Below are 71,361 nucleotides of genomic sequence, written 5' to 3' on the forward strand. Positions count from 1 at the left end.
CTCTCGAATCTTGATAAATTATTGAAAAATACAAGCCACTACCAGCCCTACAAATTTTCTCTTCTATTTCTCCTATATTTGGTTACATAGGAGTTGTCAAAGGAGACTGGACCACTGATCGATTTCACCAGGTACGCTGCTGCAGCCATGGTTAATGATTCAGAGGAATCCTATAATATTTTTGGCTATTTGATCAAGGTAGTGAAAAAAAAAAAAAAATTCCTAAAACTTGAAGGTGTTCAGTGCATGACTGAAATATTAGTTATAGGATTCTTTAAACTCTCAGTTACTGTTAGAAGAGTACTACAAACTGTAATTTCCACAGCCCAAATGCCACCAGCTGCATTGGCTCTCATAAATGCTTCAGCTGATAAACAAATAACACAAGGAGTAGAATAAGCCAGCCCATTCACCCAGATGCCAGTGCTCACAGCCTTGTGGGTGTAGTGCAGATATTCCTTAAATTCAGTAATTGTTGCTAACCAACATCCCTAGCTCCTTAACTCTGCAGGCCAAGGGACCAGAAGCCTTCATTTGATTGCTGCATTTCAGCTCCACCTCACCTCCCCACCCACTTGCCATACAAATTTTTTCCAACGTATTTATACTGTCCCTTCCCACAAAGGCTTTCAGGAAAGACAAACTAACTTCCCACAAAGATGGGAACTAGTGAACTGAGGACCTCTGCCCTTCAGAATCCTCCTCTGAAGAGGAAGATGATAGCACATGACCATGTATCTATAGCTTAGGTCTTAAGGAAAGAGAAGTTTTTGACACAAAACTGATTATTAACAGTGTCATCCATACCAGAGTAGTTGAAAGCTATTTCCTTTTATCCTTATTTGCCATCTGAAAATTGGCAAAGAGTCAGCACTGCTCAGGACAGTATCTAAGATGAGACTTATTACCGCAGGCCTGGTTCCTACAGTATATCACCTTGTCCTGCAGCCATAGGGAGGAGGAGGAGGAGAAGATCCAACAGGCAGGAATTGTGCAGCAATATTGATTTATTTAATTATTTTACTAACCTTTTATAGACTTTTTCTTCATGGTCTAATTGGACAAAGGACCAGCCACCCCTTGGGGGTGATTGGCCAAAATCCTAAAACATCCATTATCAAAATATTTTCTACTTATACCATAAACAAGACTTTCCAAGGTTGCAGGTGGCTTGGTTGTTTACATTCCCTGCTACCTCTTCTGTGAGAGAGAAAAGTCTCTCACGGACTTAGAAAAATAACAAGAAAATCCTCGCTAACAGCATTTTTGTACCTACAGAGACTTACAGAAGCTTCTTGTTTCACCTCTTGGTTACATCCCTGCACAACAGTACAGAAGCTTTCAAAGACTTTGAACACACCAGATTTTGACTAAAGCATCATGACGTGGCACTCAGCTCTACTGTTACTCCATTTCTAAGGGCAGCTGCTTTTCTATTTTTCTTTGCGCATCTGTGGACAACAAAATCTTTTCTCTCTCACAAGAATGTCTTCATTAAGTCAGTTTCTGCCTTCAGCTTATTCTTGTGCATACTATAATCTGTGTATATGCACAAGAAAGGCTTGAGAAGCAGACTGAAAAAACAGGAAGCTGGAATAAACAATGAGGCAGGAACTGTGGGAAACTTAAGCATCTTTTCTTGCCCTTATTGTGCTGCCTTCCTTTTCATCTTTGTTTACTGCTGAATTTGGGATTCCTCCTACATTTGTATGAAACATGGTTTCAATCTTCTCTGGTTTGTGACCCCTTTCTGACAGCAGTATGACATAGCACACCTAACACAGTGACCAGGCACAAAATCAAACAATTCTGAGTTCAACTACTGTCCTGAACACTGGATTTCATATCAGATTTGCCAAATCTAGATACGTAACTTTTTTATACACTTAACTTACATTTTTACACTTAATGTTGTTCACTAAGCAATAAAGAAGTCCTAAATACCCGCCAAATCAGCAGCTCCTACTCCCTACACTGGATATTCCCTCTTCCTTTGCACAGGTAGTAGGACAGAGGGAGAAACTGCATTTTAATATACTAAAAACCCCAAGTAACCCACGCCCCAAACAGCATCTCTGTCCCATTCATCACTCATTCTTAAAGGAGTGACATCCTTTTAAAAAGAAATTATGAAACACTAACATTTGCTGGCTGACACTGAATTTACTTCATGAAACAATGAAAATTCGAGTGACAGGAAAGAGAGGAGTTAAACATAGATACAGAGTAGTAGCTTCAGCCCAAATCAGCAAAATCCCTTTTTAACACCTTTAAAAATACCTATTTAAGATGATCAAATTTTTTAATCAAGATAATTACCCTCACACATCTTTTCCTACCCTTGAGTGTTTAACAAGAAACATCTTAGGCTCTCCTTAGCTCTACTACTTCTAAAGCTTCTAACTGTAAGCAAAGAAACAGATTATGTTGTGAATTGCAATCCTTTTGCCTCATGTGAAAGGCTTTCTGTTTGCACTGCAGAAAGACCTTTTTCTACCTTAAATTATCTTTGCTTTTAAATATTAGGGTGAAAAGGCCTCTACTACTCTTGAGATTTCACTAGAAACCATCTGGCCTTTTAGTTTGGCTGCACCAGGAGAGGTTTAGGTTAGATATTAAGAAAAACATCTTCACTGCAAGGTGGTCAATTCTACTGCACACCATGGCATTTCAGCCCACAAAAACAGTATTTCAGCCCAGTTCTCCACCCTTCTGAAAAATACATCCTTTAGGTCACAGAGATGAGCACTGCAAATGCACAAGAAAAAAGCCACAGTCAGTTCTATTCCTAAACTCAACTTCCCAGCACAGCAAACACTAACTGGATGTCAGGACAAAGTAAGGAAGTAAGTGAAGGTTTAATTTAAGTCACCTTTGAAGGCTTCTTTTTGAAGATACATACATCTAAATCTGCTCTTGAACCAAAGAGCTTTGAATTCCATGCCTGGATTTCTCTACAGGCAGCATTTCCCATACTGCCATAATTACCTTGCAAAGCCAGCTTTCACTTAAGAAAAAATGTCTCCCTAAGCACAAATACAGCAGAGACAATCTTGGAAACACAACCTAGGTGCAAATTCACAAAGTCTCAACTGAAGAGGCTGCACACAACCTGAAACTACAGCAAACAAGCCCATTCACTTCTCCCAGGAGAGCCATGCAATGTAGCAACTTGTCATGGACTTCAAGATTCTGCTAGAGCCAAATATTTTGGTTTCATTTGCCCTTCCTGCTCTGCCAGGACCTGCCTGTGAGTTCTCACATTCCTCAGTCTCCCCACAGTGAGTGTGCTGGGATAGGTGTGGGAAACAAGAACTGGACTCCAACTTGTGATCAAGGAGTATGTGGAGTCAAAATAATGGATGAAAGTACAGCCTAGCAGTCGGATCAGTTGCCACAACGGCACTAAATAAAATCTTACAAGTTTATATATTTTCAGCACCAAAATAGCTAAAAACCCATTCGTCCTACAAAGTTCACATCAAAACACTTGTTTTGTGGATGGAATGAGAGTTTATGAAGCTTTATACATTCCTTTAGACCACTGTTATTAGCACTCAATTTTATTTATCTATAATTTCACTAACTCCATCTTACTATGTATCTTTCCTGTTCTAAAGGTGATACTGAATCTTCATGTAAAATCACTTTGCTACACAAATGGACACTTACATTCTGTGCTGGTTCATAGGTTAACAGCAGGATCCACCTGTGAAGTTTGGGTGGGCAATTACCATTACATTTTCACAACCTATTCTTATTTTTCTTTCTGCTCAGCACAGAACAGACACAAGTAAGAACAGTAACTATGCAAGCACAAAACCTGAGAGAAAGAAGAGATCCAACAAGAAATGGAGGCCACTATCTGACATTTTAAAAGGGCAAATCGAAAGCAATCAACACCCAACAAAACGCTCAGTGTAAGATGAGGTGATAGCCTAGGATATACTTAGGGTGGTGTAATGAGGCTAACAAGTGCTGTGTGTTTTAATGTAAATTAACACAAGAAAATCTCTTCACATATTTAAGTGATGCACTTCAAGTTAATTAATACATATTTAATAGAAGTCTTCTTGAACAGCTGTTATTTACTTCTGGAGTTTCTACACATTAGCACTGCCTGCTTTGTTCTGCTCTGAAGTTGTTCATGCTCCAAAGTACTTTAACAACTTGGGCTGTATAAAAATTGAACAGTCTTCCCAAAAGAGTCAGCCTTTCTGATAACTTAATATTTTCACGTTAAATATTCAAACACTTGCTGAACAAAAGGTCAAATTCTACTTATAGCATCTGTGTGAATCAGGCAAGCAGATGCTTAATGCTGCTAGACAAATACTTTTGGCACAAAGAATGATATAGAGCTGGTGATCAGTCACATTTTCAGGCTTGAAAATCAGCTTTCCTTTACTTCCGTTCCCTAAATTCTGCACTTACCTTTCATATGTAACAATACAGACCCAAGTTATGACCTGTTTCTTCCACAAGTGGTGGTATTCCTTACACAGAGGTGTGTTACATGAAATTCTGATAGTGAGAGTGCTGTCTACAGTATTCATTGCATGTTATGAGTATTACACCAACTCATTGAGGCTTCTGTATTGCACAACTACTGTGTGTAACATTATTGCCTTTAGAGCTTGCATGCAGCACTGAAGAAGTTCCCACTTACCCCCTCCTTTTATTCAGATGAAAACCCATTTAAGTTTCAGGCACTTCTGAGTTTTTAGGATGTAAGTAGAAACTAATTCAAGAAACACACTGGCAACTCAAAATTCTCACAGTGTTGAATGCGACTTTTGACCAGAGGCATCAGTTTCTCTGAAAACAACTAGCACCACTGAACAACCCTTATCAGTGTATCCATTGTAGTTGTCAGCTGACTATTTGAGATTTTTACTCTTGTGGCACTAGAGCACCACTGCTCGTTGCTGCAGGTCAGCCTTTCAAGCTTACAGGTTTACTGAAAATAACTTCCAATGCTGGTAACAATTGTATTAGTGCACACCTGTTGGGACAACCTCCACTAAATCTTCTGTGCAATGCTGTATGGAAACAGACACAAAACCCTCCTAAATGCACAAAGATCAAACGTATGTACTGATTTAAGCACACCGGTATTACTGGTATCTAAGTGAATTTACCTTTTTTTAATTTAATATGGTGTTTTTCACAATACAGAGGACATAAAATAACATTCACTACTCAGGCTAAGAATTATAAGACTAAACCAGATCATTGCTTTACCTGGCAAAAATGCTGTCTGTGTGGAAGACACATTCTAAAAGCATCTTCACGATCCTTAAGTAATTCTGCACTGCCTCTACCAGCAGCCCGGAGTGAGAGCTGCAGATGCAAAGACTGATGACCTCAATTCTTCCCTCCCCACCCCGAGTGTGGCTGGTACAAGATGGGTTAGGTTCCAGCCAGAATCCAGCTTACACCTGTAAGGCCACAGGGGCGCTCCTGCTGTCCTGGGTTGGGACACAGGTGCTGGTTCTGAGGGAAGCACAGCCACACACAGATTTAAAGTACCTGTGTAAATGTGGACTTTGACAAAGCAGTGCCTGGCACAACAACCAGGCACCTGAAAGGATTTCTATGCACTGAAGCTGTGCCAGTGTATTTAGGAGAAAAAGGGAGAAAAGCCATGGCTGTCACAGGGTCTAAAGAACCTCTTTTCCAGCAGGTCAACACACCAAAGACATTTCATTACTTTTGACGAGAGTCACATGGGAAGCAGACCAGTCCAGAAAAAAGAAACCTCAGAAGACAATCTCATACTGTGACATTCTGGAATCACCATTACATTAACAAAACTAAGTATCTTGAAAATCTCTTTGTCCTTGGAAGGGGGATGATCTTTTGCTCAGAAAAGAATGGGTGCTCTGCCAGCTGCCACAAACCCCACGTTTGTATGCTTGCTTTGATATCCACAATTTACCTTTCATCAGCAGAAGCCTGATGTGTACATGTCAAGGGAAGAGAGAGCTCCCAGAGGACATCCCAGTTGCAAGGAATGAAAACACATGCCCACATTTTGTGCAGCCATGACATAACAGGTATTCCTTGGGTTCTTTTGTGATTCCTTAGAGCTAAACAATCAAATTCAAGGAGAATCTCTTACAACACACACAGTGAGACTGTAATTTAATTTTTCCTCTACACTTCACAAGAAAAATAAAAATCTGTGTTTACCTGTGGCTTTGGTAGAAAGGCTTCTATTGTAATTATATCTTGTGTATTCCAAGAAAGTTTTCTACATCACTAATACTAGTCTGTAGAGGTACAAAGCTGCAGGTGCTTGCTGAAAAATAATAATCCTTTACTAAAATTTCCAATTTTTGCAAAAGCATTTTGACTACATTCCAAATCTACTTAAAATGTAACTAAATATTTACATTTATTCTATAATAAGTATTGTAAGTAAATCAATACCCCAGTTATCTTAAATTTTTGTGTGGTTTTACAGAAATGTAGCAATTGTATAAATGCACAATTCTAATGAAAAAATAATGATCTTGAACTTTAAAAGAGCCCTTCATTTGGAGAGATGAAAGTGCTGTACATTCTTTCATTCATTATGTCTTACAGCCCCTGTGTGATGTAGGTGCTATTATCATCATTTTACAGATGGGGAAACTGAAAGGCTAATTAACTTGTCCAATTTACAACACTTTTAGGTGTAAACTTAGGGTATCCTATTGTACTTAAAGGTAAAGCAGAACTCAGCTCACCTGTAATGAACATTTTCTAAAAATTCTTAAACTCCATAAGCTCTTTACTTATAGGAGAGAATATCTCACACAAGATTTCAGAGCTGGCTTTGCACTGATGGTAGCTGTGAGTACCACAGAAATGTGCTGCCTAGAAGCAAACATCAGAGCACCAGGTTATTGCAAAGTGTCACCCTGCTTCCCAGCTAGGTATGGAGATGATGTGCATTTTTATTTGATGTTATTTGCCATTCAGCCACGCGTTTGTGCTTTAATTCCGTAGAACGTACCACACCGCATTTCTACAAACACGCACACACACAAACAGTGTTTGCTGACAAACTCATTCCCTCAGTTTACTTATGTGTTCCATGAATTTCTTTACTCGGTCAGGATCAACAGCATTTGCCCAATATCCTTCTTTCTTGAAATAGGAACCGATTATAAGAGCATCTGCGTCCAAGTAATTCTTCACATTCTCCAGAGTCACTCCGGACCCAACCAGCACAGGAATCTTCACAGCATGCTTAACCTCTGAAGAGAAGAAAGCCAAAATCAGGGTTAATTCCCATCTTCGAAACTCTCTCCATAAAGACTCTAATTTGCCTGGTTTTTCAACAGAAGAAAGGTATTGAGAAATTTGTGATCATGGTGTTTATTACTTCTACTACAGAATGAAACAAGTTCTCTAGAAAAAAACACCTTTAGCTCTAAACAGCTATTAAGAAGAAAAAAAAAAAAATCTCACTTTTTGCATTCTGTTGTCTGGAATACTTTCTATACCTGCTTGTATGAAAGAGAGAAGGAATCATAGAGACACCATTGACAGCTCAGCTAGTTTTCCAGAAAGAGAAGTGGTCTTTATCAGTACTAGAAATGACAATGGAAAAAAAAAGCCACTTATTTTTCCTTTATACGCTGTTACTTAATGATCTGACCTTTTACCTGGTTTCAAGAGGAGAAACAGACAAAAACAAGGCTCAAAATACCACAAACAGAGCAGGGGTGGACTTCAGCCCGTGGGTCAGGCGGAACACTGTGAAATGTATGCGTTCTGACAGACCCAACTGTGCAGAAACTATGGTTCAGTTACCAGCATTCACATTTTTTAGAATAAACCCCAAAAGAGATGGTTATTTGAGAATAGGAAGGTTCCCCATAGATAAATGAAATGTTATTACAGTATATTCTGCAGAACTTGGGTCAGTACTAGCTTTGGGGGGAGGAAAAAAAAAAAGCCAAGAATTATTAAAGCATCCTTCTCATCATTTTATGTCAAACTGACCATCCAAAGAGTGACTCATAGGACAGGATGCTTCATCCCTTAGAGGAATGTATTGAGCCATTACTTCTGACCTTTAAAAACATATAAATTGGCTTAATTAGTGATAAGCTGATGGTAAGGTGGTTATAGCTTGAGGTAACTAGGGAAAGCACACATGCAACAAATAAAAGCCTGTTTCAAAACTGTTTAAATGAAGTTTCATCAGAAGCCTAACTTACTAATTATGCTTCAGGGAAGACTAATTATTTATCACCTTCCTACTTCACTGAAGAAACGGGATCAATTAAAATGCTCTTGAATCTCTTTTTAGGTCACATGCTTTACCATTTTTCCATCTAGGAACAATAACTCCTTCTTAAAAAGATTTTAACACAAAAATAAAACCATTCAACACAGCCCTTCCTGAAAATGTCAAACAAATCAGATGGATCATGCATATATGATTAAAACTTTAGTTATTTCTATGCATATTTGATATTCTTAGTCATTCTGCTTACAGCAACAAAATAATTAATTTCTAGTTACTTATAGCCTTATTACTGATACCCTGTTCTAAAATACCAGAATTTTATGTATATAATATCTAGATGCTCTTAGGAATATCTTATCTGTTTTACATCAATACCAACACATGATTAAGGTGCATCTGACCACAGATTTGTGACAGTACTTGACTGAATCCCCAGAGGAATCAAGCTCCAAGTCAATATTTGTTCTTACAAGTGCGTAAAGCACATTAGCAGGGAGTTGTTTCATAATTATTTCACATCAGCAGGAAAAACGAAGAGCCAAATAATTAAACAGAGCATGTTCATATGGGTCTGAGACAACAGCTCATCCCTACTGGGCAAAGGGAAAAACCCAGTGAAACCTGAGACTGATCTGAAACTCCAAAACACCCCAAAGCCTTCCAAAGTGGGAAGGTATCAAGTGCTGCTGCGATCCACACATGACACAAGGAGTGCACACATCTCCTGGGCTGCAGATTTATTCAGAATGACAATGTGAAGAATGGCAAAGGGAGTGCTCAGTGTGCAGTGAGATGTGTTACCTAATTAAGTATGCTACAGATGCTACTTTTAAGTCCTTTCCAAGCACATCAAGGCCTAAAGTTGATTAGTAGAAGGTGATTTGTCTATTGGCTGTGCTAATAGAAATTCTAACCTGTAAAAGAAAATAAAGCAGCAGCAGTGAGATGTGCTTTTGTATGGCAATGTTCAGTCACTGTCAAAATGTCTCTGAACACAGACCTCTGCTTCAAATCTCTCAGTTTTCCAGGTGTTCTTTTTCTGACTTTTTTTTTTTTTTGACACAGTGAGAGAAAGGAAGCAATTTTGTGATGTTACAGTAACAAGACTCTGAAGCTGACAGAGATTTCTCTGTTCCAGTAGACTGTAACTAGAGGGCACTGTGCTCTTTCTTGTGGCAGCACAGCTGCACACAGGTCTTTAATAAAACCCAGTGAAATCGTGCTTGGTTGCAAAGCACAATGAAAGCATTTGAACTATGGTATGCACAAGTTTCATGAAATAAAGGCCAAGTGCTCCTAGCTTGAAAACAGTGGTGAAGAGCAGTGTAAAAATAAGCACCACTGTGCCAATAACTTGCTCGACTACTCTTCTTTAGCAGCTTTTTCATTGCAGTGATCACTGTACCGTACACAACACTATGTTTATGGTAATGCTCCACTCTAACACATTTTAGGTTTTAATTCAAGGGACTTTTTCTCTGTCATTAAATTTAGGGCTTAAACAGGAGATGTGAGTGATCAGTACTTTTTCTATCTCTGACGGTACTGCAAAGGCAGGAGCCTCTATTTTGACCATCAAAAGATGAGAGAGTGAGTCAGTCTTGAAGCCCCTTTTATGAACAGTAATTAAGGAGGTGACAGTCACAGCCAGCTGTTGGATTTCATTATGTACCTGTTTTCCACTGGTTACTCAGCTGAGACACTTTGTTTTGTTCAAAGACATAACTGAGCAGTCATTATGCAAAGCTTTGGTCACTCAAAATACAAACTGAATGCAAAGCAGGTATTTCAGCAGTTATAGCCAAAGAAAAAACCTGATGGGTTCACACATCCCACCAAAGAACATTCCACAAGGCAGCAAACTGGAACTTCTATAACCTCTTAAATGAAAAGATGGTTTATTAATGAACTGCAATTCAAAATGCTCAGCTATAATTCTTGCTCCTTAACAACACGAAGCCTGATTTTTCAGACCTCATACTCCATCGACCTCTGGTGCCCTGGAGTGCCCAGGCAGCCCTGGAGCAGAGCCTGCCAGCCTAGAGAAGGCAGCAACACGAACTGCAAATGAAACCTGACTAAACACAGATCTCTGGCTTGACAGGGAAACACTTCCCACAGCCCATCACAAATCAATCAATTCTGCACAAAGACACAAAGGCAAAACCACTTCTGTATTACTGCACAACAAAGCTGAAAAAGAGACATGACAAAAATCTCATCTGTCTCTCGGCTCTGCTTTCAAAAGCTGCTTTGCAGTGTGATGAAAGGTGCCCAATTGTATCACCGTAATACGGCACTGCCAGGGCTGCATAAATTCCTGAAATGCAAAATCTCACTCACATCAACACCAACTTTGTAGACTGTAGATCTGATCCCTTTTAAGACTCTTCTGACATAGATATGCCTAATTTGTCATTTCCTTATACTATGGAATATTGATTTTTAAGTTGTTCTCTTAACTGTTTTAAGACATCTTTCTCATGAGAGGGCCTGCTAACATCCAAAATGCTGTGATCTAAGTACAATAAACCCATGATCTGCACACTCTTGCTTTCATAACACAAATGCAAATGCAGAATTAATGTGTACTTCATTACAGCTGCCAACTCGGATTCATTTTGTTCTTTGGACCCAGAAAGAGACAGAGACTGACATGTTTGTTCACATGAAAGAAAAGCAGAAGCTCTGGTTCTGTCTGGTTGGGGTCCTGCGACAAAAAAAACCTCTGGGCCTACAGGTCAGGTTTTGCCCTTGATGCAGGAAATCAATGGAGGTTGCATGTGCATACATGAAAGCAGAATTTAACCTAGGATTTTGCCCAAAGACATATCAAATTCTTTAAAAATTATTTAATCTGCATTAATAACAGTAGAGATATTAAGTACAAACAGGGATGGATCTCCAGATTAACAAAATTTTGAAGTCTCTAAAGCAGGCTTAGCTTCCAGTATCACTTGTTCCACGTATCATTTCTAATTTACTGTACCATAAGAGGCTCAGTGTTCACACCAAGCCATCGTTTTCTTTTTAACATTGGTGACTGAGGCATAGCAACTTATAATCTGTTTTTTAGCAAAAAAGTTTAATATGTATGAAATAAGAACCACTTTGACAAGTTCAACATTCATTTTAAATGCTCTTAAGCATGTGTGATATACATTAAAACCCTGAAAACACTGAATGATTTCATGTTGTTTCAAAAGATGTTTTGAGGTCCAGGTTATCTCTGGCAAGTAAAGTATGTTTTTCATGCTTATCTGCTAACTTAAGTGGAATACAATACAGTGCACTGGAACTTCAAAATATGCCAAGTTACAGCATGTTAGGTAAAGTAAAACCTAAAAAAAATACACATTCTGTTTTATGTAGTGAGACATTCAAATTCAAGCCATTGATCTAAATTAAAATTAGTGATGAAAATTAAATGTCCCCATGATAGAACTTTAATTCTAACATGGGAGCAATACAGTTTCATGAACACAGCCCAAACTTATGCCAGTATAAAAATACCAAGAATCATAGCACTTTTGCAAAGGTCAGAACTCATAGGTCAAATGAGTTTCTCTTGGTAGAAAGTCCACACTATTTAAAAATTATTTTGATATTAATATCTTCCTGTCTAGCAATGAACTTGTATTCTTGCTGAAAATCTTCCAAGCAGTACTTTCCCTGGTATTAATGTTTGGAATGTTGCCTTGTCAAAATGCCCCTCTTCTTGCAGGAATTCCATTTTCATTGTGAAAGATAAAAACACTGAACTCTTCAATGGAAAGATTTATGGTTAGTCAGTTAGTTTAATATGGTTAGTTTTAGTATAGTTTTCTAGTGCTGTAGTTTTTTCTTATATTAGGGCTTTTTAGAGATGAAACAGTATTTTCTTTAAGCCTCAGCATCATTCAGTGTTATGAAAGCTTGGAATAATTGTAATTTTTGTCCTGCCAAACTGTTGTATAGAAATATATCACAGTCCATCTGAGTAACACCTCAAATATATTAGCTCTGATCAAATCAAACCCCATAGTGAGAGTTTCTCGTCTTTCATCCTTTTCCCCCTGCTCCCTGCTGCCCAGGCCGGTACCCCAGCCCTCACCTCGCAGCTGCTGCGGGTCCGCAGGGTGTCCGGTGGCCGTGCCGGTCAGCACCACGCCGTTGGCCAGGAAGAGCTGGGCAGCGGCCGCAGTCTGGGCCACGCTGACATCGGCCGTCAGGGCATGAGCACTGCAGGAACACAGCAGGAACACAGCCCGTCACACACGGCGGGACCACACCTCGCCTCCCCGCCCTCCTGCTGGCAGAACCCCCAGGGGCTGCTTTACCGTGGCCTGCCTACATTGGCAGGTAACATCACAACCCCAGCGAGAGTTAAAGCCAGAACTGATCGATTACTGCTCCGGGTCCTGTGTCTCCAGAGAGTGAGCGCTACGAGTGAACCACCAAGTGTCAATGGAGACAGCTGCTTACATGTTGAGCACCTGTATTTCAGAAGTGTTGAGCACACGGAGCTCTCTGACTTCAAGTGGGAGTTGTGGATGTGCCCTCATTCATAAATCAGATCGTTGCTTAGGACAGAATCAACAACCTCCACAAGTCCAACTAACAGGAAGTATAGTTAATACCTATGATGTAACCCCAGGAATCATCTTACACAGCAATTACAAACATCAATTACACCTGCATCCCAGCTGTTCAACAGCAGGCTTTGATGTATGGGTGACACACTCTGTCTGAAATCTATAGCAACAGCAGCTATTAATTTATGTGGTCCCAAGCTTGGAAAGAATTCCAGCCATTGCTGGTTGAACATCCAACACTGTTGTTTCTGTATTTAAACAGAAAACAACAGTATGGCCAACATGTTGCACTGCTGAGTGGTGATGGCACAAGAACAGTTTCTCCTCATTTAAAGAACAGGAGCATAGCAGCTCTCAGTGGCAGCTGCATTTTTCTACATTAAAAAGCTCAACCAACAAGTCCTCCAGCATTTCCTTCTGAGCTTATGCTTCTGCCTGAAATAAAAACCTCTTTTCCTTTCTTAAAAGGCAAACACTTTGAAAAATGGGAAGTATAATCCAAATATCAATTCATCAATTGTCAAGACTAAGAAAAAGAATGACGTGACGCAATTTCTTTTACAGAAAATCTAATGCAATGTATTTTTACTTACATGTATATATTTATATATATACATTAAAAAATCATCAGAAAGAAACGGTTCTGAAAGGACCTGAAAAGGTTCATTTGACCACCACACTACATTGTTTCCTTCCTCTTTTGAAATTTATTACCTGCTTATTACATATTTAAGATTTTCCAAACTTGATTATACTCATGATTGCTCACATACTACACACAAACATTTTAATTAGGTTATTTAGCATGTATAATACATAGGACTTGAGCAGTTTTTCTGGGGAAAAAAAAAAACCAAAGAACGACATGTAAATAGCTGAAAGTACCATGTGACAGGTAAGACAAAGTATCAGCAGAAAAGAAACTGGATTTATCTGTCATAAGTTCCTTCTGTTTGATAATCACAGAACATAACCCTTACACAGACAGCACTGATTTAAGTAGCAGGAATCAGTACTATTGGCAGGAAGGAGAAGAAAGAGAATAGCTTTTTAAAATGCCAAAATATTATCACTTGGATGCTTTTATATGGCAACTGCCTACATAGCTAAAAAATAACCCTGGATGCCTAACTTTCAGAAACAAAACTTCTTTAAACATAATAGACATATACACGTATACGAAGTCTCAATACCAGATGCAAGGATTTTATAGCTGGCATTTTTAAAACCTGAAGATTAAACAACTACAAACTTCACAAATACAGCAACCTGCAACTTACAGCTGCAAATTTATTTTTAAATGTATCCCCTTTTAGCACTGCAAGTCCATGCTTAAATAATAAACTTCTTCCTATATGATTAACTGTCCTGAAAGAAAATTGGCATTAAAAAAAAAGATCAGAAAATGGAGAAAATGACAAGATCATGATTGCATTCATATTTACACAAAATTTTGCTTGTATTTACCTATGCTTCTTTTTAATATCAGCAAAAATCTGAATGTTCTCTGCTCCAATGTGTTTTCTGTATCGCAGCAGGTCACCTGCACAGGCATTTATAATCCCTTCATCAGCCACATGAGAAAACACAAACCCTTCAGCCCGGATAAAATCAAGACCTGAAAACAGTAAAAAGCAACATTTTAGCTAAAACTGAGAAATGGAGAAGAAAAACACTAAAACCAAATGAAAATCCACCTTCCCATTTGATCCCAACACAAATTGTTTCATGTGCTCTAGGACTAGCCAACCTCACTTTTCCACATATTTAAGTTTTACATTCTTTATTTTTGCCCCTATTCCCTCTGACTTCTTTCCATCTCACTGCTTTCAGCTCCCATCTCTCCCACTGACCCCACCAGCTTTCCCCCAGCCCCTGGGTTTGTTCCTGTGTGGCTCAGAACAGGCAGCTGCACACCCTGCCCTGCCTCCTGCCATGATGTGCCAGAGGAACAGGTAGGTCAAAACACAGCTCCTTTATCCTAACAATGTGTTTTCTCTCTAAAAAGGGTCATTAATTCGCATCTCTTCCCTCTTTCCAGAAACTCTTTTGCTGTATTACTGCTTCTCTGACATCTATTTCCCAGTTAAATATGCCGCAAGTTTGCCATCAGGTCAAAAGCATCAAGGCTACCGACACAGGTACAGCACTGTCATCTTTCTTTAGGAAATTAGGCAAGAAAACACAGCCTGAAACATGTCATATGCAACCTGCATGACTCCTGTGTGTGTTTCCTACACAGCACCAACATCAACAATTTGCTTCTAGAGCTGTGCCAAAGGCTTAGGAAGAGTCAAACATTTTCCATTCTACTCCAACCATCAATTCTGCCATGCCTTAGTAGCACGGGTTCCACCATGTTCATTAAGTTTTCACACTAGGAAGGTTTTGTGGGATGGATACTGAAAAGGAAGATTATGAATTGTAATACTTCACATGGGCCATTCATTGACATTCAGGGACCCCCTCCACAGCCTTGAAATACCTGTTGTAAGACTGAAGCCTTGGACCACAGTGCAATAGGCCCACAGCTGTGGGGCACAAGATTGACATTTGACTCCCTTATTTCACTCCCCACTTCTTTCCTGTCTTTCATAGCCTTGAACCTGCCACTTAAAACCTGCCTCTTTTACACATCTGTGTAAAAGCTCTGCACAATCTTGTGCAGTTTTGCTGTTCTTCCAGTTTGCTTTGGAGATATCTTCCAAGCCCTTCTGAAGCTCTGCTACTGCTCCAGCTTTGGAGTCAGATGCACATTTAATTAGAGCTGACATCATACAAAGGAAAGCAATGCATGTGGAAACAGTCATCAAGACTGCAATCCCACCCACCAGAGAACTGATTAGGCAACAGAGGCATCACCTTGGCACGTTCCAACTATAAACATAAATGATCTTGAAAATTTATTTACCAAATGACAAGGTGCCTGTTTTAAAATTTCAGTTTCATTCCAAAAGCCCTGAAGTAGCAGAAACAGAAGCTTATGCCTGAGAGAGAAGAGCCTGTATTGCTTAGCAACACAGACTCCAGCTAACAAGAAACATCACAGATGGATGCCAAATCAAATGCAAGCTGTCCTGTGCCTTGAGATTAGTGGGTGCAAAGCATGGAGTATTCTCAGGATCCAAAGACAAGAGTGTGCCATGAGTACCAATACAGGTGCTTGTAGACACTGGGTGATAAACACACTGCAAATAGCTAGACTGACATTTCTACATCAAGGAACAAAAGCTATAACTTCTATTTATATCACCCAAGCTTGCAGTACAATTCACAGTTAAATAGGAATAATTATTTCTCTAATCATAAGACTATGGATAAGCCTAGAGACATGTTACAATTTCACAGCAAGGTTTAACTTGGGACAGAGCCTATTCATTGAGTAATTTCATTTATTGAAGTCACTGCTTGCACATTGTTTGTTGATGTTTGGTTTGTGTTTCCTTAGTTCAGTAATATAAGACTTCCTGCTAAACACTGGATTGTACTTAGCTTAACAAGGCTGCACTCCCTATCTGGGTTTTTGGAGGCCATGAAAATACAATTTTTAACCAAGTGTAATAGGTGCAGGCACCATATCATTACCCTTCTGTTTTATGAAGCCATAATCAGATTCTGCTAATGAATTCATTTTTATGCTCATAAAATTGTGAGAATGATACTACTGCTTGCTTTCACATTTGGGAAGTTGAAAAGTAATAGCTGTTGAATAGTTAATAGGCAGTCCCATTTCTGACTTATATGGGAACAACACATTTTGTAGTCTCACTGAAAAACAAGAGCAGGGAATTTCCAATGAAAAGTAATAAACAGAACTTTTAGAGGAGCATTGACTTTGTCTGCTGTTGACACTCGAGGCATAGTGTGTCTGTGCTACAAAGATACTTTACTTCTCGGGACACTGTCTTGCAGCAGCTCCTCCCATGCTCAGCACGGACTGCAGGCCCAGGAGCAGTGCTCCCAGCAGCATCCACAGCACTCCCTGCCTTGTTTCACAGCACCTGTGGGATGCTCCCAAGGCATGGGGACCCTGCTGCAGTTCTCAGCTGAGCTGCCTCCCCTCAACACTGCATAAATAGGGTGGCAGTTAAAAAGGACAGCAAAACCCACAGCATACAACTCTGTCTAATTCTGTCTTACCCTAAACAGTATCACGGATGACAGCAAGTGAATTCCCACTCTGCTGGGGGGGGAGACAAAGGAATGGGCTCACACAGCAAAGCTGTATTTACAAAAGACATGGAGAGATCTGGGATATCTCCTGATATGAAGCCTCATTTATCAGCTATCAACTGTATCATCATCACTGATGAAGACTAATTCAGAACTGGAATTTCAGTTACTTGATTCCTAAAGGAAAAAGGGCAGCTTCAAGTAGAGATGGCAGTTGGACAAGATGACTCTTTAAAGTCCCTTCCAACTGAATCATTTTTTTCTAAACTTACGAGATGAGAGAAGATAAACTTAAAAATCGAGCCCTGATTCATGATGAGTGACCCAGGCTCACCCAGGCACAGGACCCTACAGTCCTTGCTCAAGCTAGTTGAGCTCCTAGTCACAATGCAGACCTGTTGATTTCCCCCCACCGTTTACAAAATAAAATCATTACCTTCTCCTGGAGACCAGCTATAAATTTCCTGTGTGGTTCTCTTCAGAACAGTTATTCTTACCAAAGACAGGGATTTCCACAGGGAAAATGAAATGATTGTACAGTAGGCAGAAGATGCTACATATGGGTTTTAGCTAAAGCACTTTCATCAAGTTATTTTTGTAGGGAAAGCTTACAGGACTTGCTTTATTAATAGCCGCCTGTTACAATTGTATTGACATTAAAGTCACTACTAAGTTGCTACAGAAAAACTATTCAAACATTTGCTACCTACAAAGTAGTATCCACTTTATTATGGTTTTGCTTAAAGTGATTTTCTTTTTGCTTTCCTGTTCAGTGAACTTGAGAGAATCATTTTTAGAGAAGAGCAATGAAATGCATTAAACTCAGGCCCTTCCTGGTTGGTGTTCTCCAGTTACAGAGGAAATAGTGCAGAACAAGAGTAGAGCTGAGCAAAACCCAAGCCCTCCAGGAATTCTCCCCTTCATTAATAATTGCAAAGAAGAGAAATATGTTGTTCACAGTCTATATCCCTTATTTAGTGATGATTTTTGCTCCTGAAAGGATTGCTTTTAAAAATAGGGTATGTGCTATTTTCCCAAATACCTATGTACTTCAAGTGTCCCACATGCAGCAACCTCTAAAAACTAAAACTGGATTCTGTTACCATTTTTATTTGAGGTTTTTGTATAGGTTCCGATGCAGCAATAAAAATTAAGCTGTCTCAATTTGTCAAGTGGCTAGATACTTTGAAAATGGCAACATCTGATTTTAAAGCTCACAAAACAAATCTCAGTTGAAAACACATCTATTAACAAGAATTTAAAGCTTTTACAACATATTCAGCATAATTAAAATTGCCACTGCAGATCTGTTAGCCTACAGGATTTTACCTGAAGTATGGCTTCCAGTTAACACCAGCATCTCCTGCCTGATTCTATAAAATTTGTACATGCAAAAATGTGCAGCCTTGCCACTTACCATGATGACAGTCAATTTGGGCAAAAAAATGCATTAACCCTCAATTTATCAATTTAGGAAGTACAGGCTTTCCATATGAAGCCAGCTTTCATCTTTACATCATGGAGGGTTACATATGGAAAACTAAAATTGCTTCAGCAAACAGTAGGAGCAGGAAGCTTAGCAAGTCTAGGATTCATGCAATAAAGATAGATTAATTTATATTTAATTCCCTCAAATGCAATTTAATTTTAAGTACTTTGGCTATCTGTACACTCAGTTTTTGTCATTATATAAAAAGCTTCATTCTACTCATTCATTAAAAAAGACAATGAAAACTTAGTTTTAATGGATAACAGCAGCAGCAACAACGTATAATTAGATGCTGAAACGGGATGCTTAACCACCATGGGTTATGTTGATCCTCACATATAATATAACTGAAGTAAATAAGAGTTACACCAAAGGTGGCTTTTAGACATGAGCAGATTTAAACTAATCATTATATTTAGACAGGTTTCACCTAGAAAGCTCTGGCAGCAGCCTTGGGACTTTTAGCAGCCTCCAACTGAAGCAGTGCACAAGTACCATCTATTCTAATTAAGCAGGCATCTTTCTCAAAATCTAACTGCTGCTTTTTCAGGGTACAGTCAGCTTTTCATGCTATGTCAGCACAAGGAACAGTCTGCAGAAAGGCCACAGCAACAGCAGGAATAAGTGAGGAGCCCTTCCCATTACCTGCAGCCAGAGCAATGGCTATTGCCTGCTGGTTGGCAGCACACAGCACCTGGACACCCAGCGGGACACGGGGACAGCTCTGTCTGATGGCAGCACTGAGCACTGCCATGGCTGCGGTCACCTCCGGGCCTGGGCACACCGTGTACGGCACGTCGTGCATGTTCTCCACTATCAACCCATCCTGGGGAAAGAAGGATAAAAAAATATCATTGCACTGGGCAAGAGGGAGCTTAAAAACATGGCTAGTTTACCATTATGCTATTATGCATTAAGACACACAAGTGTAAAGGTTTTCCTTCAAAGGAAGGATTATCTACAGCAAATTGTGTTGATGCATTTGATGCACACAAGCACTTATAAAAGTGCTTTCATCAACAGCATGGTATTTGCAGGGAAATCGTGAAGAGAAATAAATGTGATTTTAATTATACATTCATCAATTTGGGTTCCTTTGATCCATCCTAAAATGTGAACTATAGGCAAATGAGTTAAATCTTATACCTCATTAAAAATAGCGTAAAGTCAAACTTCAGTTATCCAAGGGGAATACAGGATATTGAGTATGTTCGGATAACAGAGGGCTCTGAGATAATCAGGGCAATTTTCAATTCAATTAATGTCAGAAAATAAGTGTTATTTTGGATAAATAAAGGAATTTTTTGTTTGACTATTATTGTGCCAAATGCCATAATATTAACTATTGATATTTTTCCCATTCCATATGCAGAATCACTGGAAGGAAGATATTGCCATTTATTATCTATTACACCTCTCCATCCACATGGACATGGATGGAGATTATCATCACAATGGAGTGATGATAAAATACTCTGCTGATACAATTTGTACATTACCTGATACCATGTACTTTTCCAATAATTGTAGAGGAGATACCAAAAAGTTTTCAAAAACTGCAGATCATGTATAATTTTGTCATGGATTAATAACAAGAGTAAAAGTAGAGTCTTGAAACATATTCCATGCCTGATATTTTGCATTTGCAGCAAGAAGATGAAAAGAAACCAGATATTTCTCACCAGCTTAATTCTAAAAATGCAAAAAGTTTAATAGACAAACTAATTGTATATATAGCAAATAAATTCTTCTCTCTCTGTGTTTTATCACACATCTTAATCCTTTAAAATGAGAGCTTTACCTTTCACAGATACTGTAACTGAACAAGAATAGCAGGAACATTTTTTGGGAAAAAGTACAACTAGAGATTCAACAAAGAAGATTGGTTATCAATAACATAGAGAATCAGGAAGGGGATTTCCTTTTTAAAAATCTTTTATATGTAACACTTCTCTAATCTTTGCTGTAGTGTGGAAGCCCTTCTGGCAGCAAAAGATAAGACAGGATACAAAACGCAGTCAGCATTTAATGGCTGAATTACAGGCTAAGGCACAGGCATCATAAATGAGCACCCAACACAGAGGGTGGGGTAAAGTGAGAAGGAAATAATCCAGTGGAGCAACATGGTCAGTCCAAGCACACAACCTGCAAACATTCAGTGCACCAGGGCACAGCTGCCTTTCTCAAATTACTTACAGCTGAGTACTTAAATACACAAAACACATGCTACCTAAAAAGCAAAGGGACACAACCTGTTAATGGAAAAGGTGACCTGATATGATGACACTCCACATCGGACCTCTGCACTGTGTGGTGCCATTCAACAACACATTTAATTGCATAATTCCAGTCCAAGAAAACCTGAATTAGGCAAAGGAAAACCAGGTATGACAACCAACCAAAACATCTGCGCTTGACTTAGTTTCTGTGTCCAATTCAAGATTAACACCCACACTTCTGTACCTGTGATGGGAGGTAGTCATACGACAAAGATGGCAACCTGTCCTAAGAAAACCCACAGCATTTTCGGAAATGGGCAGGGGGAAAAAAAACCAATCACTAATTTTTAGTCATTTTTTCCAGCATGAGGTCAGGACTGTTCCAACAAACCTGAACTGACCAAATGGTCTTGTATCTGAGGCACAGCTACTGAATCCTCTGTGGTACCAACAGAAAGAGAAACTCTGTAGCCTCTTGCTCTCTACACACATAAACATATTAGGTCAGTCTAAGCACGAATGCAAAGTTGGTCAGTAGCTGCATGTGGCAAAAGGACTAATATAGAACTATACTTTAACAAAGCAAATTAAAAAAAAAATGCAATGAACCATCAAAACCAGGTAATTCCCTGAGGCCAAAAAGCCTGGAAGCCCTTGGCTCAGAAATACACTACTTGGCAGACCTCACCAAAATCTTGGTATCAGGGAAGCTCCAAACTTATCATAAAAGCCAGGAACCAGGATCTGAATTCCCATGCTTCCAGGCAGTCAAAAATCAACCTCAACAGGAAGAAAGGCAACTGGGAATGGGGCTTCAGATGCTCAGCTCCTAAAGAGCCATGCTAGTAGCCAAAAAAAAAGCAACAGAATGGGCTAGCAGAATTCCACAGTGAAACTGAGCTTTTCTCAACTTGCTACTACTTTGACAGTTCAGGATTTGCATAAAGCAAATCATTCCATTAGATACATTAATGAATTAATTCATTTAATAAATTATAAAAACCCCTAGCCATAATACTACGCATAAAAAGTGTCTGATTGAATTCCAGTTCAAAATGCAGGCATATGGGAGGATTTCAACAGTTCTCTCTCCTACTTTAAATTTACTATATTCACTTTCCAGCATACTGCTTCTTCTTATGGCCTCAAGGTCCACGGTTACAGTGAATATTTTTAGTAGAACTTTAATAATGTGTTGTTCTTTTGGTACCATCCGACTGTTCTTTTGCATATTATGCTTTGTTTAATTAGAAAAAGAACAACATATGTTCTGCAATACAGAAAGCTGAATTACAGATGCATTAAGGCAAAGCTTTCTTTCATATTTTATATGAAAATATAACACCACAGATTTGTATGTTTACTGAATTGATATGTATATGAAACAAACTTCAGTACTAGCAGACAGCTAATTAAAATAGGGGAAAGAAAACAGTTATGCTAAATTAAAGTTCTTGGAGCCTAAGCTTATAGTTTAGAAGTCTATGGAAGCAGCTTCTGCATTATATCCTCCAAAGCAGAATTTATGTAGACAGTATGAGATAAAACTCTTGCGAGTACCTTCTGTGTTCCTTTTCCATTGAATATTAAGATAATTTAAGTGTTGCTTATATGTAAGTCTTATTATATGTAATTTTCAAACAACATATTTCCTTCTTACTTTGAATGACTTCTGAAGAGCTACACATGTGAAGTGCCCTTTGTATCACAGTTAGCTACTGAAAAATAGGTCATTTAAATAGCTCTCTAACTATACAGAAAAATTATTTCCTTAGATGTATTCCACTTACAGAAATAACCCCTTAAAACACTTCAGCCGCACACACATCACAGCAGAGAAGCCTCAAAAATAGCAATAACGCTATAAACCACAACTGATGTAACAGTTGCACAAGTTTTAACTCAGCATATACCTAACAACTTTTTCCCAGGGCAATTTTAACCCCAGTGTTTCTCCCCAGAGAAAAGCTTTATCTCTAAACATGCACCCCAATATGAACCTCTGCAAGCTCATCAACTCTACTCCTTCCTCCAAAAAAGAAGAAAGACTTGCCCCATCCCTATTATTATATAGGGTGCTCAGGTGTGCACCAAGCCAATTACAGCATTTACCCCCACCCCACTCATGTGCCCTTTATAAAGGAAATCAGGTGCCTTTGCAGAGCATTTAATTGCTGCTTGTAAGCACAGCTCTTAGCAATTTCTTTAAAAACTCACCTCCAGAGCAGGAGATCACTACCTTAATAGAAGTAAGCTGCTATCTCATGTTCTCCTGCTCATGCTATAGGAGGTAGCTGTGCGCAGGCCTGTCTGCTATTTTATTTTCCTGTCACACAGCTGAGATTTGAAATGTTAACTTCTATAATCCAAGTGAAAGCTACCTACCTGTTTCTATGCAGAAATAACTACTTTATTCTGTCTCCACTGTTATTAAATTCTAAGTGCTGTGAATTCCAGTTATCACTGTAGTTATAAGAGCAATAGGCTTAACACTCATTTATTCTTTAAAAACATCGATGTCAAACATACACTAGCAACTGTTTTTAATGTCAGCTACTCCAGCAGCTACAGTTAGGAACAGTAACTAACAGTCAAGTAGGAACTCGTGCTCTAGTTTCTAGCTACAAAACAAATGGCATCCAGGCTGAATGGAATGAATAAAAGTTAACGTGAATATATATATTTTGCCTCTTTCTTAAAGAAAAGCAGGTACAAATTGGAGGGATTATAATGCCTCATACCCTGCTGTTTATAAAATCTTGTCTAGGGAATTTCATTGTTTAGCAACACACAAGCACAAATCATATACATTTTGAGCACAGATGGCTTCCTAACTGAGCACTCACTTGTTTTCATTACTGTGCTCTAATATCACAAATCTTTCCTATTTATTATGTGAAGCTGAGAATGTGCCAGACAAGTCACCTTACTCTGAATATACCAGGATTTACTTCCAAGTGCAACACAGATGGAGTGAGCAAGACCATATACTGTATTTTTAAATGTTAACACCAATTCAAGCAATTTGAAACAATATATAAACATCTAAATAGCAGCAAATGGTTATGCATCTTCTCAAGGGCTACTGGAGGCAGCATTTGGGAACACTGTCAGCACAAACATCCATGGGAAAAAACCCCTTTTTCTAGCTCTTCTTCCACAAAAAAAATGGGCAGCTTAACAGTTCCTTTGGAATACTGAGCAAGAAACCCAAATATATTCCCATTCCAGAAGCTGGATAGTTTGGCAGAGTGGTGATCTCTGTGTAAAAGCTGGGAAGCTCCTGAAGCATCTATCATGAAAACTTGCATTTCTCTTAAAATACCACAAAAAACTAAAGAATTGAATTGCAGAAAGTGTTAGGCAACCCTATTGTTATTTATGGAGGCTCTCCTGATTATCTCTGAGACTTATGGCCTTAATAAAGGATTTGTTTGCTATATTGCCCTAACACTGTTCTGTACAGTCCTTTAGAATGAGGACTGGAGTGGAAGCATATTGATGTTCTTGTGACTTCTACAGGAAAATTGACTAATTATAAACATAAGCCCTGAATTTGTCCAGATGTGTAGAGATATTACTGCATTCACCTCATCTGTCTACCTGACAGGTAGGTTTAAAGACATATTCAAGTTCAGAGACTGCAATGCAATTGCAGAAAAGGTAAACCAGTTAGACTTGGAACTGCAGAATTTAGTACAACTGCTGAAAAGACGAAGTATAAAAGCCAAATTAAAACTTCGTGTTTTAAGTAAGTACTGATTTTAAGGCTTGTCTCAAAGCTGCTCTAGTCGCGTGCATGCCAGCAGTGAAAGCAACTGCTTCTGTACCTTCCCTCACCTTTGGGAATATTTGGTGTCTTCCCCCTGCTGCTGAAGGTTTCAGTGTGTAATCATTAGGTAAGGAAAGAGGCAAACAGGCACTGGAATGTGGAGCAATGACTTTATGAGTTATAGATTACTTGTGCAAGCACTTCCTCTGGCACAGGAAGACAGAGAATAGTATTTGCCACTCTTCTCATGTTGATGGAATCACATTATACCTCATGGTGATTCTGTAATAACAAAATATAAAGGCACAGTACAAAATGCAGAGCTATTGCACACCTGCTTTCAACAGGCATGAAAAGGAAAAAAAACTTCCTCATTCTGTTCAACTTGCACTTAAGAGACTATTCTAACTGGGAGGACAACTCACACGTGTTCATCTGGTTCACAGGCAGTGAAGCCCACCAGGCTAACATCATTTTACCCCAGTACTGTTTATCCTTTCAATGATTCTATTCTCAGCATTCGTTCCTAATTTAGCCTTACCAGTACTCTGCCCATAACCTACCTTGTATGACTTGTCTTGCATTTTGACTTTGGTCTTCTATTCTTTAAATGAAGCTCTTGTATTCAATTTTGTTCTGTCTGTAAAGTATCATTCTAATTTATAGATTTAAAATGTTGCAACTGGCTTGTTAATAAAGTTTTTTCTGAAAACAGCAGCTCAGAGCAGTGACTGCTTGTTCACTGAAGACATTTTCAAATCTTGGACATTAGTACACCACCAAAAAATGTTCTTAATGCTGTGGGCAGGTCAAAGAAAAAGCACATCAACACTCCAAGACAAGGTGTAATGAAATGTTTAAAACATATCTGACCTTTCAAAAGGACATACACCCTGTTAAAATCTACTGACCTATGAAGATTACTACACCACTTCAGGTCCAACAGCAATTCTGTCAGCAGTCTCTTCTTGCCCCTGGCTGAGACTGGCCTTTTGGGCCTGCTCTTCTGGACGTGCAAAGCAGGCATGTTTGCTGCCAGGAACCTGGAGAGAGGCTTAGCGAGGGCAGAAAAGGGCCTAAGCCTTTTTTTTTTTTTTTTTAGATCCTGAATTACCTGTGCTGTTTTGTTACAAACACAGCTGTGGGGTGATCCTGCACCCTCCAGGTTCCTGACGTATGCATGCAGTGTATCAGCTGTGCACATGGCACTCCTCCATGACCTCAGGAAACCAGAGTCTTGTACAGAGCTAAAAATACAGTTGCTTGTCAGACTGGATTGATGAAGCATTCTACAGCCAGAGACCTTGAATGCCAGCAACAGCCCATGTTTCAGGCCACGGTTTGTTTTTTTTTTTTTAACTCCTTAAATTGACTTGATTAATCCAACTCAAACAACTTGAATGGTATGATTTTAATCTAAGTTTTTTCAATTGTTTTGGGTGCAGGTGATACTTATCTTAGAGGGTTTTTTTGTAATCTAGAAGGCCTAGCTCCTATGTTGAAATAAAAGACATGGATTTAAGCATCTCCCTAAACGGTGCAGTTTAAGATGCTTTTGAAGAATTATAGACTCAGTTTAAAATTCTGGCTATGCAGAAGTGGCTTTGTGTAGTGGCCATCATGGGAAGAAGGAAACCAAAACTTACAACTCCAGCATCCTTGTAAGTTTCTGCCTCTTGACAAGCTTGATCAATGATCTGGGACAATGGAAGAGAACTTCTTGGTGTCCCTGCAAGAATAATGCTGCTTACCCCAGGGCATGCACAAACCAAACCCATGGACAGTAACAGTTTTGGGCAGGACATCCATGGGGACTGGCATACTGAAACAGGGACATATAGGGCAAACTTGCTCAAAGGCTGTTCTATCTCCTTGTGACATGCCTTAGTGACATCTCTTTCCTTAGCTTGGCAGGCTAAGGAACTTGGCAGAGCTGCTGTAACCATTCAGCTCCTAAATCTAATTCACAAACTTGAGGAATGGCTGCTATAATCCCCTGTTGCACTAGGTCTGCTCTTAGCTTGCTATTCATGTACTTATAATTTATCCTGCATTAGTGATGCTCCAGACAATACAACATATGGGCAAGACCAACCCCTAGGTCAGCATAGAATACCTATGCTAAACAACAAGGAGTTTTAAACCAGTTAAAGCTATTCTTCATCTGCAAGGTTGATTGTAACTGATCTTCATGCCAGAAAGACACACATATGGATTTTGCTGGAGTTCAGTGAATTTCCCTTAAGAACAAAGTCTTTTCTGATGCTTCAGCTCATAAGGTCAGGCAGTGTGAGTCTGAAATGGGGACTGTGCTGAGCCCTGTCAGCTTTGTTAGCTGGCCTGATTTCACAGCACAGGGAGAGCTGGCCATATTGCCTGGGGGCTGCTTCTGGGAAAACGTGGGGCACCCTGAGCATCAGCCTGTCAGGGGTAAGGTGGGCTGCCGTAATCAGCTCTGCTCACCTTGAGCCCCTGGAAAGGCAGACGAGGAGGCCAGGCTGGAACAGATCCTGCCTGTTGTCCGAGCTTCCCAGCGCCTCTAGGGGCACGAGGGAGCTCTCTCCAACCTCCCTCCTCTCACAACGCTCACTTGTGCAATTCCCTAACCCTTGTTTCTTGACATACCGAGCTCACCAACCCCAAGCCCTTGTTTTCTCAGCCCAGGTCCCTATGTGGATCTGCTTCCCGCCTTTTTTACCTCTAAAACGGGGAGCGCCCAAACTTATGGCGCTTCATGAGGGGCCCGTCGTTGCGGTGGAGGGACAGGTTTCCAGGGGGGCCGCAGCCGGGCCAAGGGGTGATGTCGGCGACCCAGACCTGGTCCGGGTCCTGGTTCTGGTCCAGCTCCGGCTGCGGGTCCCGCCGGCCGTGCCGCCTGCCCGCCGCTTACCTGGCAGCGCTCCCACATGAACCATCCCGACGACCGCCGCTTTCAGCCGCCCGAACAGCCCGGGCCGCTGCATGGCCTGCGGGGAGGGAAGGAAGGCGTGAGCAGAGCAGGGCCGGGCAGGCCATGGCGGCGGCCCCGCCTCCTGCCGTGGACCGGGACTGGAACCGCACCGGGGACCAGAGCTGGGACGAGTCCAGGACAGGAGACCCAGGCCCTCAGCTCGGCGCGGTTCGGTTCGGGCTCGGCTCGGCTGGGCTCACCCCGGCGCAGTCCCACGTGCGACAGCCGCTCCCGCCGCTCCCGCGTCCGGGCCCCGCCCCGCAGACCCCGCCCCGCAGGCCCCGCTCCCGCGGAATCCCGCAGGCCCCGCCCCGCAGGCCCCGCTCCCGCGGAATCCCGCAGGCCCCGCCCCCGTCCCGCCCCTACCGCGCGCGGGACTCCGCGCCGCTCCCGCGCCCCGCCCCGGCCCGCGCGCGGGCCCCACGTGCGCGGTGGGGAGGCGGCCCCGCGCCGCCGCCGCGCGTTTAAATGTCCCGCCGGGCGCGGCCCGCGCCGCGCGCAGGGACGGGAGCGGCCGTGCCGTGCGGTAGCAGGCGCCCGGCGGAGCCCGCCTGCGTCCCGCCCTGCCCCGCTGGCCTGGCACACGCCGACCACGCGCTCCCGGCCGGCAAGGGCTGGCGCGGCGGTGAGTGAACGGTAGCGCGGGCGGGCAGGGGGCCGCGGGGTGGGGGGAACTGGTGGGGCCGTTCACGGCTGCCCGTTCCGCGCCTCTGCCGCCCTCTGGGGGGAGGGGGGGGGAGCTGTGGCCCGGGCCCGCTCGGCCGTGCCCCGCGCGGCGCTCGGCTCGCCCCGGCTGGCCATGGCGGGCGCTGTGCGCCGGGAGAGGTGAGGGCGCCGGGCCCGCCCTGCGCGGGGCCCTGCGGGCCGAGCACCCCCGGGTGACTCCCGCGGCCGGCGCTCGCTCAGCTTCCCCTCTCTCGGCAGCGACTGCGCGGAGGAGAAGCGTCCCGCCAAGGAGGACGTGGATGCGGAGTACGCCATGCGAGCCCGCAAGAGGAAAGCTGATGTGGCCACGGTGAGCGCGGGGCCCGGCCCGCTGCCCGCGGGCCAGCACCCCCCCCCCCCCCCCCGCCGCCGGGCTGGGCCCCCGTGCCCTCGCCGCCTTTTGTTGGGGGTGCGGGGCCCACGCGGTGGGCCGGGGGCTGCGGGGCTGCGCTCCTGGGGGACTCGGCGCGTGTCACAGCAGCCAACAGCTGCTTGTCCCACGGTTTGGACTCTCGAAATTATATGTTGCTTTTCGTAGTTCTTACAGGATCCTGATGAAGAAATTGCCAAAATGGACAGTACTAGAAAAAAGCAGCCTGAAAAACCGGTAATCGAATTGGCTTTTTATGTCAATCTTGTAATCTTACTTAACCTTGCTCTTATTTTGCAGTACTTCATTATTAATGTGAATGTGGTGAAACAGGTATGCTGCTGCTGTGCCACATGCCAGTAGCAGTGGGCAAGGGGGGCTGTTGGCCCTGGTTGGTGATGGAGTGTGCAAAACAATTCAGTTCAGCTTAGCTTTGGAGCTTCTGCAAGATGCAAGGCCTGTGTTGGTCTGAAACATTACGTTAATGCTGAAGTATATTCAGGTGTCCTGGAGTTGCAAGGGTGCACCTGCCAAGCCTTTAGACCTACTCTGCATTGACTTCTCTAGAGATTTGCAAAAGTATAGTCATGTGCTTATGTACCTTGTACATGTGCTCTTGTAGCCTGCTGGCCAAAGCATAAGACACTTATACATGCAGACAGAATCATCTCTTGAGGTGGTTTACTTGGCAGTCATGTCTCTAGCTCTCTATCCTCTGGGAAAGAGGAAAGCTTCCCCTTCCAACATCAACTCCATTCCCATTGACAAAAGGGTAGTTATCAGACAGACTTAGTAAGGGCATCCTGATTAGGACTTAGAAGTGTATGCTAGCTGCTAATGGCATAGTAAAATAGGCTTTGTTTCTCTGCAGAACAAAGGAATAATTTTTGTAAGTCACTCTAACTGTGAAAATCAGTCCTGCAGTGGAAGTTGATAGTGACCATTGCCAGCTTTCTTAGCAAGACAGTTAGAATGAGCTGCATTACAAAGTCAAGACTGGTTTTAGTGGTGTCCTCTAGTTCCCTGTGTGTGCTTTCCATGTTCTTGAGAAAGGAGATGCTTTTGGTATTTCTGTTGGATGCCGTGTTGGTGTGTGATACTGAAAGTATGATGCTTTTGTACCTTGAGATGCCCACTGTAAATAAAACAGAGTTCTGGAATAGGTTAATTCCTCTCCTTTTTTGCCCTGAACACACACACACACCTGCTCAGTCACTGTCACTATGACTTCAGCCTGTCACTGTACACGCAGGGTGATGCTGAAGTTGCAGGAGTCATGGTCAGGGTGTGCAGCCTGTCCTCATTTGGTAGGCAAGGCTGTGCATAATGTGGCACATCTAACCCGAAGTGGCAGCTGGAAGTTCTAAGACTGAAGTGCTACCATAACAGATGGGCATCATTGTTTGGAATGGCCTCCGCTTGTTGCAACTGCGTACACTAGTTATCAGTCAACATATTAAGCAGGGCTCAAATGGTGAGCATTTAATGAGGGGATCTTTCCTTCCCTTCTGTCTTTCTTTTGCACAGTATATTAAACTAATTTCTCACTTCTGACAAGGAAGAGCTGCCTGTCCTTCACTGCAGCTTTCTCCTTCAGCAGAAGATTCATTCTGTTTAAACTGAGCAAGGCCTTCTTGTGCATGTTTATTGCATAATAACAAGGTACTGTTACAAAGTCTCAACAGGGACCCGATTTTACTGTCTTCCAGAAAGACAGTGGAAGGAAACTTGAAATATCTTTTGCATATGTTGACCTTCAATTTTGAAAGCAGATAAAGACTTACAATTTTGTCTTCTTGTTTGTGCTCTTGACCTGGTAGCCATTCAGTGTTACTTCAGGAGTGACAGGTAAACTAAAACTTAGGTAATTTAGGCAGTGGTCATTACTTGGGAATTTTTCAAGTTAATCATAGGATGCTGGTGGAATTTGACCCTTTCATTCTATAAACAATAAAATACTGTGCCTATGTATCTTTCCCTACATAGAGAATGTATTTTTGTTGTGACAAAGTAGCCAGATTGTTCCAGATCTGGTTAAAAAAGCTAACATTTGGCTGCACAGCAGCAGCTCTTCAGTCTATGGTGTGACACAAGCTATTCTCTGATATAAATTGCCATGGACCACTAATGAGAATATGTTTACGGTTCCAGCAGCAGTATAGCAGGCTGGAATGATAGCCAGGGTGACAGTTACTCTGTGGAGACACGACAATTCTAAAATGCAAGCAGCTATAAATCCACTGCAGCCTATACCACATGACTTCTACATTAAATAAATTGTTTACTGACACTAGTTTATCCACAAGGCAAAATATCATAGTCACATCCCACTTTATGACATCTTCATAGTCAATTCATTAGTTTGCTTCTGTGGAACATAAGGCCCCAGTTCTTAATTAGGATGCCGTTACCCTTTATGTGATGAAAGGGTGGCTATATCATCAGGTCTGTGACAGCAGAATATTGCATAAATTCTGTGTTTGATTTTGGAGAACTGGCACTGCTGTAATTCTGCTAGCAATTGTCATACTAATTCTGGCTGCTTTCTGTGGATGAATACACTTCCAAGGCTCTGTGTAAAAAAAAAAAAATTATCTAACTAGATTAGAATAATCTGTGCAATTGTGATACAAATTGCATGGTGACCTCCATATAAAGTGGAGAACTGAATCTAGAAGTTAGTTTCTTTAGGTAAAACTCTAATATTTTCGCATGTAAAGGTGGAGTAAACTCTCAGGAAGTAGTTTTGATCAGTTCTTCACTAGACATTTTCCAGAATCTGATTTTAGCATTGTCAAAGCCTTCTACCTAAGTGTTTTGAAAATATCCTCTGAAAAGTTTCTTTGACTAATCTAGATTGACTTTTGAAGATTCAATTAAAAAAAAAAAAACGAAACAAAACAAAGCCCACAAAAAAAGGAGTGTAAACTATACCCAGTTTGAGAACCTGACTTGGCCATAATCTGGGTCAGACTCTTGTTTGAAAGAAGTAGAAGCTCCTGTGCTATCCCAAGAGGATTGGAACAACTTAATAATGTGAGTGGCTCTTTTATCTCCTATTTATTAAATCTGGAATTCCCTTCTGATGGCAAAGAAAAATTCAATACTTCGAAGTAATGCATCGTATGAGTGAAAAATGGCTAGAATTATAGGTCTCACTATTTCTGATGGGCAAACTAAGGCTGTTGTCTCTGTTGAGTTGATACCAATGTCTCTGGTACAAGGTGCTGCTTTTAGGGTGACAAACAGACCTGTTCCCCTGCCATTAATTTCCATGCTGAAAATCCTCTGATGTTGCTGTTTGAATGCAGTTGTGTCATTCTCTTCCTCTCCTGCTGCACTCCTTGCCCTGGGTCTGTAGAAGCTCATTCTGGTGGCTCCTAGCTCACACTGAGGTGCACAAGTGTCTCAGCTTGTATTTTTAGGTGTTTCTTCTTCACTGAAGGCCCTGCCTGGCCTGTAACCAGTAACCCCAGTGGTCACTACCTACTCTGTTTTGTGTCTGGCCTATATCCTGAAGGATGTTCAGAAAGATGAATTTCTATGAATATTTGATGTATCAGTGAATGGTGACATGCTGCAGGAAGCTGAGGCCTGGTAATGTTTGAGCTTTAAAAAGACCCCACCTCTGAACTCCTGGGTTTTCTCTGTGGAGCTGTGTGGGCTTGAGTGCTCTAATGGATTTATCACCTGTGTTCTGCCCTCTTGGTACCCCTTCTCCTAATGAGCCTTCTCATGTATTTGGTTCAGTTTCTCCAGTCTGTGTCTTGTTCTAAGGACTGAGATAGAGATCTGCACCTGATTAGTTGTTCCTGTATCTGGAATATTACTGTGAGTGTCACCAGGCTTTCTTGCTGGGCTCCATATAGACTTCAAGACCGTTCTCCCTGCTGATTTTTTGCTTGCATGCTGCGTCAGCTCCTGTTGGTCTCAGAAGTAAGCCCAGGACTGTAGTATTTCCTCTGTTAGGCTGCACAGATTCTGGGTAACATCTGTTGCTTTCTGACAGGTCTCTGCTTTTGGATTGGCCCTGTGCAAGCCCAAAGGAAGTTCTTCATGGTTTCCTCATACCCTCCCCACCTTAAACTGTTTATTTTTTCAGTGGTGGCTCCTATTTTCTTGCAGTTACAGTGTGAGGTAATGCAGTTTCTTGATAGCGTTTCTTACTTTTGATTGAGTGTCTTGCTAAATCTGTTTCAAAGACTCAAGAGCCTGATATGTTCATTCCCTCAACCAAAATCTATGCTGGTTATGGTGCTCCCTCCCCAGTAAGCTGCTTTCTTTTGAGGCTCTGCACCTTAGTTTCCTTCTTGTCTCTAGCTAAGCTATATACTTGTGGTGTTGCTCACATCTTTTCCCCAGTGTCTTGTTAAGTGACATTATGTCAAAAACCGTTTTCCCTTTTTCTCAAAACACCTAAGAGGCTCTTGACCTTTGATTTCTATTTCCTTATAGAAAATTTAGGGTGGTGAAATATCTTTAGTAATTGTTGCATGTGGTGTGTGAGGTGTCTGCTTTGTTTGAGAATTTTGTGAGCAAGTCTCTGGTCCTTCAGAAGCTGCTGGTGTAGTAGGCACCTTTAAATAGATATTATATCATCTACTGCTTTTCTGTTTGCTGATTAACTGATAAGACAGCACTTCTCGAAAGGCTGTTGGCAGCTGGGCTTGCTGTGCAGTTTGGAGAACAAAGTGTGACTAAAGTCTAGTTTTGAGGGAGGACAAAAATTAACTTCGGGCAATGCTGATGTGACATTTTCACTCAAACTTTCAGTTTGTAAGGAGTCCGTCATTTTCAATATAAAGATACTATTCCCTCTTTTTGCCTCCTCCCCACTCAAATTAAACCCTGGTATGGCTGGGTATGTAGCTATGCTATATTTGCGTGTAGAACTCCCAAGAAGAAAAGAGACTGATCTGTGTGTCAGTAACTCAAAGTGCAAAGCAGTCTTAGCTGTGAGAGAACTGTGACATGTGGTTTTTGTTTCATCAAGTCAGTGGTTTCTGTTTCTGAAACTGGTGCAGGAGGGAGCCATTTTGCTGGAAAGTGATGTCGTATGTAGGAAAGATGGCAAAAATCAGCTGTGGAAGCTTTTTTCAGGAGGCAAAGTTTCACAGGGTTTTACTTGATAGTGCCTAATGATTCTTCTGAACTTGTTCTTAATTTTTTTATCACATTAAAAATCATATTAGGGAGTTCTCTCCTTTTAGTGGTGCAGAACTGATCAATTTGCAGCAGGATGGCTGACTTCACTGTTGAGCAGAAATGCCAAATTTTAATTTACTTAGGCATGATGGCACAGTGCTGGCTTTGTATTCTACTGCAAATCAAGTAGCATTTTCCTGGAGAACTGTGTGAAATGTACAAGATTCTGTTTAAGAGTTAGATGGTAGAAGAGTAAACCTAGACTTAAGTTCTGGTCCAAATAAAAGTTGAATGGACATGACAGGTGAAGTTTTGCATATCGAATGTTTGCAGAGCATGACAGAATTCTTCATATGAAATTATCAGCTTGATGGTTTAGTAGCAATTGCTTAACTTGTACTTGCTGTATTCTGAAAATTGGGTCATATATGCTTTGGGTTTTTATCTTAACTCTGCTAAATGAATGAGTGCAAAATTCTACAAACTGTTTTGCTGTGTTTGTTTTCTGAGATGCTTTGCATGAAAGCATGGTTTCAGGCATATTATCTGCATATTCCTTACCAGAAATCCTGACCTCATATTTGGGTCTTTGAGTTCCATCTGCTTGTTATTTACCTGAGGGCAAGTGTATTTTCAGTAAAAACAAAATGCATTGTGAGAATAGGAGATTCTGGTTTGGATATCCTTCCATGAAACAGTTATGGTCCTTCAAAAGGAGAGCAGGGTGAATGTTCTTCATCTTTAGTTCCAAATTTTCTCTGTTGTGCAGATAAGCAATACCCCCTCTACTCAGCACAGGTGAGGCCACATCTGTAGTGTTCTGTCCCGTTCTGGGCTCCCCAGTCAAAAAAGACTTGACCATACAAGAAAGAGTCCAGAAAGGTCCATTAAGATAATTCAGGAACCAGAGCACCTTTCCTATAAGGAAAGGCTGAGGAAGCTGGGGCTGTTTAGCCTGAAGAAAAGGAGGGCTGTGGAGATTTGTATAAATTGTTTATAAATATTTGAAGGGAAGATGTAAAGAAGATGGAGCCAAGCTCTTCTTTGTGTGATAGGACAAGAGATGGATGCAAACTGAAGCACAAGAGGTTCACTCTGAATATCATGGAACACTTTTTACTGTGGGGGTAGCCAAGCGTGGTACAAGTTGCCCAGAGTAGTTGTGGAGTCTCCATCCTTGGGGATTCTCAAAAGCCTTCTGGAGGTGGTCCTGGGCAACTGGCTCTTGGTGGCCCTGTGTGAGCAGGGAGGTTGCCAAAATGACCTGGAGATGCCTTCCAGTCCCTACCATTCTGTGTTTCTGTGCAGTTTAAAGAGGTAAGACACTGGCAAGAAATCATGACAAAAGTTATGATTATTTTCTATGTACAACTGAAATGATTACTTAAAAATGCAGAGTGTAAAATCTCCTGTTTGGTTTAATAGGTGTCCTGGAACAACATTCATGAGAATGCCCACATGCTGATTCCTACTCCGGATAAAGATGATGATCCCGTTTGTGTCGATTACTCGCACTGTATCCGCCCGAGCATTGTTCCTGCCAGAGCTACCTCACTGCCAGCTCTAGGGTAAGTGTGCTGGGCTGCTGCTGCTCTGCTTTCCTCTTGTCTCATGATCCAAGACTAAACACTGATGTCTCTTAGCTGGGCAAGCAGGGATGACGTATGGAAAAACATGATAAACAAAGAAGAGATTTACATGAGGGATAAATTCTACATGCAAAGGCACCCTCAGCTGCAGCCTAAAATGAGAACCATCCTTCTAGACTGGCTAATGGAGGTGAGCTTTTCTGTGCTTGTGAGTGTTTCAAGTGTGCTTTTGTTGAAGTGCACTAATAACTGTCATGAGTGCACTTCAGGAGCATGTTTAGCTCCAGATACTTGTCTTCATCTTAAATTGTGTCAATGAATGGCATCAAACTTAAAGAATATATGATGTATTGAGCTGATGATTTGCAAACTGACAATATATTCTGTTATTCATTTAGACTGATAGTGGATAATAATCAATTTGTCCCTAAAACACTGTAAGCTTTTTAAGGTAGTGCTGTAAGCTTTTTAAGGTCACACTGCAGACAAAGGCTGAACAAATAATTGCAAGTCACTGTAAGAAGGGAGGTGTGGTAGCTTAGAGATCAGATCCATCTCACAGCCTTTTTATCTGTTTTTGTCATGCAGAATGTGCTACAGCTCCTCTTGTGTCTGAGTCTTTTTTGCTGTTTGAATGACTTGGTGGCATAATCTCTTAATTTTAAAATACATGTGAGAATTTTCTCTGTTGAGGTGTTGGAATGATGCATCTTTGCACAAAATGAGGAACTGATGTTCTGACATTGTTGGAACATGTGCTTGCATTTCCTAAAAGGGTTTTCACTCTGATCTGGTCTTTTTTTCTTGGAAGTTACTGTAATGACAGTCATGTGTGTCAAAGGAAACTGTTTAACTCATGCTCTTAGTTAACATGTTACTTCACAATAGCAGTGAAATAGAAAGCTGATACAAATTTTGTCTATCTAATGCTTTTTTTTAATACATGTCTTTAACACTGTCCATGACCTTTGTAATCTCTGTTGTCTTTCCAGGTTTGTGAAGCCTACAAACTTCATAGAGAAACTTTTTATTTAGCACAAGATTTCTTTGATCGCTTTATGGCAACACAACAGGATGTTGTAAAAACACTATTGCAGCTTATTGGTGTCACTTCTCTGTTCATAGCAGCAAAGCTTGAGGTAAGTATCTCCAGCTTCACTTACACATAAAAAGGTGAATGGTCACAGAGCACACTTATTGTATGCTGGAGGCATTGTGGAAAGCTTTGTGGAGTTAGTTGCTATGATTTTTTTCAGCTAGGAGACAGAAAAAAAGATCCTTTTTTTTTTTTTCCTTTTCAACATTCCTGGTTTTTTAGAAGTGGGTAAAATTATACTGTGATGTTAGCTAGTTTTCTCATTAGAGAATTCAGTGCTAGAATAAATCTAAAGTTTTAATTGCAATTGCTAAATGAGTTTTTGGCTGGCTGCTGTATACAGAGACCACTTGTTGCAATTTCATTGCCATAGAGTACCTACTGCATGATAGTCTGAGCTGTTATTTACTGGAACAATCTGAATGACTAAAATACACAGTGTTTTTTAAGCTCTTCATAGTTTTAAAGAGCTTCTATTCAATCTGTTCTTAAGCAAGAGATAAAGGCATTTTCTTCACGGTGTTTTAAAACAATGTTGATGTCAGTTATGGTACAGTCACAGTGGTGCTGTAGTCAAACAATGTAGGTTTCTATTGATCCATCCCAAGTGAAAGGTGAAGGCTATGATGAACAAGAAGTGTGTGTCTATTAAAGGCAGAGAACATCAGGGTTTAGAAAGGGGGTGTAGTTCCTTATCCCACCTCCCCTTTCTGTTTTGAAAGGCTGAAGCAGTGGTTGTTCTGTTTATTTCTCTTTTTTTTGTGTTAAAGTAACACATGAAACTAGTTGCAACCTATTCCACAGATTAAATACTTGATCTTCTATCTTTCAGGAAATTTATCCACCAAAGTTGCACCAGTTTGCCTATGTTACAGATGGAGCCTGTACAGAGGATGAAATCATCACTATGGAATTGATCATTATGAAGGTAACATTTAAAAGTGGAGTTAGGTTTTAAAAACATATGGCATAATCAGAGCAAAAGCAGAGCTCCTCAGTTAATCTTAGGTGCTAAGAGGCGCAATTTCTCTTACTAATTAGAAAGCAGTGTTTTCTCTAGGTAACAAGAGATCCAAAGCATCCACCTGGATGTGTGTATTAACAAAATTATTTGTTCCCTGACCATGTCAGCAGGAAGAGCTACAGGAGAGTATCTGATTTGCATGTTTCAAAGATGCCTTAATCAACTGGGATTAGAGCTTCTGATTCTTAAGACATCTTGCACAGTTTAAGTTAGGAACTTAAATTGGCACTGAAGTCTTCTCTATATCTGTTCTTTCAGGCTCTTAATTGGAACTTAAATCCACTGACAGTTGTATCGTGGCTAAACACTTACTTGCAAGTTGCATATTTAAATGAGCTTTATGAGGTAATGCTACCACAATATCCACAGCAGATATTTGTACAAATAGCAGAGGTAAGTCTGATTTCCTTCAAATGCTGTTTCACATGGAAAAGTGTTCTTGTATCAGGCTTATTAAACATCTGTTGTCTTGTAGCTATTGGATCTCTGTGGGCTGGATATTGGCTGCTTGGAATATACCTATGGAATACTTGCAGCTTCTGCTTTTTATCACTTCTCTTCATCTGAGTTGATGGAGAAAGTTTCAGGTATTGGCATTTATAAACTTAAGTGTTGTGTGTTGACAAATGTTACGTCTTCTTTCAGGCAGATCAGCATGTGTCTTGTGTTCCAGGTTACAAATTTTGTGAGATAGAGAAATGTGTGAAATGGATGGTCCCATTTGCCATGGCGCTAAGGGAAGTAGGAAGCTCCAAACTCAAACACTTTAGCGGGATAGCTCCTGAAGATTTGCACAATATACAGACACACATAAACAGCTTTGATTTACTGGTATGTATGAGCAGAATGAAGACAAAAACCTGTCTGTAAAATTGCTGAAGTCTTGTTCCTTTGGTTAGAACATACAGTCAACTTAAGTGAAGCATTAACAGATCGAGACTGAGTGTATTTAGATGATAAAAGGCATAAGATTGTACTCCAGATCCAAAATTCTTGAGACAAAGACTTGTCTTGGGACTGACTTGTTCAGTATTTAGTTTAAGAAGGTGATTGTGCCTTCAGCCTCTCATCTCAAACAGCATATAATTACCCTGGAAATCAGAAGCATTTTTTTAACCTCTGGGATACTTCAAATACCATGTATTAGACCTTCCTCTCTAGGAAATACCAGTAATACAGTCTTGTCTGATCAACAGAAAAATAAAGATTGATCCCTTGAGACTGATCTTGTGGGACTTTTATGTGACCGTGGTCATTGACAAGCACTGGAGCAAGAGTGGTTTTCAGTGAGAAACTTGTAGAGGATCAAAATCTTGTTCAACAAATTGTGGTTTAAGCTATCTGGGTTATTTTTTCTATTTAGGTTACTGAATTGTAGGTAGAAGTTAAAGCTCTTCCTATACAGTTGTTTCTGAATTTTCTTGAAGGTACGAGGGTGTGTGTCTTACGAATTAATGCTAATCATCAGAGTCCAAAAACTAACACTGATCTCCTGGAGTTGCACTACAAGATAACTACAAGTACTGTGTGATTTATCAGTTACTGTTAGGAGAGTTAGATACGGAGATGCATTTCCAGATTAACAATCTATCAGATTATAAAACACTGAATTTTATTGATCTGTTGCATAGACACACCAAGGTAAAGATGCCTTTTTCTTTTTTTCATGTGCTTTCAGGACAGAGCTCAAGCAAAACAAGCCATATTGGCTGAGCAAAATAGGACTTCACCTTTCCCCACTGGTGTCCTTACACCACCACAAAGTCGTAAGAAACTGTCTCCTAGACTGCAATCAATATGACTTTAGAAACTGTTAATGGACAATTTTGCTGAAGTGCCTGTTCTGCTGGTTTTAGCTCCTGCTCCATTACAGACATGCTGCCAGTGAAGTTCATAAGCTTTCATGGAATCTGAAAAGGAAACTTTACTTTCATGTGACAGAAATTTTTCTATTTGAAATAGTTTTATTGAATGTTAAAATATTTTAAAGAAATGGATCAAGTACACCAGCCACTTGAAAGAACACCGAAGTGTGCTCCAGATGCTGCTACGGAGGGTGATGCTTGATCAACTGTTCAGAAAAAGGGCTTGAAGTTTAGATCAGTTACTGTTCCTGTTTGTCCTTTGGGGAATCTGCAGATTTCTGTGCCTCATTGACAAATGGGCAAAAAGTGCTGTGGAAGACAACATTTCAAAGCCTTTTTTTTGAATGGTTGGCTTACAACTTGATGCCTTTTAAAAAACTTTATTGTAAAAGCTGCTATATCTCTGTGTATTCATTTTTAATAAAAAAAATGCTGTCTAAGACAGCTGGTTTTATGTATATTTCTATATTTCTTTTACCTATGATCAATTAAGATTTTTTCAGACTGTGACCATTAATAAGTGTGGGAGTTGGGGATGAATAGTTGTAGTATTATTGCTTTATTTATTTACTACTATTGGCTTATCCACTGAAACTTCTTTATTTGGATACTAAGGTAAAATTGTCATGTTGGGCTACTTGGATTTCCTCTAGCCAGGTACAGGTGGCTAGGGAGGGGATAATAAACATGACAAGTATATGGGGAATCCTCCTATGACACTCTGTAATGATCAGCTTACTGGGAAATTCTTGAATCAGGTTGTCTAGATTGTTACCCTTAGGTGATGGTTAGTGAGAGATGATCAGTAGGAAAAGTCTACCTCTTCTTAAATAATCATTTAAACATTGGGATTTTGGCACAGTATTTGACAAATAATGATGTGTGCAGAGCTAAATTCTGGAGAGGTATGTGCCTTTTTACAGGAAAGTCTGTGACCTTTGCAATGTCTGAACATCTCAGAGGTCCTAGTAGGACATTTTCTGGAAACTCATGGTTCTGGAGAAGAGGGGAACATGGAGATAAATGGTTGCTTATTTTTTGTGTGTTTCTTGGTGCTTGCTTTGAAGGACTGTTCAATAACACTGAAAACATTTGTTAGACTACCAGGGTTTATTGTGTCCTGTTGCAGATAACTTAAATGCTACAACACTTAATATTTCAGGAAGCTGCTATTCTGTTGTTGGTTAGGGTTTTTTTTAACAATAGTTCTGGGCAAGGCTGCCTTTTATTATTTTTTTTAAGTTATTCTGCCTTTTTCTCTTCCCTGACCCAGTATTTGGATAAATGTTAAAGCTTTAATGTAATAAAAATGCCTATGCTAATCAATGGTAAGCAAGTTCTTTGGTGCTGCTGGATTTTTTTCTTGCAATGAATGGTTATAAGTTGTGTTAACAAAACAAGTGTAAATGTGAGCTGAACACATTTGCTGGTGCCTGTTCAGAGAGGTTTTAATTTCTCAGAGAATTGCATGTCCTAGACAAAGGGGATGTATTATTTGCTGATTATTGAAGGATTTGCCAAGATACGTTTTGATGCTTTGTCCCAGAATTTAGAACACAAAATGGGGTGGATGAGGGAAACTAATCTTCCTGAAAGGTAGTCTCTAGGTTTAATTCCTAAATCACCAGGCAAGCTTCAGTACTAGTCCTTTTGGTGTGTTTTCAGATCTAAGACCCTTTCAGATGTTGCACCAAAAAAACCCCACAATTACATTTTTAAATTTTTAACTGGCCTCTTAAAAACGGGGATTGCACTTAACTATGGTGAATACCTATGCAGAAGTGAATGTAGGCGTTCCATGTGTTTTCTGGGCTGTGTGGGAAACCAGGATCTGAGATGGATATACCTATGAATGAAACTTGTTCAGACAACAGGTATCCCTCCAAATTTGATCTCTGGTTCAGGTGGAAATCCTGTTAATTTTACAATTGTTTCTTTTCTGAAAGGTCAGCCTCCTTACTCTGATGGAAAGCAGTCTGTTCAGAGCATGGAGATCGTGGCTTTGCAGCTCCCCAGGTAGGAATGCAGTCATGTCCCAGAGATGCAGCACTGCCCAGCTGGAGTGACTTACCTTGAGAGCTATTTTCTTACTTTCTCATCTTTTATCTCATGTTTTATAAGATCCTGTTTCTGGTTGTCTGTTGCACTATGTGGATACTGTGTCTGGTGCTGCCTTTCTAGGGTAGCTTGAAAAAAATTTGCATTGATTGCCACAAGCTGAAAAAAAACTTCATTAGGGAGCACCAGTGCAGGTAATTTTAAGGAAGATAGTTGTCCCTGTTAGAAGAAAAACAAGGAAAAAAATCCATGTCCAAGAGGGAGTTTCCTCCCTGTTTCTTTGCTTGTGGATTCTATTCTCCTAAATTCTGATCCTGGTGGGGGGAAGCAGGGGGGCAGTCCTGCCTGGCTAGGTAAGAGAAAAAGGTTTGGTGTGTTTGGGCTGAAGCTTGTGTGGCAAAGGTAAGATAATACCAAATCTTGTGTTCCTGCAGGCTGTCTCTGACTCCAGATGTGTTACCCCAAGAGATGGGGAGAGGCTCCAGGGGTGAACAGCCCCAGGGCAATGTAGGAGAGACAGCACTGGGCAACCCTGAGAAAGCAATTTAGCTCTGCAGTGCTGCACACTCCTCAACTGGAAACTCTCTCTCTTTAATAGCTCCAGACCAGCATAAAGCATGCTGCAAAGTAAATTGAATTTGCAGTAACCCAGGTGGTACATGATTATCTTCTCCTCCTGAAAGGTTTGTCATAACAATGCATCAAACCCTCACCTTGGTCTGAAAGCTGGGGGCATCAGAGAAACTGAGCAACAGAAATGAATCCAGTGCTAATTTTGCATTACTGCTACTATAAAATTGGAAGTTGGGGGGTAGCTGTGGGTGTATTGAAGGCAATAGCCCCGAATGAGTGAGTGAGGCTGCAGTTGTGAGCTGGGGTGGGGAGGAACAGTGCTGGTGAGCAGAAAGGATGGAGGCATGGCAGTCACCACTGAGTCAGCCAGATGCTCAGCTGTCAGGAATGCTGTAGGTACCTACAGAAATAGTTATTGGTATAAATAGTTCACAGAAATAGTTCTGTCTAGCTTGCCTGCCCTAAAGAAGGGGGGTGGTCTCTCTCTGGTTCTGTCTGTTTCTAGGTCTCAGGTCAGCATCTCCTCTTGGTTCTCAGGAATTACAACACGAGGGGTTTATTACATCCCTACTTGCACGAGATGGGGGCAAGAGGCAGCCCTCATGGCCTGGCTCAAGGTTCTCTCTACTCCTAGGTGCTGTTTCCTGCCCACACAGTACAGCAGCAGCAGACTGAATCCAGGGGCTGGGTGGGTGGGACACTTCCTTTGGCCAGGCTGCCAGGTCAGACCTCACTGCCAGTGTACGAGGTTTACAGCAGCATCCCCTCTTAGGGGGAAGTGTCAGGAACCTGAACTTTAGCTTGGGAGTTGCCAAATGCTACAATGGGCTTTTTCCCAGACTTTATTGGGAGTAACAGCTGCAAGACAAAGCCTTATGGAACAGTTGGGGGGTCAGTGTGCAGTGCAGCAGGGGACTGGCGAGTGCGCAGGTTGACACTGGATGCACCCGCTTCACCTCGCTTGTTGGCATGAGCCTTCTGTTCTGGGAACTGCTGTCTCTAGGTATTTATCAACATGCATTTAAAGCATCAGATTACTCGTACCCTCATCTTCCAAAATCCTCCTCCACAACCCGCTTCCCTCAAGAAAAGGGGGACACTGGCATATGCTGTGAAATAATACAGGTTAATTTTGTCTAGCCTTGAATTTGTTGGGGATTAAGAACAGCTCTGCCTTGCTGGCACGGCCAGTGTCAGCTTGACCTGGGCTCCTGCAGTCTCTGTTCAGGTTTGGCATTTAAATAAGGGATGTAGCTCTGTCGTGTGCTGCCTGTGGCAGGAAGCAGCAGGGCTCTTCCTCTTCTTGTCCTCCTGCCCTCCCCCTAGCCATGGGGTGGCCAGTCAAGGTGGAGTAATGGAGAGGTTTGAGGGGTTTATTCTGGGGGTTTCTTGTCTGTGAGATGGCAGGAGATAAGTATGTAAAAATGTGACAAGACTTTAATGTCCATTTCTTGTTGTTATAGCAGTTTGTGAAACTTGGCTTGAGTTGATGAACAGTAAGTATTTTGATGATGATCCTGTGCTCTTTCAGCCACACTATCTGCAAACCAGCTTTAAAGTACATGTTTCCCCCAAGTTTTGAGTAGTCCATTATTGCCACAACTTGTGGCAATAATGCGTTGTAATCCAACATTTAACTAAGACTGCGGAATATTGCAATGCTATATGAGCTATCTCCTTTCAATCTCTTGAAATAATAAGTTTATGCTAAGCACAAAGGGTAGGTTTGTATATGAAGCTTTTTAAATTTCTGTTTAAGGTGAATTTCACATTATAAAAGAAAGGAAGTATTCTCTGTAGGCTGAATAAAACCAGGGATTTCAGAACTCTGCAGACTGGCATGTTTGAGGGCAAATTAAATCAGATGGCTATCAAGGAAGGAAGGAAAACCTTTCTGATCCCAGGGGCTTTGGTCCTACAGAAGCTGGCAATTCAGGGGAGCAGACTGTCTACTGGAACTGCAAATCTGCTTGAAAACTGGGTTTGTTTTACCAAGCCAGACATATTCTCAGGTAACTCATACAGCAAGAAAGCAAATATGTTTTTATAATGCACTGCTTTTTGATGTTTCCAGCATGATGGCAATAATATTCAAGGAGGAAAAGTATGAAATCCAAAATGTTTGCCTCAGGATATGTTTGCATGGGATATGAGGAAAAATAATGTGCGGAGCTTCTCCCAGCTGGTGCCTGTTCTGTCAGATATGCCACAGCCCCTGCTCCTGGGATGGAGGAGAGCAGGTGCCTGACAAGACCGGTCTCTGAGAGGAAAAGATTTCCTTTATCAGCATGTGCTCCTGTGCTCTGTTAGGAGTCTCAAATGTTAACTTCTGCCTTGGCTAAAGAAGTAAGGCTTTGGTTGCTTTCTTAAATTCCCATGAGCATTAGAAAGAGGAGTTACTTTGTTTATGGACAGTGTTTGTGCAGGGGAAATGCTTCTGTAAATCTAAATGCACTTAATGTCTTTCTGGCAATATTACAGTTGGTCACTCTTCATCTAAAAATCAGTATTTGCCCACATATGTTACACATTTATACTATAAAGGCAACATCAAAGTATCAAATGTTTGTGTTTCTCCCAATCTGTATACAGAAGCATTCCTTGAAAATGAACTGATAATGGGTTTAATCAAGAGCTAAACAATTTTCCTGACAGAGAAAAGCAACAAGCTTGAACATTTTCTGGAAAATCACGCAGTTAACAGCCACCCCACAAACATGATTTTCCTGGTGCTAAAAGCATAGCTTGGTATATTTTCTTCCTTTGGAGGCAGATTCTTTTATTTTCAGTAGGGTCAGGAGCCCAAAGTAACTTATGTATAGATGTGAGTTTCCAGAAAGAAGCTGTTGATGACACAAGGATGTGAAATCCTCTAAAGCTGACAGGGTGAGACTGGCTGGTCTGCGTGAGCGGGGAGCAGATTCTGCTCTGGATTGAGCATTGCTGCTTTCTTCTTAAATATGGGTAGAAGAGGCCTCACATACAATTAAAAATAAGTGGCTTGGCTGGAAAGAAGAGAGTAAAAATGTAATGAAACTGTGTAGGAATGTGTTTGGACTCCCCCCAAGGCAAAAGAAGAAGTAGGGACAGCTGTGATTTGCTCAGGTTATCGTGTTCCGACTCCAGTTACACAAACTTACCTATGGCGTGCTCTGCATGCTACCAGGATAAATGGTGTGAACATTCTTGGATTGAATCCCAGAGCAGCAACATCAGATGGAGAAGAGTAATATGGTGCTTTATTTTGCAGTTCTGTGCAAGGTGTTCGGATTTTTTTTGAGGGGGGGCACTCTACCAGGGCATCAGCCTCTGCAGCTCAGCACCTCAGCCCCATTTTTCTACATGTTAGGAGTTATTGAGCATGACAAGAGTTAAAAGATAGCCTTTATCTTTCCACCATTATCCATCTTCTAGTTCTTACCAGATGCCAATGTCACATTTGGACTGTACAGTTCACAGTGAAGTTTGATTGTTACGCTTGGGTTTAAGATCAGTCTGAGGATAAACAAGTTGCTTTCTCACCTCAGCCAGACCTGCCAAATGCTGCTGTCTGATGTGGGTAAAGCTGATGTTTCTGGGCTTGCAGGAGGCACCCCTCTTACCTCTGCCTGAATGATGATGATGATGTTATTTGAGCACAGGAGAGGGCAAGTGGAAACCTTTTTATATTTCTGGTAGGGAAGTCTGGTTGTCAGCCTTGTGAGAGCAGAGAAAAATGTTTTAGTTTTGGCCAAAATCTTGCAGAATGAAGAATGCTCTGAGGAAAGGTTAGCTGATCCTGTGTGGTGTTATTAGTATTCTGGGCTTCAGTCAGGAGATTAATAATAGCTGCAGACAGTGTCTCTTCATATTAAAGTGTCTTCACATGAGTAGTTTGGGTGAGTGCAAAAGGACTGCAAGGCACAAGCAAGCTGTCTTGTCTCGCCCCAGCTGACAATGAGTCAACACTTTAATATAAAGAACAGACAGTTGGTAACAGTCATTAACATAACAAAGTGCCCTATAGATCACTCCAAATTCATCTGACTGTTTTTAAGCAAATGTTTTCCCCTGAGAAGTGGCAACAGAACAATTTGTTGAATGTTTTGCTGCCTGGGCCACCCTGTTCTGCTGGGAGTGGGAGAGGTGCTGCTGTGGGATGGCTGGTCTAGAAACCCCTTAATAGGGGTTGGTATTTGCTTGCAGTGACAGTATACTGAGTTGGTTGTTTTTTAGCCTGATTTCCTACCAAAACTGGACTCATGGGGTTTTTTTGTGGTTCCTCTCCCCACTTCCTCCATTGAACAACTTAAAGAAGATCTGACTTCTGTTAGTGCAGGTAAGAAGAAAAAGGAGCCAGACAAACTGCTGATCCTCTATGTGAAGGAGCAGCACGGGCTCAGCCACCGTGCTCTGTGCTTGGCCCACACCCGGGATGAGTGATGGTGGAGGCTCTGTGCTGGCAAGGATGAAAGACGGGAAGAGTGGAAGAAGGAATTGGGCTGTGGCACTCGCAGTTGTGATGCACATCAGGCCCTGAAGGGGGATGAGTAGAGGCTAAGAGTAGTCCCAAGGAGGGAGGAAACTCTACACAAAAGCAGGTCTGTTACTGGTCTTCATGGAGGAATGTGCATGACTTCCTTGCATACCGTTGTGCTGGGAGGATGCAGGGAATGCACTGGTTCAGCACATCAGGAAGCCATCATGCATCTGCCCAGAGCAACCTGGTGCTGTTGCTGCTGTAACTTCCATGAGTTGTTGGACTATGGTAGGACTCCAGGTTTCTCCTGCCATTTCCAAGGGCTGTCTGCCAGTGGCAAGTGGTCTGGGGGTGCTGGCAGCTGCAGTGGGTTTGGATCCTGCTGCTGGGGCCCATTGGACTTCCTCCCCAGCTGCCTGCCTAAAGAGAAACCACCTTTCCAGGGACTGCTGTCACAGAAGGGGTCGACTCTGGAGATGTAAATTGAGGGAGGCTGGGACACACTGTGCTGGCTGACAGCCGAGTGGTGTGGCACCACGCGTGGAGATGCCACAGCAGCCCAGACAGGGGGTGGTTTTGAGAGAAATCACTTCCCTGCTCTAACTGCATACCTGACTTGCTGAGTGCTTATGGACGGGTCGGCACCTCGAGGGCAGCTGCAGGCAGGTGCCACGCCTGGGTTTGGGATGGCTGTGTGCGCTTTGGGACCTGTTGCTCACCTGCACGAGAGAGAAATCGCAGATTCTCCCCAGCTGTTGCGCCAGAGGGGAACCAGAGGGACGTTTCCAGCTCCGCCTCTGCCACCACGGCAGGGTGGCCGTGCGTGCTGGGTGGTCATTTCTGGGGGAGCGTGAATGTCCCTTTGTGCGGGGCTGCGGAGAGTGGCTGGAAGGTGCCCGTGTGGGACCTGGCTGGCAGAGGGGCCGTGGCAGAGGGGCGGCTCGGCGGCCCCACGCTCATCGACTTAATTGGGGCTGCGCCGCGGGGCTGGAGGAACGCGGGACGGCCGCGATTCTCACGGCGGGGGGAGGCTCCCGGCCGGCCAAATCATTAGCGTCAATTAAGCACAGAATGTGTAGATTACTGACATGTTATTGTTAGGGCTCTAAAGGAAATATAATTAATAAAACTCCCCTCCCCACCAAGAGGCAGCCCTTTGTGCTCCCTGCCGGCAATGTCTATCTCCTCCCGCAGCCCCGCGCTCCCTTCAGCAGCCTCGGACAGCGTTAACATTTGAATTAACATAAAATCACTTTCTGAAATCTGTTACCATTTATAATGTTGCTGTACTTTGCCTGAGCATTGCATTTTTTTTTTCCTGTCAGTTTGAGCTCGGTGAGGGGTTTCTTTTTTTGTCAAGTGATACCAAACACAGACCCATTATGCCGCAAAAAATCTCATATTTGTTTAATGATTTCCCATTGGTATCTTTGTTGCTATGAACCAAAGCATTAAATAGAAGCCAGCACGTTAATGCCGTGTTGTTCTACATAATAAATTTGAATATTCCCCAATGAATATTTTTAACAGGAATCTTCTGAATAAAATGCATGTGTGCCAGGGTATTAGTAATTACTTAAAATCAGTTTTTGACATTTAATGTTAGCATCTAAAATATTTCCTTTAATTTTTGGTTGCTTCTGCAAATAGAAATGATGGCATTCGTCCTAAGGAAGGCTGGGTGGACAAATAACACTTTTACTCACGATGAAATGAAAAGCAATAAAGAAAATGTGTTAAACGTCAACAGTAAAGCATATCTTCTCGCCACGTATTATGAGGAGAATATACCCCAAAATATGCATACACACAAAAAAATCCTTCAAGTGACTTAATATGTTTGAATACTAATGGTTTGAGTGTTAATCCATTGCAATGGCTCAATTTTTTTCAAAATTGGCTACTTAAATACATTATTACCTCCATAAATTCTCTAGGGTCACTGTGGTAGCCATAGCATGAAAAACAATCATCATAAATCTGAATTTACAAAATATCTCCAAAAATTGCACAGTTTTGCTGAGAGAAACAGAAGATGAAGTGTGTATTATTTAACTCGATATATTTTGTCCTTGCAGGAGTTGCTTGTCTAAAACACCAGCAGATGGAGTCTGTTGGAGGACACGAGGGTCTGGCAGCAGCCTGAGAAACCAGCTCGGTTGTGTAAGTGAGGGAAGGCTGACAGCCTTCACCATGTGAGATTCTCTGCTAAAGAAGTTGGTGGATGCTGTAGCACCTGCCTCTGCAGGAGCAGCTTTGCTGGGCCCCCTGGAGAGCCAGTGCAGGATTCCGTGCCTCTGGCAGAAGGGATTTGGCCAGGAGTGGTCAGAGGGCTTATGCCATTGCTGCCTCCTTCTGCTGGGTGGTGCAAAGCCCAACGTGCTCTGATGTCAGCACAGGCAGCTGGTATTTTTCAGTGTCAGCAGCTCTGCATGGAGCTGCAGGGCAGCCCCAGAGCACATCCTGGGGGTGCAGCGAGGTGTGCTGGGCCACGGCAGCTGCCCGGCACGGTGGGACGGCTCCAGCGCTGCTGGAGAGGCGCTGGGTGGGATGAGGGATGTCATGCCCTCAGCTCCCAGCACAAGATGCTGTTCAGCATCATGACACGTGTCCAAAGGCAGGCTATGATGTGTCAGAGCATCTCCATGGGTGCTCAGGGGCAGGAGAGGCCGGGGCAGAGCCTGTGCCAGGTTTGTGCATTTCCATTGGCTGGGAAAGCCCTTATCTCTCCTTCTAGACTTCAAACTATGCTTTTGTTAAAATAACCATGAGGAAAGCCACAAAGCACTTTCACACTTTTGCATCCCTGAGTGACTCTTGTTACGTGTGTTTGCCCGTGAATGTCCTGGGATTATTTGTGGTCAGCAGCTGCTGGGATGTTCCTTGCACAGAGCTGGCCATTCCACAGGCTATGATGTGTCATGTGTGTCAGGCAGTGTGGAAAAGCGGAGGGAGAGGAGAGGATGCTGGGGTTTCTCAGTGCTCCCCTTGACAATTTGCCATGATGGAAGCAGGGTTGTGATCAGGGTTTTTGCAAAAAGCAGTGGCCAGCAGGATGTGCAGGAGAATCATGGGTGTCACTTGTGTCCCAGAAAAGTGGCGTTTAGAGGGTTACATGGTAACAGCAGTAATTTTTAAAGGAAGGGGGGAAGACTGCTCCACCTCTGACTTTCTTCATTGCCAAGATATCTATTCCTCATTTCCAGCTTGTGCCCCTCAAAGCTTCTCTCACCCACACCTCAAGATTCCTGTGCAGGTATCTGGGGATGTTTCCTGCTTTTGGATTTCTTTGGCTTCACTGTCACTCGGCTAATAGCGGTCAACAAAAGTGGACCTCGGTGAACCAAAACTTGCAAAGGCTGGAGAAATACTGACCCATGTTAATCAATGAGAAGTTTTGCTGTTACTCTTCTCTTTCACTTGAGCTCTTGCAGCTGGAACAACCTGTGCACACTGTCTCACACAGATGATGTGTCCAGGTTGTTCAGCCACACATGTGGTACAAGGACAAGGAAAAATACCAAAGGCCTCTCTAGACCTTCCCAAGCCCTGAGAAGGGGGACATTGCAGCAGCTTGTGAAGGAGTGTGTCCCAGCAGTAAGTACAGCACGGACACCCCCTTTCACAGGGGGCAGAGTCCAGACAGACCTGTGTATACAGGGACTGATCCTTGCCTAGCTCAGAGGCATCTCTATAGGTTTAGGAATATAGCAATGGGATTAGCTTTGCTGCTAAACCCTCAAAAAGCTGAGCACCCTATGAATTACAGCCTCTCCTTTCATATCTGCAGCTGAGTTTGACATATGTAGCTGCAGCTGGCCCTACCTCTACAGTTTTATTTGATAAATCTGATTGATGAGGGTTTTTTAATTCCTCTCAATCTATTTAAATTAAAGAAAAAAGGAGAGAGAGAAGCTGAAAAGTGCTGTAATTGCGAGTGAGCACAAGAGAAACCTACAGCCAGCAGGCGTGCTTCAAAGGGAACGGGGCCAGCCAGAACCCTTTCATTGCTGGCTAGTGAGGGCTTCAAATGTGCCCGCAAGGTAGCTGTGTTTTAATTTTGAGCCACACCAAAAGAACTTAATTGGAAGATACTGGGGGGGGGGGGGGAGGGGGATGATGCGTGTGGCCTCTTCAATTTGATGAGCAGAGGCTGTTGCTGGAGCAGAGGCCAGAGGTGGTCCCTGGCCTGGTGGGGTGGCTGTCCTGGCCACCAGGAGCTTGCTGACAGGCTCCTGTGTGCAGGCAGGCACAGCCCTGCCTCCTCTCCTGCCCGCGGAGCTCTGCCGTGTGTTTGCCCAGGAACGAGGAAAGGTTTGCTCCTCAAGGAGAGAGGGAGCTGCTTGGTGCACATAAAGCCCCGATGATACAGAGCAGCCTGGCTGTGCCCGTGGCGTGGGAAGCCCACCTTCCGCGGGTCCCAGGGCACCTGATGTGTGCTCTGACCTCCCTGGGCAGCAGGAGGAGCACGGCTCTCCTAAGCACCGGCACCTGAGTATCCGCTCTGTGCTCTTGTGTCTGCTCACGCAGTGATGTGGCCGCTGTCTGGGCTCCTGGGCGTGCTTGGCCAGCTGCCTGCACACCCTTCTGCTGCTTGGCTGCATCAGCCCCTTCCCATCCCATCCCTCTGTGCCCGAGGAGTGGGGCATGGAGAGCAGCAGCCTTCCCTGGCTTTCCCACTGCCTTCCCCAGCATGCTCCCTGGTGTCACTGGCAAATTAAGCAACTAATTTTCATTAGTGCCAATGCACCTTGCACCTGACTCTAAACTACCAATTAAAGTTATCGATTCTGATCAGCAAAGGTACTAAATTCCCGCTGGAACTGGAAAAGCAGGTACTAAATGTACAGAGACAATCTGTTTAATGCAGCCACAGATTAAAGCAACTCATCCATCATCTTTGTATCTTTACAAACACTAATCCTGGGGATGTGTGCCTGGACACACTCCTGTGTGTTTGGAGTCTTCTCGTTTCACCTGACTGGGACAGGTTTGAGCTGCGAATCTCCAGCTGCTGCCCCTAACAGCTCCTCAGAAACAGGTTGATATTTTTTGGTTCAGCTGATTCATTCTACAGGATGATTAATTATTGTGTAAAGACAATTTTGTGTTTATTGGTTTGGGACATGAGAATTTATTCCTCTATTTCCTGATCCTGCAAACACAAGCAGTAGCAAAGGGCTACTCTTTTTCACTGACTTCTGCTGTGGATTCTCATGTTGCAGTTCTCAGTCTGCTCACTGAATTTGGTCCTTAGCTTGCATTCCACAAGGCATCAGTCCGTATATCTGCGATCTGGAAAGGTATTTAACATTTTTATGTTCTAATTGCATCTGACTGAAGGTTGCATCCAAACAGTCATAGATTGTGAGGATAATTTGTTCTGGAATATACGAAAAAAGATGCTTCATCCACTGTTATTTGGGCTGAGCTGATTCTGGAGGCAGGACCATCAGCATTCCTGTGCAGTAGGAGTGACCTGTGTCTGCCCAATGCATAGCAGTAGTTTAAAAAGCTAATAGTGTGCTCAAGCTAAGAGTGAGGGAGAATATGAAAGAATATTATAATTGTGCATAACAAATTTCTATAATTAAAAATGGAATTCTCTGGCATTGGAGCAGAAATAGCAATTTTCTACCCAGTGAAGCTCCAAATTATTTTAAAGGGAATTAGATGTATTCTCCTGGACTGTGATCACTCTGAAAGATTTTTTGATGCTAAACTGTCTTTGAATATTGGAAAGAGCAAACTGTGTTGTCCTCACCTGCTGCTAGCTTGGAAGTGAAATCATCACAGTCAGAAGTGTCATGGCTTCTGGATATGTTGCACAGTTCTGTTCTCTCTGAAGAACTGTCACATGGTTACAGCATGGGAAGTACCTTCTATCGTGTATTTTCACACAGTTTTTTGCTGTGTTTGAGACAGGGTGAATATTGGCTTTGCATGCAGTTGCATCCCAAGAAGCTGCTTTTATGAATTAGTAGTTAAAAGGTGCAGGAGGTTCCAAGCACAGGCCAGCGAGCTCTGTGTGAGCAGATGCCTGCAGAGCAGGCTGTGATACTGGAGTGTCCAGGAGTGTTGTGGCCCAGGGACTCCCAGATGTGCCATCCCACAGTCCCTGCAATGCAGTGCAAAACTGAATAACCCTTTATTTTTCTTGGGGTTCTTTTTGTTTGTTTTGGGGTTTTTTTTTTCATGACTTTGGTTGTTTCCCCCTTCCATGTGTTCAGAATTGGTTCATGTTCTAATCAACCATCTCAGCACAATCCCCAGTACCATTCTGGATGTTTTTTGGCTCTCCCAAAAATTTTTTTCTGCATACCAGAAAGCTGCCTAGATGGGCTCTGGAGAGACTGATAATGAAATATTTGGGATGTGTGTTTGAGCACTGTCACTAGGTTGCCCTCTTGTTTTGTTTCCACTGCTGTTCACTCAAGGCAGTTGCCATCTAGCCCAGGTTTGTCCAAGCAGTGTTCCTGTCTGCTTTCCAGGCTGGGAGCCTCATGTGGTTTCACATCAAGTATCAGCCCTAGGGTAAGCTGTGTTTGTGTGACTCATTTTACTGAATGTTTGTCCAGTGAGTGTTTGTTCACATGAGAAAATACCCCGCAGGCTGGCTCTAGCCTGGTCCCACTGGTTTGGGGTGCTGGTTTTGGAAAGGTGGTGGAGGGATGGGCTCCTCTGGCTCAGCTTGGCTGTGGTGTGTTGGGTGTAAATCATAGGAAAGTGATGGGTGTTTGCCTCCATTAGCTCTGATATAACTATTGCTGCTCTGCCCTCGGCGTTGACAGCCAGTGTTTCCTGCTCAGCAGCCCAGTGCCAGGCACTGACAGCCTGTCCCAGTGCAAGGAATACCTGACCCAGCCTCCGACACGGTGCTGTAGAGAAGAAGGCTCAGCTTGTGCTTAATGTACTGGGTGGGCACCCAGGGGACCCTGTGCAGTTCCCAGTTCCTAGTGTGACCTAGGATAAACCATTTAATCTCCCTCTCTGCAGCAGCTCTCCCTTGGGGAGAGAGGTGGGAGCAGCAGCAACAGGCTCCTTTGTATTGTCTGCTTTAGGACTGTTTTTAATGAAGTGTGGCACCAGTTATTTAGCGGGTTGCCTTCTGAAAACAGGTGTTTTTACTTGCCACTGAAGACTTAAACCCACACCTGAGCAGGGCTTTTACCTCTGTTGGGGTACTAGGGCCTTGCTGTGATGCAGCAGGTTATAACACTCACTGCTTCTGGTCCTGCCACCTCTCCCCTCGCTGGCTGTGCCCTTCTTCTCTCAAGGAAACTCTCCAGCTGTCCCCTGATGTCTGTGTTAAAGCAAGAGCCAGCCAAATGCTGCCCTATCTAGCAGCATGGGGAGGTCAGGCAAGGGAACATATTTTACTTGCAGAGCTGACATAATTGTTTAAAGCAAACAGACAGCTCAACATTTTTGCTAACTTACAAAATCTGGCATCTTGGGAGAACGTGTTTGGACTCAGCAAGGCCATTTTCACAGGCGAAGCATTGTCATTAATCTGCATGTTTGGCATTGCTGCTGGAGAGCCTCCTTTTTGCTCTGAACGAGATGTATATTCATGGACTGAAAGTTGCCTGGTTTTGTTTCTGTGCTGGCCAGGTGGGTTTGCTGGGCTGGGATGTCCATGAGCAGGCACTCGGCTCTCCCAGCTGCACCAGCACAAAAGCTCTGGTCACTGCTGCTGGATTGTCAAGCAAAGTGTGAGCTGTGATTGTATTGAGGCCAATGCAATCATATCACCTGCCAGTCTGGGGAAAAATAGGGTCTAAATAAGATGACTAGTGAATGATGTGGTCAGAATTAAAAGGATAAACAGCATCTTTCCCTTAATGAGCTCTGTTTAACATGTAAGAAGCCCCACACATGCTTTATCTGTATTCTGACCAGCGAGGAGCCTTGCCCAGACTTCATACAACAATTCATCACGGCCGATTTGTGCAAGGCATATTTGAGATGTAAGATGTGTGGCTCAACCTCTTTTACTCCCTCATTAATTTTCTATTCTGCCTGAAATGGGTTCTTAGAGTGCTCATCACCAGGGTTTAAGCTGGTGAAAATGGGGCGTTGGGATTTCTGCTCTTATTTTTGTCGCTGTGGTTGGATAAAGCAGCAGATGTACAAACACCTGGGCAGGGCAGGCTGGGTGTCCTGTGCCACCAGCACCCGCTTCCACCTGCGACTGCTCCCATGCATGGGCAAGTCTGAGAACAAGGCTGATAATTGCTGTTATTGTTGATGGTCTTTCCAAGAAAATTGCTAGCTGAACAAAAGGAGTTTGAAGTTTTTAGCTCATGTTGATGTTTTTGAAGGCTTCACCTGGAAGTGCTTGAAGATTTGGGATTTTTGGTGAACTTTGTGTGTACATCTGTGTATCTCATGCAGATTTGCTCTCCCGCTCTGGTTCTTCTTTCCCTTTCAGCACTCCTGCATGTGCCTCTCACTGTGTCTTTGTGCTGCATGCTTTATATGTCTTGTGGCTGTGATGTGTATTAACTTCTCAGACTCCCAAGGGCCTCAGAAGATGAATGGCTTTATCTATAGGATTCCAGTAATAATCCATTTGTGTATGGAACATGCTCCTCGGTATTAGTGCATCGCAGAGGGCTGGCATTATCTGATAGCTGCAGAGGAGGCTGCGGGCAGCAAGTGCGTTCTGAGCTGCACCTCAGGCTCCTCTGATAACTCCTGACAAGTCACTTAAATCCTCTCTAGTGCTCTGGATCCAGAGGCAGTCATGGCTCAGCTCCACAGATACCTGGGGTGCTGTGTGGCTTCCAGAGCTAATTAACACCTGTGAAACACCTCTGCCTCTGGGAAAGGGCAGCTGGTGAGTGCTACACCCACAGCAGTGAATTCAGGCACCTTTCTGGGAGATGTGTGCTGGTGTCAGAGGGCTTGGTGACACCAAGCGTGCTCTGTGGGGGTGTTAGAGAGGACCCAGCCTCCTGCAAATGCCCACCTCTGGTAGAACTGGGCTTTTCCAGTCACTTCAGGTAGTGCCTGGAGCAGCAAGGCAGTTCACTCCAGTGTGCAGGGGTACTGTCCACTGGCTTCAGATTTAATTTCAGTCTAGGCAAAAAAATGTCGCCTGTGCCAATCAAGCAGCACAAAGCACACAGTAAGCACAGTTCAAAAGCTGCATTACCCTTATCTATTAGTAATGATCAATTAGCATGAAGGTCAGTGGGCAGCCTGGAAATGAGTCAGATAAGAAGGGCAGAAGGAGGACTTGAATGGAGAGGAAATTTTTGATTCATATTCGGCGTTTAAAGTCATAACTCTGTAACAGTGGGGGCGGAGGGTAGCGTTAAGTAGTCCTGCTGTCACACTGACTCAACCAGAGTGTAAATCATGCTGGGAGAGTGCTGTGGCTTTTTCCTGGTGCTAAAGCATTATATTGAACCACAGAAGGTATTGCAAGTTGCAAGAAGTCCTCCTTGCCCTCCAGCCCACCCTAAAAATCCCTGCCAGTTTAATCCCCCTGGCACGGCACAGCACCATGGGGCTTAAACTTCTGGTCCCTGGCTTGCAGCAAAATGAGTAGAATCGACAGTGAAGGGTGGTGCAGGACACAGGGAGCCTCAGTGGTCACCTGGGCATCATCCAGTTAGGAGGTACCATTCAGTGCAGAGGTAATGGTTGCGGGGGAGAAGAAAGGATGGCTTGTAACTAAGCCGGACAGAGCTCAAGAGGCATTTGGACAATACCCCCGGGCACATGGTGTAACTCTTGGGGATGGTGCTGAGCAAGGGCGAGGAGTTGGATTCGATGATCCTTGTGGGTCCCTTCCAACTCAGCTCATTCTTTGATTCTGGTGCCTCAGGAAGGGACCTGGCCCCATCCAATCCTCCCAGGACAGGTAAAGGGCATCTTCCTCATAACACACATCAAAGCTGTTCCTGAGTATAAGAACTGATGTCTGAAGCAGCTTCTCTGGACTAAAACAGACAAGTGAACAGTGGTGCTTGCCACAAATTTCAGACAGTATGATACAATCTTTTTTGTTTTCTCATGTAAACATGTCCCAGGTTTTCTCTGTTGCTGTGGGGCAGGTTGGTGGATGGGTGAAAATCAATCTGTCACTTTCCATTGTGTGAAGTTTATTTCTACTTATTTCTCCCACATGAGTGCCAAGGTTTAACAAAACACCGCACCTCCTTCCAGGCCAGGTGAGTGCAGGGACAAACGTGCACTGTGCCTCCAGCTTCTGCCCCTGAAATACCATATGTTCTGGCCCACAAGCTTAAAATATCCTGGTGAAGTGATGTTTTGAAGCAGGAGGGCACTACACACAGGCTCTCTTCAGTTTTCTGGAGGCTAATTAACCCCCTTAAAGAGAGAGAGGGTAGAGAAATAGGTGCTCCTGATACCAAGCAACTGCACTGCCTGTTGAAGATGATGAAATGTAAGTACAAAAGAGAATAGGTAGGGGTAGGTTAAACCCAGTGTTCCTGCCTCTGACAGTTTACTTTGATGAATGCACTCATTCACTCAGCTTCACCATTTGGATCCTGCATAATCAGAGATAACAGGCGGATGGTTTGCATGAATAACTAAGTTTGTCATGTTTAATTTTCTTTAAAAAAAGAAACAGCAGTTGCTTTACCCTCATCCTTCAGGCCCAATACATATTTATAAATTGTCAGGAAATGAAAAGCCTTTTAACAGCATGCAACAAGCATGCAAACCTACCAGGAGAAATAACTGGGAGAGCAGTGAGTGCAGGGAGTAGCACAGCCCACCTGCAGCTCCTGTGGGCTCACCTCGTGTCACCTGGGAAGGTGGTGTGGGCAGAGGATGCTGAGCAGGCTGTCTGAATTGTTAGGAAGCATGGCACTGATATTTGTTTTGTGTTCTGCAGACAGTGTCTTCTGACAGCTTGACATTGTGCAACAAGGAGCGTTAAAACTGAAAAATAAGCCTGCGTTTGGCAGTTAGCTGGTAATTCAGCAACTGACTGTGCTGCTTAATATTTGATTGGATGCTCGCTTTTTAGTGCCTATCCCATCACTGACAATTGCTTAAAAACTACAAAAGGTGCAGCTGGAGTTTGCATGGAGCAAAATAGTGGAGGAACATCCTCTGCAGAGCACTGTTCCCAGCAGTCACACCATCCCCTCCAAAGCCAGTTCCAGCTGCCCTGGGAGCTGTGCATGGTGGAAATGTGAAGGTGAAAGCACTGACTCACTGCTGTGATGGCTCTGATCCAGGACCAGCCCTTCCCAGCCCGTGCCAGGCATAGGTGCGGGCATTGTGGCTGCTGTTGAACACTGCTAATGTTACAATTAAAAAATATCCAGTCTCTTTATTAAGCAAATGATTTCTGCAGAGAATAGTGTGATATATTAAAATGTCTGTGTAGAAAGCTCCCAAGGGAGAAATTCAGGAGAAGAAAGATCGGATCACTAAAACTGAGAGAAGAACCAGGATCTGCTAATGTGATGCTGAAAGAAGACGGCCAAATATAGTTAGAGGGTCTTCTAACCAGCATGGCTTTCTTCATAATCATCCTATGAAGATTGGCGACCTCTGACTTTGGTACCAATATATATGTCACCAGACACAAATCCCTCAAGAGCTAACTCAATGATATTTCAAGTAAGAACTACTAGGCAGAAGCACAATCCGATTACTGGCATGTTTGCAGCCTGGGAGGCACAGGAGATCTATGAATGCTGAATCCTCGGAGAAGCACCAGGGCAGGAGTACACCAGGCTTGCTGCAGTGGCCCTGCTGCCTGCCTACCCCTGACCCTCCACAAGTCCCACTGATGGCATGTGGCATGTTACCACAGCTCCCCAAAGAAGTAAAACCTTGAGTTAATTAGGGATTCCCCTGCTGGATTACAATTTGACTTTAGCATCATTTAAAACAATCTCAGAATTGCTTTAGTTGCAATCAGTTTATCACGCCCTGAAAAGCCCCAGATCACTGGTGGGGTGGGTGCCAGGGTCCCTAGTGTGGGCTACACAACCCCTGCTGAGCAGCGTGGCACTGACAGGCAGGGTGAAAGTGTGTTAGAGTGCAGCATTGGATCTAATGGTAAAAACAATAAATCTTACCAAAAATACCACTGAGGTGAAAACTATGAAGTGTTTGCCACTAGTAGTTGTCTGGGGAATAGAGAATAATAAATTAGCAAATTCAAAACCACACAGGCCTGTAAAATGTTGTTTCCCTGCTAAAATTATATTACAGAAAAATCTTTAAAACATCAGTCCCCCTCACTTTTATAGACCCTGTTTCACCAGGCGCTTCTGCCTGTGCTTAGTTGTCAGCATGTGAGTGAGCTGTTGTGCTGGTGCTGTGGGAAGAGTGCGGGCTGAGAGTGCTGGCATGTGGGAATGTTTGGCTGGATCAGCCTGTGGCCAACACGCGTGGGAATGTGGCCAAGGGTGGGTGTGAGGAGCCTGATTCTCATTTACGTCGAGGTGGCTGTACAGGGCTCCCTGGGCGAGCAGGGCTCGTGCAGCGAGCCTAAGTGTGTGTAAACACTAAGCCATGTAATTAATTTAAAATCCCCTGAAGTTAACCCAAAAAAGTCCCACAGAGACATCACGGTGCTGGTAGACCACAGGCATGTGCTGGCTGCAGCAGTGAAGGTGCTGTGCTGGCAGGCACCCGCAGCCATGGTGGGGATGTTTCCTGTCACTGCCCTCCCGCCCTGGCCACAGCCCTGTGCACTGCCCGAGGAGCCACATCCCACCCTCCACCCCCAGCAGCTCATCTGCTGTCTAGACTGGAGAGCCTGGTCTCAAACAGAGACATTAACGTTTCCATTAATAGGGATCTCTGTGTTGCTACATAGTCTGAATTGGCCTCTATTACTTATTAATGAAGATCCAAAAGTGCATGTACTTAAGACCTTGCTTAGCTAGGGGGAGTCTTCTAGGGCCAATTTGAGTCCTATTTAATGACTAATGGCTATTGAGACATAATGTCCACTAAGCAGACATCACATCCTATTTAGTATTTAATGTTTAAATATTTAATTAATTAAACACTGCCAAATATTTAATTAAACACCATCAGAGCCATCCTGACACTTTCCCTATGCATAATGCAAAGGAAATCAGGGCTTTCGGTACCAGCCCCACAAGTAACGCAGACTCAGCCTTACTCAGGAATAGCTGGGGTCTGCGTAGCCAAAATACCTGTAAACACACACAACAGAGAGGGCTGGTTATTAAAAACCTCCCTTGTTTTTTTTTTTTCCTCCAAATGAGCTGAACTAAATGCTTTGTTAGTAAATCAGGCTCTGAAGTGACATGTAGGCAGAGCGGTGGCACCGTGTGCCGCACTGCAACAAGAATGCTATGCTTGTATATTGACTTTTAATTATTTAAAAGTAAATGATTGCTACTTAGCATGGCATACCTGCCAGCAGTTTACACTAGTTTTGCTTAAATATTTACTCTGCTATTCAATAAAAAATGAGTCTACTGAAGCAAAAAATGAGAACATACCATATCACATGACCCCTCTCCTACCTGTGGCATGCCAAATTCACAAAGATTTATTCACAAAGAGATGCTAGATTTTGATCGTTTTCCTGGACTAACCCAAAATACATGTTTAAATTAACCAGATAGATATCCAGGTACAACCAGGTCATAATTACCAGCTTTTGACATTCGGTTTCATATTTACACATGGAAACTTGGCACTTTGAAATATGAAGATCTTTAAACCCCTGTTTCAAAATCTGGACAGTAGGCATCATTTAGGGCTGAAGTGCTTATCTGAATATTTTATTACCAAGCTCCATCCTCTGATGTGTGCTGAAGCTGCTAGGTCATGTTTCATCACTTCCAGCCGGTGTGGGGTTGTCTCACTTTAATGTTCCCACATGGGATCTCTGGCTAACAAGGAATGTGGCTACCAGTTGGAAAAACCATTAAAGTCACATAGTTTTTATGCTTGGATTCAAGCCATTTATTAATGAAATGAGGATACATATTTTGGGCTTTCTTTAGAGGATCTTACACTATCTTATTGGCTGCTCCAGACAAATTATCTTTCACTGTAAAGAGCTGATGCTCCAGTTGCTCAAATTGGGTTTTACTTATATAAACAGGAAAAAAAAATTGGACTCAATGCTGTAAAAAGCTTCTATTGTTAGGGGACCTTTATCTCTCAAGTTCAGTGATGCTTTGCTTTGTCCATTTGCATTTATTGAACAATCAGTTGCCTGAACAGCCAGGAGTTTGCCTACATCTATAGGCTGCTGGGATGTTTTGAATTTTCATGTTCTCCTGCCCACTCAAGCAATAACCTCAAACTACATTCATTCCTTTCACTTCTCTGCTCCTTACAGTCTTTTAAACAAAGGTATATTGCCACCCAAAGTGTGGAGGGGGAGGTAAATCGTCATTGTGCTCATGCTTTGCCCAAAAATAAGTGCTAAAACTGGGCAGGATGAAGGATTCATCCACCTCATTTAATGTGACAGGCACTTGATGGTTTTGTTTGATGTAGGTCATATTTTTTAATTACCTTTACTTTATTCTCACATGTATACACACTACCTCCCCAACTCATTTAAAGTGGGCAGTGGTCTGTGTATCAGAGGTGCAAAGGTGGCAGGGAACTGGCGTCTGTGAGCAGAGAGGGGACGGGTGGGGACAGTGATTGGGTCTTTGGGCTTGGTCCCCCGTGCTGGGTAGGGAGGCAAGGAGGGACAGGTGAGGGAGAATGCTCTGGCCATGGTGAGGAAGCCGCTGTCTTCAGAGAGGAGCTTCCCTGGCACAGCCGGGGGCTGGGAGCGCTCTGCCAGCGTGGCGTGCGCCTGCTGCACTTGTCACAGTTACCAGGGGACTCGGTCCCAGCTGCAGCCGAGGCCTTTCTGTGCTCATTTATTATTCAGCACGTCTTGACTGCTTAATTGCGGAGATGTGTAGCAGTCTCTATCAGCGCGTGAGCTCTTTTGGGGGGGAAATCAGTGTGGACAGCAATTCCACGTCTGCATTCTCAGTTTATAAAGCAACTCCTCCCGCCATCTGCCATCACCCCGCAGGTCCCCGGATACGGTTGGCAGCCGCTGAATTTTGATGGTGTCCTGTCTGGGTTTGCAGCGCTGATCGTGCCTTGTAGCTGATGTCAAACCCAGCCCCACTTGTCCCAGCTGGCAGCGGGGGCCGCCCGCCCGCTCGGCCCTGTCACAGCCCCAGCATCCATGTCCCCATGTCAGTGGAGCCCGAGGCTCCCGGAGGAGGGTGAATAGCGCAGGGCTGCTTGGTCTTAATTTTGCTCCAGCAGGCAGGTGAAGCAGAAAAAGAGAAAAGAGGAACCTGTTTCCGCCTGTGGCACAAGGGGTGGGCGAGGGACCGTGTAGAGCCCCAGCACTGCCGTGTCCTCAGCAGGCCCGCTGCCCCGAGAGCCTGGCAGGCTGCTCCCCACTCGTCCCGAGGGACTGTTCCCGGGAACCACAGGTATTCCAGGTACAATTTCCTCCTGTTGTGACGTTTAAAAGATCTCGACAACATTATGTCCCTTCTCGTTCCGGCAGCCCCGCAGCAGCTGTGCCCAGTGCAGCAGCGGGAAGGGCCGTCCCGGGGCGGGTGGTAGAGGGGGCTGAACACCGGGCAGCGCTTCTTAGGGCTGAGCCCTCTCCACCTCGGGGCGAGCCCAAGGTACCGTCTGGGGATGCTCCGGTACCGCCCGGGATGCTGTCCCTCCTTCCCAGGTCCCGCCCGGGGATGCTCCCGCACCGCCCAGCCGCGCCAGAGGGCCGGTCCCGCTGCTCCGTGGCAGCCCTCGGGAGGCGGCTGGACCCGCGGCGGGGCCGGGCTGTCCCGGCAGAGCCCCCGCCCGCCGCCGGCCCCGCCGCCGCATTCCAAAGGGTCTGCTGCCACCTCGTGGGCCCCGCCGCGCCGAGCCCCGCACAGCCCCGCAGAACCGCCCGCATCCTCCCTGCGGCCGCACCCGCCCCGCGGTACCCGCAGACTCCCGTCTATCCTCCCGCCGCTCCATCCCCCCCACCCCAAAATAACAACCTTCTCGTGCGGGAAATTCCTGGCGGAGCAGCCCGGGCCGGAGAGCCTCACGCGGGGCCTCCGCACAGACACACGGGAGCTCCCAGGCCCTTAGAGGATTTTGTTCTCCACCTTAATAAAGTTTGGTGTAGAAGAAATTCACTGAGCCACAACCACTGTGTGCTGTAAAACTGCTGGTGCAGCTGTGGATTCGTATTCCCCCATTACAGTGACTAAACTAAACCAGCTCACGGTGTCCAGTGTCAAAATACAAAGCTCAAAAGCACTCTACTAATTTGGGGTTCATCTTGTTCCCGCCCCAGGTATGTGAAACACTACTGGAAACACAATGGTTTTGGCTGTATTTGTTTATGGTCAGCGATTTTGTGCTTACATAAGGACTTGAGTCAATGCGTAGATGAAAAAGGCCGTGGGTTTTTTTTTCTCCACAGTCTCAAAATGTACATATTACATTTCATTGTCTCACATAAGATTTTATCAGGCATGTTGTTTCCACTGCACATCCTGACTTAATGCAATGTGGCCTTCAAAAATTAGTCATAATACAGCACATCAGCCAGGAAGAGACAAACATTTCCATAAACTGCATGTTCCATCAGCGTGCCAGTGCAAACTATAGGCAGATGGTTTTGTCCAAATTCAGTGGAATCACATGTTTTCCAGACGGCTCCATGTTCACAAATAATGTGTTCCCATACAACTCTGACCGGGACACAGGTCAGACTCAGTCTCGAAGCAAAGGTATATTAGTAACAAATGTGCCACTCTTCATCCCCGCCCCATTTCTGGGTGAGCGCACTACAAAAGGTTGTTATCCCAAATATAGGCTCTAGGGTAGTTGAAGATCCAACAGCTTTCGTGTGGATTTGTTGGTTCCTGGCTCCTGTGATTGCGCACAGGGAGCACCACGTGCTGCAGGGGCCATGCTCCCCCCGGAGCCCCTCCAGCTCCAAGGACAGGGTGAGCGCTTGGTGGGATCTCGGCCAATGTCCTGTCCCTGTGAAGCCCGCCCGGTCACAGGCTGCTCTTTGCACTGGGCAGTGCTTTCCATGCACGGTGCTCAGCTCCTGGCAGGTGTCTCTGGGCACTCCCCGCTCTCCGGCTTTGTCCTTCCATGTTACAGCGTCCTGTGAGCTGCTCCGGTCAGCACTCTCAGCACTGCATTCCCCGTTTCCCAAGGAAGCTGGGCTGGTGCCCCGGCAGGGCCAGCAGGACGTCTGGGTGATGCAGAGAGGGAATTTGGGGGCCAGCAGCTGTGGCCCCCCGTGCCTGAACCCCCTGCGCTGTGTTCTGCGGGTCAGCTCCGCTCCTCGCCACGGAAATGATTGTCAGTTGATCCTTCCCTACTTCAGCGATGCTGATCAGCTTTTGAACTGCTGCAAATGAGGCCAATCAGCATTACTTTCGTTTCATTACTTCAAGAGCTTACTCATAAATTTCCTCTTATCCTGCTTCCCCTTTGGTCTGGAATTAGCCACAGCACTTGCTATGAACTGCTGTACCCAGTTCTCTTCCAGTGGAGCCGTTTGATCTTTCCTAGGTTTAGTAATCAACTGGCAAACATGCCTTATCTTGTTTGACTTAAAGCAATACACCTTCTTGCCCATTTTTCTCCACATGGCACGTGTGGTGCTGCTGGGGAAGCAGGGAAGCTGCAGCACTTAACTGACCTCAGTATAACACAGGAGAGAATGAATTGGCAATGAGTCCATAAAATAATTAACAACATCTTTCATTTAGCTGTGTGAATTTTATTACTTGGATGTTAAAAATGGGGAGGATGGATTTCATTGCAGATGAAAGGGTGGCTCCCCCCTGTTACTACCAAGCAGACCCCAGCTCAGTGCACAGCAGGGATGGGTTTGACAGAAACACACTTCTGGGGTGAAGGTCAGCATGTTCCTGAAAAGGTACAACTGGAATGTAAAACATTTCCATTTTCACACCATTTCACTGGTGTTGGGGTAAGTTGAAACGAGGTGATGGATGGCTCCACCAACACTCCTGCCCAAAGTGTGCCGAAGATGACTTGAATTGTTGGTCCAGGGAGCTCCAAAACCTCTCCCAGATTACAGCAGATGATTAAAACCAGTGTGGTCATAAAACAGTTGTAACAAAAGCCCTTCAAATGTGCTTCCCTGTCAGAAGAGAGCAAAAAAGGGTCGTTTTCAGAGGTATTTTGCCTCAACTTTCCTGACACATAAAGTAACCCAGCCTGCTTTCCACAGAGAGCAAACAGCAACCCGCTTTCTTTTAAACAATTAATTTTTCATAAAATACAAGTTAAAAAATTATTTGCTTTCATGATGTTAGGATCTCTTCTAAAGGTTGATGAATAAAGTGAGCATTAAAACTGCTGAGACAGGTAGAAGACAGCAGGGTGGATTATCTGTGTAGCTGGGGCTGAGCCCAAGCCTCCCTGGCTGCTTCAGGCAAGAGGGTGAGGGAGCCCTTGGGCAGCACCACTCCCTCCATCTTCCACCCACCTGCTCTTTTGGGATGGACCATTTCCTGATGAAACACAAATGGCTCCACCTGTCATAAACTACAGCATTTCCAGGGTAAAATTCATGGCACCTGGAGGAAACCAAAGCTATGAAAGAGTTCTGTGCTCCTTGAGCTTTTTTGGGGTTTGAGCTCTTTCTCAGCACCTTTGTTTTGCAAGCCTGGCCTTGGAGTAGACCCAGGCAAATAATGATTGCTTCATGCTGTGCTGCCGCCTGGAGAGGTAAGGTGTGGCCTCATCTTCCCTCTGTGTGGGCCTGCAGGGATCCTCTGGGGCAGGAAAGCAGCACGTAGGAGCCTGGCTGTGTGTGAGGGCTGGCTCTGCTGGTATGTTGCAATGGCTGGGAAGCTTCCCACCTTTCTGCTGTTGTAGAGCGATGGTCTCTACTAAAAAAACCCCTTTTCAGTGTAATGTGATGTGTGGTGCTGGAGCACAGCCCACGGGCTCTGGCTGTGCTATTCTAAACGTGTGCTCAAGGGAAGTGAATTCTGGTGACTCCCGTTTATCATATATAAAGTAGGGATAATAATAACCTATGTCACAAGGGTGTTGCAAGACTTAATTAATTAGTATTTGCAAAGAGCTTTCAGATAATTGGATTAGAGGTGCTATATTAACACAAACTGTTATTGTTATTATTTATTTATTATGTACTTGTAGAGTTCATCTGTGCAGGACGCTTTTGCTGATGTAGCTTGCAGATGTAAACAGAGGAGATTGCATTGAGTTAAAGGGAGCAAAAGAAGTAAATTTCAATTCCAGCTCTTGCTTGTGACCTCCTGAAGGCTAACGCACACCCAGAGGCTGAGCAACAGTTCCAGGGAAGTTTTGAGTGGTGCCTCCTGCCCTGGGAGGATAGCCACATTCCTGGGAAATGCCCCAAAAATGGGTGAGAACAAGCTCCACAGTCTGGGAGGCTGTTGTACAACGTGTTTAGCTTTCCTTCCCAAGTGCCTTTCAGCCCCTGTGTCAGGCAGGGGATGATGTAGAAGGGGTGTTCCATGTCGGATACCCAGACCCGTGTTTCCATCTCCGTGTGAGGTTTGCAGCCCGGCAGCAGCAGGGTGTGGGAATTGTGGCACTGAAATGCGTGCAGGGTTTTGAGGTTGGAAACCCTGGATTCATTTTTTATTTTGGGATATATTTAGGGCTCATCTAAAATGGAAAGACAGGAGAATAGCAGACATGTTCAGAAGGGGCAGCACTGTGGGGATCTGGTGCTATGGGAGAAGTTCCTGCCACGCTGGGTTGTAGCACAACAAGCCCCAAATCTGCACTTGTTTCCAGAAAACGAAGTTATGGGCGAATATGTAAGATAAGCTTCCTAAAGCTGCAAATACTTTTCCATCTGACTCCAGCTTCTCTAGGTAATTCACCCCTGAGGTGAATACTTGGGTCAGAGTTAAATACAGCTGCTTTGGGATTTTGTGGGTATGAAAACAGACTAATTTGGTGTATAAGTCATTTTTAATGCACTAATTTCCTGTTTTACATGCAGAAATGGTCCATAAATGGCACAAAAGTCTTGAGGAAACTGAGCCTAAAGCATCTTGTTCAGATAAACTGAATGCTGGAGTCTTCCTATTATATGAAAACTCTTGGTGCTTCACTTCTTACTAAAGACCAGCAAATCTTTATCAGTTTATAGCTCTGCATAGGTTATTAGTTGTCTCAGGCTTGCATATCTCTGTTTTTCTTCATTAATATTAGGCTTTTAGCCTTTGAATTTTTTCTTTTTGAAGAGCTTCAAGTCTGTGGCTAAAGATCTGAAGTCTTTCCTCATTAAAAAGAGCAACAACAAATACAGTGTGCAAATGAGATATTTAGGGAAAGAGAGAAGAAGCTGCTCTATCTGGTTCAGGTCACTCTTCTGCAGTGTCCCCAAGTGCTGCAGTATCTCCCCCTGGGCCCTAAAGCTGGGTGTCCCCAGCGCTGCAGCAAGGCAAGATGCTACCCTGCAGTGCACCAAAGCTCCAGGCCTTGCTGGAAATGCACCGGTTTAGGTTCAAATATTCCAAATTGCCTTAAAATGAGGGCTCAGTCTCAACTTTCACACCTCTGGCTCAGAATTCCCATTAACTGTGGACACTGCTTGCCTTGAATCAAAACCCAGGAGGGAGAGACTGGCAGGAAAGCACTGAAGTCTGGAAAACTTGCAAAAATTCTGAAGTGCAACCAAGTCTGTATGAAAAACTTTGGGATAAAGTTTGTTTCTAGCTGCTGGTGAGCTACCAGCATGGACAAGCCCTTGGCAGAGGCCTGGGTGAGGATTTCATGAGGTGAGAGAAGCAGCCTCCTTGGAGAGGTACTGGCTCAGTTTTTGGGTTGCAGCCCTTGTCACCTGCCATGCTGGTCGTGGATCCCTCTGTGCTTTCCCCAGCCCAATCCTGAGCCTCCAGCCACGTTTCCCAGCACTACTGAATGAGCTGTGTACATGGATCCTGAGGGCACCAGCAAGATGCAGGTGTGGAGAGCTCAGGGGCTGGCTCGAGTGCCAGGCGGGTGGAGTGGCAGTGAGTCCACAGCAGGCTTGGTGTGCCCAATTTATGGCCATTTACATGTGAAATTGTGCTGATCTAATTTGCATATGCAGTCATAGTAATCGCGGGCCAATTAAACTTGTAGTTCACAAAATCTGGGCCTGAAACCTTTACAATTCTTACAAACATACTAATATGAGTGTATATATCACTTCATCAAATTCATGAAACCATAAATTGTGCCTGTCTGGCATCACCAGCTGCATGAGGGAGTCGCTGGGGCTGGGCTGAAGGAGCCATCGGCCCCATGCAGCGGCTGGGGAAGATATTTTTAATGAGCTCTTCCCTATTCAAGGATTGAATCAGAGCTGTTAGGATGTCAGGGTAAGATTCATTGCAATATCTATGGGAGATTTATCTTTATTCTTCCATTTTTTTAAAAATGTAGTTGTCCTGGAGGAGTTGTTACAATGTCAATAAATGTGTCGTCTACATTTGTTAGTGCAAATGCAGTTATAAAATGTCTGAGATTTGTCTCAAGTTTTCTATTTCTACCTTAACATTGAGGAACAGAAGTGGTTTCCAAATGGGCTTGTGGCTGGGTGGGGAGCAAGCCTCTGGCCACCCCAGCCCTGGAGATCCTGGTTCCCCGATGGAAAATTGGGTGGTTTGGGTCCCCAGCCCCAGGACGGGGACAGGGAGAGATGCAGGTGGCTTCCTTGGGCAAGTGGAGCTGGGTTCTGGATTGTCACCCTCCCTGGCATGGCACCACCCCACTGGCTGCTCCCAGGAGCTGCCTTCTCCCCAGCTGGAAACATCTGTAAGCACCCAGACAGCAACTGACCCCTACGAGAGCAGATTTAAAAAATTTAGTCTGTCTACTCAGCTTCAGTCGTCCTCTTCCTGCCCCAGCAAGGCACATGCTCAGCACCTTCTCCAGCCTTCCCAGAGGACGCCTACTGTGTCTCCACTTACCCCTTTGTGCAGTTCAACTTCTCAGGCACATCCTGCTAATTTAGCAGAGCATCTCTGAATAGTTGGTGTTGGAGCAAGGCTTTATCATAGCCAGATGCTGTTGATGGCTTGAGGTTTGGCTTTTGTTCAGTGAGAAGAGCTCTAGCTATTGAAGCACTAAGTCTGGGGCTGGCTGTTGCAGAGCCAGATGGTTTCGTTCCAAATGTTTAAATTCTATAAATCTTTAATCTATAAATTCTGTTGTCACTGTGGAAATGATAGGTTAAATTTTGCAATCCTTGTAGATAGTTACCCTCTGAGTAGATATCATCAAAGATTAAAAAGTCATTATGTCTTGGCTTTTTATATATTTTTCCTTCTTTGTCATTTTTGTATAAGTTCCTACAGGGGAAAAAATTATTCCAAGCTCTGAGTTGAAGAACATCAGAAATCAGCTTCTCTGAACTGAATTTGAAAGAATTTTTTCCAATGCATTGCTCCTCTTTGGTCTAGATGCAATGTTGAAGGCCTTGGTGTATTTGTGAATTTTTTTACTATTCATATTCCAGCCAACTGCAGATTTTATTCTCCCAATGACACTTTACACATTTTGCAGAAAAGCCATTACTCATTTCGTTTTTACCCTTGTATTTTTGGTTTTAGGCCTGTAAGCAGCACTATTATTCTTCCCTTAAATCTTGGTAGGCTCTGGTGGCATTGCTCGTGGCCTGTGGCTGACTGCTGATGTTGAGGGGCACCATGCTGTGCCTGTCTGTCACCAGCATCACTTTTGCAGGACAATGTGGCTTAAAAACCTTGGAGAAGTCATGTCTCTGCTCAGACTCTGCACGCTGAGAGGTGGGGGATGGCTGCTCTGGGGTGGCGGGGTGGTCTGTGAGCCCTGCTGAAGGACTGAGCTGCACAGTGCCAATTTTGGGATGTGCAGTGTGGATATAGGAGCTTGTGGCTTTCCCTGCCACCATTACACTGCCCTGCCTGCTCAGTTTTACCTGGGCCATGCCAGGGAGTGCCAGGTGCCTTGCAAGGCATGGTACAGTCCCACTGTGAAGCAGGTTGTACCACAGGCTGGGGGATGCTGTTCTGGCTGAGCACAACTGGGAACCAGCAAACCTGATGCTTTTTAAAGCAATCCCATAGTCTTGCAACAAATTTTATACCTGATCAGTTATGGATTTGGGAGATGAAGTACATCTTCTTGAAAAGAGAAACAGTTGCTGGTGGAGCCAGGTGAACTCACAGATCTGATCTAGAGGCTCAGTCAAGGGAAGAAAGATTTTTAGCCTGCTCCAGTCCCAATGTCAAACCACATTTCTGTGTGTCCCTGAACTATCTCCTGTTCAGTGACTGCTGCAGGTAGTGTGAGCCTGATTAGCTCCTCAGGGACCTAACACCGGGCTCCAAAATGTGGGAGTGAAACAACACAGACTACTCAGAGCCTGAGAACTTACCTGCAGTCATAAAACCAGTCTGGGCTCACCAAATGGCTGCCTTGCTGTAGCCAGAGGTGTGCCCATCCCTCCCAAGTGTGCTTCCAGGGCAGAGCCCAGCCTTGCTCGCTGCCCACGCTGCCTGCCCAGGTGGTAGGGAGCAGGGAGAGGAAGACCTGCCCCCTTTACCCACCCCCCTCAAGGCAGCAGCTTGCAATGAGCTCTCAGTGCTGGTGCTTTGCTCCAGCATAACTTTAAAGTTGTTAGGGACAAAGCTTTCAATGTATCTGCCTGAGTTTATGCAAATGTATTTAAATGAATGCAAATTGCAATCTATTGATTTTTTTAAAATGATATTGGCAGGCATGAATGAGGCAGAAACACACCGCACTGATTTTTCACTATCTTGCATCTTTTCAAGCACTTTACTCTTGTGCACAGTGAACAGAACTGTCTGAAACTCTGTTTTATGCTTGCTTTGTAGAGGCCAGAAAGCTGAACACACAGTGGATAGAAGCTGAGCCCAAAAGCATTAACCATTTTGAAACTAAAGAGGATTACTGCCACCAGATCCGTGTATCGATGAACAGAAAACACATGTGGAGGGCAGCAATTTGTGCTCGATGTGTGAGAGAACCAGAAGAGCTGTAACTTGTGTGTGCTGGGGTAAAACCCCAGGAGGGGAAAGAGGGTGGGGGGAGGCCCCAGCAGAGGTGCATGGAAACTGCACTGGGCAGCCCTGAGGGTGGCTGGATGTGAGGAGAGCTGTGTTGGGAACCCCAGGAACATGCTGGAAGGGAGTGGTGGTGACAGCCCTGCTGTGGAGAAGAGGCACTGAGTGATGGCAGCCTGCCTGCCCTGGGGGCAGGGCATGGACCTGCAGCTGAGCTGCCCTAAACCAGGGCTGCGCACCTGAACTACACGAACAGTGGTGGGGGAGTCAGTCCTGGGATGCAGGGTCTGTGCCCCCAAAGCTGGGCTGCTCCTTGGCTTGTGCAGCGGGAGAGACGTGGCCCTGGCCTCCAGCTGCAGCTTGTACTGAGTGACTTGGTGGTTTATTTTTGAATTCCTTTTCAGTTTATAATAACTGGCCTGGACCAATGGGCTCTGCATCTCCTATCCGTGTTGTTTTTTGAAGTCTTTGTTATAGAGTAATAGCGTCTATCAATACCACATGGCTTTTATTTATGTGAGTTTGTTAAAGGATACACAAAAAAGGTGACTCTTGATCTAGTGTACAGGACAGGCAGGTTGAGAAGGTGCTGGTGGGGGAGTGGTTGCTGCCATGACTTAGCTGTGTGCTGAAGGGCATGAGCCCTGTGCTCTGTTGGTGGGACAGTACACAGGAACACGCTTAAAGATTTTTATAATTTAATTTCGGTTTCTTTGTTTGTTTGAAGAATGGTCTCCTGTGTTTTCTTTATAAGGTGGAAGCAGTTTTCCTTGCAGATGGTTTGAAGACGAAGGTTGGAAGGCTTGGGGAGGTACAGAGCAACCCAGCCTCTTGTCCGAGTTCTCTTGGCAGCTGCAGTGAGAGAGGCCAGGCAAATCTGGGGGATCCCTGGCAGAGGCTGTACAGAAAAACACAACTGGAGTGACTTTGGAGCTAGGGCTGTGCCCAGAGACTGAGCTTGACATTGGAGGGACTCGGCTC

The 71,361-nt window shown here is 43.7% G+C and overlaps 2 protein-coding genes across 8 annotated transcripts; one reads left to right on the top strand and one right to left on the bottom strand.

Moving 5' to 3' along the window:
* Nucleotides 1-5,128: 5,128 nt before the first annotated feature.
* On the bottom strand, nt 5,129-27,677 carry LOC104687432 (uncharacterized protein F13E9.13, mitochondrial-like). 7 transcript variants are annotated; one of them, XM_039558491.1, is made up of 7 exons: nt 27,626-27,671; nt 27,366-27,441; nt 26,122-26,204; nt 19,130-19,310; nt 14,290-14,440; nt 12,342-12,469; nt 5,129-7,247 (listed from the first exon to the last, which is right to left on the bottom strand). In XM_039558491.1, the coding sequence occupies exons 2-7, from the start codon at nt 27,436-27,438 to the stop codon at nt 7,057-7,059; spliced, it is 807 nt and encodes a 268-aa protein (XP_039414425.1). In that variant the 5' UTR covers nt 27,439-27,441; nt 27,626-27,671; the 3' UTR covers nt 5,129-7,056. The 7 variants fall into 7 exon arrangements, with proteins under 7 accessions (XP_039414425.1, XP_039414426.1, XP_039414431.1 ...); XM_039558492.1 differs by having other exon boundaries at nt 27,536-27,668; XM_039558497.1 differs by lacking the exons at nt 27,366-27,441; nt 27,626-27,671 and adding exons at nt 24,544-24,757; nt 27,174-27,354.
* Nucleotides 27,489-40,551, top strand: CCNE1 (cyclin E1). Its single transcript, XM_039558597.1, has 11 exons — nt 27,489-27,849; nt 28,256-28,440; nt 28,669-28,737; nt 35,071-35,213; nt 35,289-35,424; nt 36,227-36,373; nt 37,163-37,258; nt 37,613-37,747; nt 37,830-37,941; nt 38,028-38,185; nt 39,033-40,551. Exons 1-11 carry the CDS (start codon nt 27,489-27,491, stop codon nt 39,153-39,155), a joined length of 1,665 nt encoding a protein of 554 aa, XP_039414531.1. The 3' UTR covers nt 39,156-40,551.
* Nucleotides 40,552-71,361: the final 30,810 nt, after the last annotated feature.

Source organism: Corvus cornix, chromosome 11, assembly GCF_000738735.6.
Source record: "Corvus cornix cornix isolate S_Up_H32 chromosome 11, ASM73873v5, whole genome shotgun sequence".
NCBI classification, from domain to species: domain Eukaryota; kingdom Metazoa; phylum Chordata; class Aves; order Passeriformes; family Corvidae; genus Corvus; species Corvus cornix.

Bases quoted from the DNA above. Each gene is read 5' to 3' on its own strand.
- LOC104687432 (XM_039558491.1), bottom strand. From the start codon at position 27,438: ATGCAGCGGCCCGGGCTGTTCGGGCGGCTGAAAGCGGCGGTCGTCGGG. The intron at 19,311-26,121 runs GTAAGTTTTGGT...TTCTTTCCCCAG, and splicing joins CTTACAAGGATGCTGGAGTT to GATGGGTTGATAGTGGAGAA. The intron at 12,470-14,289 runs GTAAATACAAGC...GTGTTCCTGCAG, and splicing joins GATATTAAAAAGAAGCATAG to TGCTCATGCCCTGACGGCCG.
- CCNE1 (XM_039558597.1), top strand. From the start codon at position 27,489: ATGGCGGCGGCCCCGCCTCCTGCCGTGGACCGGGACTGGAACCGCACC. The intron at 37,748-37,829 runs GTAAGTCTGATT...GTTGTCTTGTAG, and splicing joins TATTTGTACAAATAGCAGAG to CTATTGGATCTCTGTGGGCT. The intron at 37,942-38,027 runs GTATTGGCATTT...CTTGTGTTCCAG, and splicing joins GTTGATGGAGAAAGTTTCAG to GTTACAAATTTTGTGAGATA.